The 72,089-nt window shown below is 41.0% G+C and overlaps 1 protein-coding gene across 1 annotated transcript; it reads right to left on the reverse strand.

Moving 5' to 3' along the window:
• Positions 1-37,939: 37,939 nt before the first annotated feature.
• Positions 37,940-56,722, reverse strand: LOC136856768 (uncharacterized). The gene is made up of 4 exons (XM_068230564.1): positions 56,580-56,722; positions 47,641-47,724; positions 42,355-42,573; positions 37,940-38,132 (listed from the first exon to the last, which is right to left on the reverse strand). Exons 1-4 carry the CDS (start codon positions 56,720-56,722, stop codon positions 37,940-37,942), a joined length of 639 nt encoding a protein of 212 aa, XP_068086665.1.
• Positions 56,723-72,089: the final 15,367 nt, after the last annotated feature.

The raw sequence follows: 72,089 nt of genomic DNA on the forward strand, positions 1-72,089 counted from the left end.
ATGGCTGAGGTGGGAATCGAACCCACCTCTACTCAGTTGACCTCCCGAGGCTGAGTGGACCCCGTTCCAGCCCTCGTACCACTTTTCAAATTTCGTGGCAGAGCCGGGAATCGAACCCGGGCCTCCGGGGGTGGCAGCTAATCATGCTAACCACTACACCACAGAGGCGGACGATATTTATGATACCTGTTTATTATAACTTCCGTAGAAGAATATCGGAGACTTCAGAAAGGTCTTCGTAAACGATGCCTAGGCGAATACGAAATGACATTAAAAAATGCATGACTCAAGAATGGTTGGAACCCTTCCTGCTTCAAGTAACCTATCGAGGTACGTCTTCCATACGCAATTCCGCGCAGCTATTTGCAACGTACAAGCGCCATCCTTGTAACTCTGTATTCACGAGGAGAGCGGAAGTTCCCGCTTCGACAAGTTACTGATGAGTTACAGCCTTATGGTCCCGTTTTATGCCTTTTTTGATCGCTCTAACGGTAGTAATTACATGGCGTAAGCTATCACATCTGCCGTACAGCATTTGCGTGCCACAGATTATAAACTACAGTGCAAAACACGTTTCTATCAATTTCGATGTGATGAGACTGTACAAAATGGTGGTGCATTGACATGTCTGTAATTGGTCTTACCCTATCACGTTTTCTATGATACCACGACCGCCCTTTCTATCAAAAGAAAATGGCCTCTTGGACCAATCAGGTGCGCAATTCTCTACCGACAGCTATAGGCGTGTTTATGGTTTGTACAGTATAGTAACATTTCGTAAAAATTAGTAGAGTATTGGACACCGTCTACATAAAATGGTACAGTGTTTTTGAGATGGACCTCACTTACTGCCTCTTATACCATTTTTCCATTGTGCGGAGAAGTCTCCATCGGGTTAACTGCACATAACAGTGCTGTAAGGTGTTGCGCAAGATGGGACTAAGAGGCATTTACGTCCTAGCTGGTTGCATATATTCGGGAAAAATAGGGGCAGCTGTACCACCCGGTATATCATCAGATAATATATTACATTCCGGTGGTTCAATGTATATGGCTTCAGCATCAGTATCCTCTTCTTCAATAACATGTAGAACCTCCTCCAGCGTCAAACCACTCAAAATTAATTTCACGTATCATTGGATATATATATATAGAGAGACAGAGAGAGTTTTAAATATCTTGCACCTTCCTAGTTCTGATGGTGGCATTTGCACATAGCCACTGAGAAGTAAAGTGATGAATACTTTCATTTCTTCGGGGGTTACTTTAGGATCTTCTTCATATTTAAAGAGCGCATACTTGCTGGCTTCAGAGCACAAGAAATTCACAATTTCATCGTCAAAATTAAACTCAAAAATATTTCGGTCAGCATCATATTTCGAAAAGTGGAACATTTCGCACTAGGGAGGTGGATTGTTGTGAGAACAAGGTTATCCGCCATCCAGACAGCTGGTGGACGAGATGATTTCTCTCTTTTCGCGAGCTATTAATCATTATCGGACATGGATTCTCTACTGCTGTGCGGAATTTACTGGCTCAGCACTACTTCAGCTGGTGCTCGGAGTTCACCTCCCGTAAGGCTATTTTCCTCAGCCGGATCATCATCAGATAATACATTACATTCCGGTGGTTCAATGTATATGGCTTCAGCATCAGTATCCTCTTCTTCAATAACATGTAGAACCTCCTCCAGCGTCAAACCACTCAAAATTAATTTCACGTATCATTGGATGCGATCCATCGCGCTCTCCAGCTGTGTTATGACATGGATTTTTTGTAGTAAAGTCTACAATTATGCAATTTAATGACACATATAAATCATTATTTGCAACTACAGTATGAATGGTTTCTTTAGAATCGCCCTTAGAAGCATGGAGGAGAAAAGGAACCGAGAGGTACGGCAAGCGCCGTACGGTACCAACAGATTAATTAGTGTCATAACAGCTAACACAGAAATGCTGACCAATTGCTTGTTATTTCAAATCATGGACTGATATTTCAGGATAATAAACCACTTGATACAAAATTGTATTGTCAAAATTTATAAATAAAATAAAGCAACTTACCGTAGACGGGCAGTCATTTTTATTCCTCTCAACACGATCTCAAATTCCAAGCAGTTGTTGCCGCAAACAAACACTCAAAATAAAAATGTTGATTTCAGGCATTGTAGTGAGTATCACCTTGGCATAAGTTCGTCACAAGTAATGATCAGTATTAGAAAATCTGAAATAAGGCGCAATGGTACCATACGGTGCCGCACGGCACGGGTTTGTAGTACATGTGTAATATTGCTCCTTTGGTGAAAGTTTCAATAATGTTATTGGCTTTACGTCCAACTAACTACTTTTACGGGTTTTGGAGATGTCGAGGTGCCGGAATTTAGTCCCGCAGGAGTTCTTTAACGTGCCAGTAAATCTACCTACAAGAGGGCTGAATATTTGAGCACTTTCAAATGCCATCGGACTGAGACAGGATCGAACATGCCAAGGTGATGTCAGAAGGCCAGCGCCTCAACCGTCTAAGCCACTCAGCCTGTATATTATTATACAGTACTGCATCGAAATCTCAAACGTCTATTATTACCGCACTTAAGTTCGTAGACTGTCAACCTTCATCTCTCTGTCGAAATTCGCTTGGAGAGCATCAAAAACTTACCATTGTGTAGCCTTTTTTTTTTTTCAAGTTTTGGTTTATATATAACCCCTCCCCCCCCCCCCCAAGGCTATATCTCCCACAATCCCAGGTATTGTTTGCCCCCGTACTTTTAATTCCCAGTCACCGCTACTGTCTAAGACAGAACACACCATTGCTGATAAATATGAAATTTCACAATAACTAAACTGGCATTAGAGAATAGAACTGCACAATATTAGCCACTGATTAACTTACAAAAAAAAATAAACTAACAACGAAAATAATATTCAGGAAACAGACACATAAATAATTACATAAACCAGCAACAACTAACACAGTACAACTCCGAATAATTTCACAAAAGCGACTGATAGCAAGCCAACCCACGCGTGGCCACGTGGCGATAGCTTCCTTAAACGTGGCATCTCTTTTATCGTTACCATAGCAACAGAATATTTTCGAGCAGCGTTAGTCAACTTTTTTCCCACCGGTGGTGCTCAACGTCAGACTTCAACTCTCGTGGGCTCAACTATACAATATTATCAGACCTGAATGCACATATTGATACATTGGGCCACGTGTAGCCGGCGTGTGGTATCATGTTTGCATTCAGTTTGGTTTATGCCATGCACATGTGTGGTTGATTGAGGTTATCTTGCTACTGGAATTCGCTATTTAATTATCAACCGAATATTTTTATGCATTAAATATTGTTCCAGTGTCCTTTTATTGATTTTTTAATTGGTTATCTAGTTATTTTGAATGTGTTAGTGATGTTTTTCGTACTTAGAGGTTTTTTTCAGTAAGTGGTGTGAGAGTGACAAAATTACAGATTTTACCTCGTTCATCTGTTAAATGCAGAAGAAATGCGTTAAACCATTTACTGTAATAGTGAAGGAAGGTTACGTGTTGTTTGTGAATGTAGATGATGAGACATTTACGAATGTTCCATCCGTTTCAGTGAGTTTTAAGTTTTCACGTTCATTTGCAGTTCAAGTATTTCACAAAAATGTTTGTCTGCCTAGAGAGCATTTTAGGTTTATATTGGAATCTGATGGTTGTGATGACCTGAAATGAGACAGATGGACGAAGTTTGACACTTTGGTAAGTCATTTCACAAGTTATTCTAATGATAATATTAGTCTCACTGATAAACTTTCTGTTTTGCTGAACCTTTTGAAAAAATGCACTTGAGTTAGACTGTGAGTTTAATGCAGAGAGAACAACTCAAATAAAATTTGTCCTGGAACTGTTAGAGCTCTATATGACTAATCAAACAAGATACTCTCCAGAACTATTGATATGGGCTGCGACATTCTCCAATTATACCAAACGTTGATAAGACACTTGCTGTTTTAAGTGAAGTGGTCAATGTTGATGTCGACACAAAGTCAGCCTGTAAATTTACAACTACTGAGGCCAAATTTTCACACATTAAAATGTTTTTTCATTCAGAGATGAGATTGTTACTAAAATGGCTCCAAATGTATCTAGGAAGGCACTGTATCCAACACCAATAGAGAGAGAATGTATCATTAGCAGTAAAAATATTTCATCCTAAGAATGTTGCTGGTTTGAAATTGCTTAACAGTCAAGGTGTGGATGTTTCTGATGACATAATCCACTTTCTAAAATTAATTCAAAAGTGGTGGTCAGTCTGTAATGTACAGCATCCCAAAAATGAAGATGCTAGACCTGATGATATGAAACTTTCATTCTTTACGTGTTTAAAACATACATAGGCATGTGGCACATGTCACAAATAGAAGGAAGGTTGACAAGCGAAATATACACTGCTTTCACACACCCACTTACCATAGTGGTAAAACAGTATAAATATATTTTCATTAAGTACCATTGGTCTTACGTGCTTACTGCAAAATTGTAGACCGATAGTTTAGAGGGAAGATTTGATGACTACAGGAGATGAGTAGTTGCACTTATGTTGTTTCTGAGGAACAAATTCTTGAGTCTGAAATAAAGATCAAAATGTTAGATGTGTTGAAGACGAGGTCTACGAAACTTGGTGAATTATCTTTGAAATACTTTGCCCATAACGTCTACAACAATAGCCGTAATGGAATTATTGATAATTTAGATGCGTTAGTGTCTGCATTAGAAGAAGTAGTTCACATCATATTTTCTCCTGAAACATTGCAGATTTTGGTCTCCATTGCCAGCTACACGAGTTTGCAAGTAATTCAAATAAGATGTAAAAGTTTGATGTCTGCAGGCTGAAAATTTATTGCTTGTTGATAGTGATAGGGAAATGATAATGTATTTTAATCTAGTGAACAGAGGTGGTTTGAAGTGTCCATCATTGACAGTCATGTCCTTGTGTTGTAATGTGTTCAGAAATTTTCATGTGTTAATTAGTAACAGTTACGAACCAGAATTTCTTAAGTTACAGAATCAAATAGAGGCACTGGTAGTGTTAGTATTTCAGTTAATTGAAAATAGTGTATGTAACTTTTATGTTGAATGACAGTGTGCTGTGAAGTTTTAAACAATGATTAAAAAGTGCATTAAAGTGGTAGCAAATGTTTTTATCAATAATTATAGTAAAGCTTTTCAGAAAGAAGTGTCTCAAAAGAACTTGCAAAGAAACTTCAATCTAAAAACTTCAAAGGAAGCATCTGTGTTGCTGCAAATGAAGAACCAAGGTAAAAAGCAAAGGGACACAGTGTTGAAACTTAGGAGTAAATGAGCCTCTTGAAAAGGTTGCATGTTGTCAGTTTGGTTATATTTCTGTCCTAATATTGAGTAGTGTCATTGAAAATAATCTGATTTTCTTATAAATACACCTTGGATTGTAAATTTCAAGGCTGGTGAATGTGTATTTGTTGAGAATGTTATTTCAGTGCCCTGTGTAATTTTCGTTGTTCTTGTAATATGATGTGCAATTATGTGGTTTACCAACGAATGTTTGTTTAATTTTGTCATTTTCAAGTGTACTAGATGTAGGGTTAACATTAGTGAGACATGTGCGTATTTAAAGTAGCCTAGGCTGCTGAATTTCATGTTTACTTTGTACCGTATGCCATTTCAGTGCTATGGGTGTTTTTCTGGTCATGTTTTTTGTGTGCGTTGTTGTGTTTACCAACAAGTATTAATTATCTACATGTTTCATTGTTAAATGTACTGGTGTAGGGTGATGTAAGTTGGTCGAATACTTGTTTCGATTTTGGTAAATTATTTTAAACCGTTTCGTGTTTTCTGACTATGGAAATATGATTTATATTTCATGTACTAATTCTTCTTTACAAATATTATGAACGTTAGCGGCGTTAATTATATTATTAGGAATTAATGTCAAGCTGCGTCTCACAGCAGACGGTGGCCTAACGTTTCCGCCATGTTAGATTCTGCATTAAGGTCTGATAGTTTGTAGTTGCTCTTGGATGGTCAGGCAATGATACTTAGCAACCGTGCAGGCTATGTCTTTATGGCATGTTGCCATTTGAAATTAGCAGCCTTTGATGGATGGCCATGACCGGGAGACGTATTTATATCACTTGATTTTCGCAAAGGGAAAAGTGCTTTTTTTCTTTCTGTTCTTGTTTCATATAAAAGTTTATGCATTTCTGCAAGTACGCACAACATTTTAAGGAAAAATTCAACGTAGATTCACATATATACGTGTAGGTGACAGATTGCACCATTGAAAATGAGCGTGACAATGGATACCTGTGACACAAAATGCCGTGTTTTCTGACAAGGCACATGTCAAATCGGCAGGGAAGACGACTTAGATTGGAAAAACATGCTATTATAAATATTCAAAACGAGAGCTTAACCTATGCCAATCGGGGCTTCTACGTTAAAATGCGAGTGAAAATGTGAGTTACAACGTTACAACTTTTTTTGTTTTTCAGAAGTAACTTTTCTCATACAATAGACATGATATCCTTAAAAACTAATTGCCTGATTTAAATGAAACGTTGCGTAATTGTTTATAATATGACCTACAACGATGGAATTGAGGTAAAATTTAGACTTTTGAAAAATTATATTTGATACCACATTCATACTTTAAGTAGTAAAATAACTAACGATGGTAGAAGTAAGGCCGGCATAAAGTAGCACAAGCAAGGAGGGTCTTTCTTAACAAAATAAATTTCCTCACTATCAACATTGATATAAGGATTAGAAAAATGTTTTTGAAGACTTTCGTCTGGAGCATAGCATTGTATGGGAGTGGAACATGGACGATAACTAGCTCAGAAGGAAAGAGAATTGAAGCTTTTGAAATGTGGTGTTACAGAAGAATGCTAAAGATGAGATGGGTGGATCAAATAACGAATGAAGTGATAATGAATCGAATTGGTGAGAGTAGAACGATTTGGCGAAATTTAACGAGAAGAAGATACCCAGGTCGTATTCACCCAGTCGGCCTTTGCCTTTTTTATTCAATGCAGCACTGACCCTGTTCTTTGACATCAAGAAATCACGCTTCTTGCACGTTCCTTGGAAGAAAAGAATCCATTTTATACGTAGGGTAGAATCAACTCAAAGCAGTTCCCAATTTCATATATTCAGGAGTGACTTTCCAGAGTCAAGGTAACAATTTGAGCTTACACCTAACTAGTAGAGTGAGCGCCGCTATGAAAGCTATGAATTACAAACTATCCATCGCAACGCAGTGGCGTTTCCTGTGCCAGACGTTCAGGCGTAGTTATAGTTGAAATTAATGGATTAAATATTAGCCCACACATTTCGACCCCTTCACCCCATTTCTTTAACTAGAATATTCATATCACGAAATGAATGCATGTAACAGAAAAGCATGGAGAAAAAAAGAAAGTGAAAGAAGGTGAAATACATGCTTTGGTAATTTCAGTTACATCACCACTGTACAATTTTATATACTGTAATATTATAATATAGCAAATAGAAGTACACAAAATTAACAAACCAACGTCGGCAGCCCCAAAAATGACTGGGCATGATCAGCTACTGTATGACACTTGGTTTTACTTCACTTTAATGAAGGGATGAAAAACTAGTGTTCAATAATTGATTTTCTCTGCTTTCACTACCCATATTAAAACTGCGTAAGCAATAACACACTCTCGAGGAACACGAATAAACATCAAGCGTTGGAAACGGAACAACATTTAGCAAGCATGAGGCAAGTGTACTGGAGCGTATGCGCGCAGGCGCGATTCCAAGGAGTGAAGCTGCCAAGTTGTTGGTTCCAAACGGTGCTGAGAGCAACTACGGTATATGGAGCGGAACAACGGACGATAACGAAAGAAAGAAGTGTCGCTATGCCCTCGAAAGAAGCGGATGGAACAATAATATTAGAGAAAGTTAAAGTAACGTGTCTGAAAAGAGCACTCCGTTTATCTAAATTCACACCATCTCATATCATAGATGAGTTAATCAGAGAGCTTTTTTCATTGAGGAGCTACGTCTACACTTATGAAAAGCCATGTCCCACCAACGATGATGCTCAATTGGAAAGCCAGCATTTCTAGCTATAGCCCGACAACGTAATTTCCATTACAGTACAGCTAGCACATCTATCTTATCCCACTCCTCCTGACAGACTTTTCAGAGCTCATTGATAGTGCGCGGACATATATTTCCTAAGGCCCCTTTATGAGTCCAAATGCACAGAAGTCCATGGATGACCCATCGGGTGACTTCACCGGAATGTCAGTAAACGGAATTGGACGGATTCCAGTTTCCATCTCCATTCACTCTAAGAACAGACGAGTAGAACGAGAGGTGTGGCTGGATTCTTTATCTTGATGTACCCATACTGCACCCATAAGCGAATGTGCGAAATTAATGCATAATTTAAATGTTCAATTTTTCGCATATGAGAATACAGCAGTAGGCTGGGAAAAGATTGCAGTCTAACAAAGCAACTGCTAGGCGCCGTTCAGACTGGAAAATAAATCCACAGAATACGTTTTAAGGCACGGACAGGATGTAGCCAGCCTGAGTGGTACGTCCAATTATGTTTTATGATACCGACAGGAAGTGAAAGCTTTCTATCCAGTTCCCACGTGAATTCGCACGACTGGAATGCACTTGACCCAGAAGAGTGAGTGAGACACGAATAATACCCATCATCCCTTAGCAGAAAATGGAAGAACCCAAACTACCAAGAGCGCGAACGTCTCAGCCAATCACAAAATTGCAAATTTTAATGGCTTGTCATAGCGGGAATCTACAGCTAGTATTTCGCGATTTGGGGACCGAAGTAGCTGTAAAATATTGTGTCCTGACTTCCAAGTAATATTTAAGGATTTATCAGTGCAAATGTGTGGTTAATCAGTGGCTAAATAAGAAATTTTCAACTTTACATGGGAGAGTGGAATCGCCTAGGAAGCGAACCGTCATGGCGGGAAGACGCCATGCTCTGACAGAAAATAGAGCCAGTGACGCGCGACGTCGTAGAAATTAACCTGTGATCGTTTCTCATAACGCAATGTAACACATAAGTTGGACCAAAATGAGGAAGATTTTGAACACATTTTCTAAAACTCTAACCTACGGACACATGATAAATCGGTCCCAAGTGCAGAATTATTACGCCACATCCCTTCCACAGGACTATTTTCGAAGTGGGGGGAGGACTGTTAACAAAAGCAAAGACACCAGGGTGGTGAACCTCAGTCTCAACCGCAGTCTCAACCGCAGTCTTGTAGAAGATCAGTAGTCTCGTGGTAAACTTCAATCTCGTCGGAATTCTCAGTCTTGTGAAAATTCGCAGTCTTGTAAGAATCTTCAGTGTCTTATACAGTAGTTGAAATCCGAGTGAGTAATGTATTTATTTGTGAGAGCAATATCTTAGCAGAAATGAACACTTTGACAAACTTTTATTCAACTTTAAATTATGCGGATATAATCAGGCAATTAAATTGACAAATGACAATGGTAGTTTTATTCTCAACACTTGCCATGAATGAACGTAAGGTGCTAGGACCGAGGTGAACATTGAATCTCGTCGTAATACGTAGCTGCATTCACATTTTCCCTATTTCACGTGTAGCTCGTATATTACGTGGAAAAGTCATACGTTGGAGAACGATTATTATAAAATTCTCCACATCATTGGGAACATTACACGTAATTTTTCCACACTCTCATAGAACTTTTATTGCTAGCGAGATATTTGGGAGCAGAATTAGTCCAGCCAGTTACAGGGAGAAAAACTTTGTTTTTATAATTGGAATACTGCCGCAGTTAGACCTTGAGTCCAGTGTCATGGTCAGAGAAGGTGAATAACCAATAATCCTTTACACAAACAATCTGAGAGGGGTGAGAGGGGCAACAGCAGGCAGGTAGCGGAGTACAAACTTTCGACTTCACGTCAGGTGTTCAGTGCAGTGTCATTGAATATTCTTCGCAGGAGTGTTAAAATGCGAGTGTTAATATAAATATGGACGTGTGCAACAATATTGTGAAAATGCATCAAGTTTGCGTGTGTGACCTCTTGGATAACATCAGCCTGAAGATGAGATACTAATTCAACATGACGGGGTTCGGAGGATGATCTGACCTGCCTCCAGCACAAATAAGGTAAATGAACAAAATGTAATCTGTAAACAAGTAAGACTATGACCAGTCGATGATCAAAAATGTAGTTTGGAGGATTGTAATAATAATAATAAAAATAACAATAATAATTATTATAGATAAGTGTTAGGGTGTGTTATTGCGCAGTTTTCTTTTAATGTAAGGGACATGTGAGAATCCTATTTTACTAAGAAATTTACATACGGTGTAGTGCAGATTTTTTAGAGTGATGATAATAATAAGAGTTGTGGTAATGAGCGGTATTTTTGTTGACATTTTGATTTTGTGGATGCTGCCATGTTAGTTTAAATGTTTATTTTGCTATTAGCGCATTAGGTTTATTATTTCATGTTCTGTAATCATTATTCAGATGACCGTTTCCGGTAGCTCTCATAATTTGTATTTCGCGACGATGGTTGATACGCGAAGATTTAATTTCTATATGTAACGTGGTTACATAGTTCGATAGCCGTGTTTTTGAGTGGCAATCTCGTTATTTCAGTTATGTAATTAGTGATAGGAAGCCATTGATAAGTTAGCTCTGATATTTCATAATGTGTGAAACGGTGGATGATCAAAGTAACGAGCAAAGTAATAGTACTATCCCTGATGTTCTGTGATGAGAGATGGAAAATGTGATATTTGGACCATGTCAGTAATTAATAGTGTCGTATAAATGGATGTGTGAACGACACAGTTATTCGCCCGCCGGATACGAGCGAGGCCGTATTATGAGTTACTACGTCGAGAATATTGATGAATAAATAGAATTGAGATATGAATTATTTAACCGAGTGTGTTAAATATATGACGACATGTGTTATGATTGTAGGCGGAAAGCCTGTACGGCTTCAAATAGTTTCCAGGGAAAATAAATGCTCAGAAAATATGCAATCGAGAGCCCGAGATAAGTTGTGAACAGAGCGACTGATCAATGCGTGTTTCGATAGTCAAGTCTAATCATTGATGACATGTAATGCGAATAATTATTGTCCGTAAAGATTGAATAAGGTCATGTCCAGACATTTTAGTCTGAGGTTAGAAGATTGCCAACAAATTCACATAATTTTGCTACTTGGATCAGGTAACATTTTATGCTTCTTCATTGCGCACATTTATTTTTTTTAAATTTTATTTGGCAGCGATTTTTGGGATCTAGATTTTTATTATGACATCACTTCTTTGTATATATTTTGTCACCGTATTATTTTAAATCTGATACGTGAATTGTGTTTAATTTAATGTCTGTAAATAGAATAGAATAGGCGTAGTCAGATTATTTTAATTTCAGTATTTCTTAGGAGCAGTGTTTCTCCATTGACATGTTCATTTATGTAAATAAGATTTCATGTGTTAGGGTAAGAGATCATCGATTAGTTCATAGTCAAAAATATAGTAGTGAGATGCTCATATAAAAGACAGTCAGTAATCACCAAGTCTTAAAAATCCACTACATTTCAGTTAGGCAAATGAAGCGATCTTTAATAAGTAGTTGTATCATAAGTGCCGTAAATGAATGACATAAATTAGATGGGATCTGCCTCCATCTAGAGTTGGTACCACACAAATATGCGTACACAATGAAAATGCGGATAGCGGCAAACTAGGTAAAATTAATGATGTAAAGGGATCGCTTTCATTTCAGATGTAAACCTGAGGCACTTGGCCTAATTAATTTGAGTAATTTTAAGAGTCCAGGCTATTACAGCAAATAAACAAGGTTTAACAAATTAAATGAGTGGTGGTAGCACTCAGATGTTCAGTTCAGTGAAAATTTCCATGTTTTCAGCCACAAGCAGTTTAAACATGTGGCAAAGATTATATAACAGAAAAGTACAATGTTCATGGTTGTTTTCCTTTCTTTCTTTTCATCATTATTACACATGATCAGTGTATTTTGTTATTATTTTAGAGTGGGGTGCTTCCCAAATGAATTTAAACATGAGTTAAATATTTGACAGACACCTTAACGTCAATATCAATTGGATGGATAAATAAATCAATTAATTAATTACTGAATTTATTGTGAGATGACATTTTAAGGTATTATAAATCATTCAATTAAATGAGACTATATTTCTGACCAGTGTTTAAATGTGGTCACGTCATCGTAATGAAGACAATGGTTCGATGTAATTCAGAACACTAAAATTTAATCGACATTCAGTCGAGATTTATTAAGGCAGATAATTAATTCATTGTAATGCAGATCTTTCAATTGTTTTAAATATTTCAAGTTTCATTTCACATTATCTCATTTTACACCAGTTTACTTTCATTTACATTTTGCAAATTTTGTTAAATGAACCGTTTTATTTATTTCAATGTTAATTCAGTCTTTGGGTACCGTTATTTGATAGTTTAGTTTACCCCATCTTTCATTTCCTCACCCCCCGATCGACGTGTGGCCCAGTAACCCGAGGGATCTACGGACGCCCCACGCCTGAGGAAGAAGAGTCTACATGAGGCGGTAGGTAATTTTTAAATGTCATTATTCTTCAGGAGCAGCCGGCGCACATATCAAGAAAGAAGACCACCGCATTTGGGTGCCTTTCAAAGGGCACAATACTAGACTTTTCGCCCTCTCATACTATGTTGCAAATGTGTGTTAAAACGTCTTGCAAATAGTATGTAAAGTTTACCTTCACATTATTAGTGACACGGAGAATGATTAACCTGCCACTGTAGCAGTAACCAGTAAATGACCATGACACCATGATGAAAAAAATGTCTCTAGGGCGGAATAAATGGAGCGGGGTTTGTTACAGTCACTACGGTACATATATGCTTCGTCTAATGTTACTAATTTTTTCCATCTGTTCCCTGCCAGATACCTCTCATACAGCTTTCTTGCGTTAGTGCAACGTTCCGAAATGTGACGAGGCGCTTATGCCACTTTTCTAATTGCAGGTCTTTGTTGATTACAGTGTTAACTGTTGAATCAGACATCCCCAATTTAGGTGGGATAGTCCTTTGGGGGGCAGGCTTACCACCTGTGACAACAGCCTTTCCTTTCCACACCAATTCTGGTGTACGGCTGATGGCTGGTCGTGGATTGTAATGCTTTTCCCATCTGGAATTCAGCCCAGTCACCCTTTGCATTTTTTATTCAATACAGCACTGATCCTGTTCTTTGACATCAAGAAATCACGATTCATGCACGTTTCTTGGATTGCAGAATAGCTATATTTAGCATCGGAAAGGACTGTTTTGCATCCCTCCCAGTAAGGGTCAATCCTCTCCGGCATCGTTGAAGCTTATGTCACGAAATTCTACACACACGTTCTCAGTACTGACGTGAATCACAACTCCCCGTTTCGACATGCTGAAGTTGATAACAGCACCGCCAGCGGCCTTCAAACTCGTCACCAGAGATCCCGAACGACCTTCTGTATATGGGACGAGTTTTATGTTCTGTGGTATAAAGCAATATCCTGAGCCGGGCCCAGGCTGTGTGTGCAGAAGATGTACTGAACCGTGTTAGAGACAGGCCTACCACTCCCTGACATGCAAAATGCGAACTGAATCCCTGAAGACATTTAGTACAAAAGATTGATTTATACTTATTTTTAAACAATGTGCGTAATTATACACTGACTGACAAAAATATTGAAGCACCCAGAAGGGAGGAGGAAACGAAAAGAAACTTCACGTATTGAGAGAGTATGTGATGTTGTTTCAGTGATAACAAAATCGAGTAAAATTTAAAAACATCAACCTATCATTACTGATCTGCATTTAGGACAGTCGGCCAGGAGGCAGATACCCAATCCGTTGTTTTCCAAGACTTTTCTGAAATGATTTCAAAGAAAATGGAAATGTATTGAACATCCCCCGTCGTAAGTTATTCCTCTCCCTGACTCCCCTTCCTATAAACGAATATTTGCCCCAGTTTATCCTCTCGAATTCCAACTGTATTGTGATATTTCCTACTTTTAAAGACACCACTCAAACTTATTCGTCTACTAATGCCATTCTACGTCATCTATCCAATGACATCCTGGAACATACCGCTTAGTCGAGTAGCTCGTCTCCTTCCCCCCCCCCCCCCAAGATTTCCAAGCCCAAACTTTGCAACATTTTTGTGACACTGACACTACTCTTTTGTCGGAAATCGCCCAGAACAAATCGAGCTGCTTCCCGTTGGATTTTTTCTCAGACCTTGAATCAAGTAATTCTGGTGAGGGTCCCATCACTGGAACCATACTCTATTTGGGGTCTTCTCAGAGACTTATATGCCCTCTCCTTAACATCATTGCTACAACCCTTAAAACCGGGCGAGTTGGCCGTGCGCGTAGAGGCGCGCGGCTGTGAGCTTGCATCCGGGAGATAGTAGGTTCGAGTCCCACTATCGGCAGCCCTGAAAATGGTTTTCCGTGTTTTCCCATTTTCACACCAGGCAAATGCTGGGGCTGTACCTTAATTACGGCCGCTTCCTTCCAACTCCTAGGCCTTTCCTATCCCATCGTCGCCATAAGACCTATCTGTGTCGGTGCGGCGTAAAGCCCCTAGCAAAGAAAACAACCCTTAAGTATCCTCATAACCATGTACAGGGATATGTACCCTTTATTTACAATCCCATTTATGTTATTACCCCAATGAAGATATTTGCTTATATTAACACCTAGGTGCTTGCAATGATCCCCAAAAGGAATTTTCAACCTATCAACGCAGTAATTAAACTGAGAGGACTTTTCTTATTTGTGGAACTCAAAATCTGACTTTTAACCCTGTTTATCATCATACAATTGCCTACTGTCCATCTCACAACATTAAGAAAACATAAAGGTCCAATAATATTGCCTTGAGGAATTCTCCTCTTCATTAATATAGGGCCAGATAAAGCTTTGCCTACTATTCTTCTCAGAGTTCTACATTCTAGGATTATAGCCACCCATTCATTCATTCTTTTATCTAGTCCAATTGCACTCATTTCTGCCGGTAGTCTCCCATGATCTACCCTATCAAATGCCTTAGATAGGTGAATCGCTATACAGCCCATTTGACTTCTTGAATCCAAGATATCTGCCATATCTTTTTGGAATCCTAGAAGTTGACCTTCAGCGAAATAACCTTTCCTACATCCGAACTGCCTTCTATTGAACGAGTTACTAATTTCGCAAATATGCCTCTTATAATCAGAAAGAACGTTTTCCCAAAGCTTACATGCAATGTATGTCAAACTGACAGGCCTGTAATTTTCAGATTTATGTCTATCACCCTTTCCTTTATACACAGTGGCTACTATAGCAACTCTCCATTCATTTGGTATAGCTCCTTCATGCAAACAATAATCAAATGCGTACTTCAAATATGGTACTATATCCCAACACATTGTCTTTAGTATATCCCTTGAAATTTTATCAATTCCAACTGCTTTTCTAGTTTTCAACTTTTGTATCTTATTGTAAATGTAATTATTATTATCATAGGTAAGTTTAATACTTCCTTAGTATTAGTCACCTCCTCTATCTTGTAACCAACAATCTTTACATACTGCTAACTGAATACTTCTGCTTTTTGTACATCCTCACATACACACTCCCCTTGTTCGTTAATGATTGGAAGTACGAACCCACTTATCGGTAAGACGTTCCACCCCTCTGGCCTGGATGTACAGTACACACTGTTTCGTTTGGGAAGTGTTGTATCATCTCCTGAGGTAAGCTGGCGTATAAATGTTGTAACTGGTCCTTGATATCCTGGATACTGACACTGGGACGGAATTGACGTCCGAGCTGATCCCATACATGTCCTATCGGGGACAGATCTGGGAATCTTGCTGGCCACGGGAGTACTTCAACATCACGCACACAGGTCGTAGAGACACGTGCCCTGTGTGGACGAGCATTGTCGTGTTGAACAATGACACCACGACACTGTCGCATGAGAGGTAACACATGAGGTCACAGGATATCCGTGACGTACAGTTGTGCCGTCAGAGTTCCCTCAATCACTACCAGTCATACCCGATGACACCCCTCACCATGACGCCTGAAGTAATTCCTCTGTGCCTCTCCAAAACATTGAAAGAATGAGAGCTTTCCCCAGGTCGCCGCCATACTCGCAGACGATGATCGACCGGGGTGGTGGGGAACTGCGATTTATCGCTGAACACAATGCGAGGCCATTCGTCAGCAGTCTATGCTTCCCTGTTACGGCGCCAATCCAAACGTAGCCGTGTGTTTGTTGTATTAACGGCAGCTTACGCACGGGATGGTAATCCCCTAATCCGGCTGCTGCTAAACTCCGACCATTAGTGCGGGATGACACAGGATGTTGCAGGGAGTCCATTACTTGTTCTCGGATGGCAGGCGCAGATGTGAAGGGGTTACTATGTGCTTGGTTTACAATACGGCGATCCTCTCTTGTGGTGGTCAGACGTGGTCGATCGGAACCTTGACGAGGAGCATGATTGACCTCACGTTCCCATGCAGTACAACATCGGGCCACTGTTACATTTAATGCCCCACAAATCTGGATATTGCACGATTCGACCAGCCGGCCAAATGGAGACACACAATGAGGTCACTTTCAAACTTTGTCAGGTGCTGATAAGGCTGTCTCACACGAGTACGCGGCATCTCAGTGCCCTTCTCAGTTATCACTCAACATCTGACTTTTTGGGAGGGTGCGAAGAGCGTACCCCCCGCGTGGTGAGCATCACAAAGCTACATCGCCTCCGACATGAGTACAGTAGCTCTCGGGAGTCTGGATCAAAGCTGTCTCCAAGCACGCGCTGAGGACAGGTGCTGGGCGCGCGGGACGCGGGGCAAAGCTATTGCCCTGAAGGCCATACGTCTGCGGAATGTTAACCACAGTCTTTATATAAGAACCAACTTGTCTTGAAGTTTATTGTGGGCGAGGTGCAGTCTGGGTGACAATGGGACTGGAATTGCTTTAAAATTCACTCGCGGGGAAACGTGAACAGGGTGTTAGTTTATGCAAGAGCCAACTTGTTCTTTACTGAAGGCCATTGTGGGTGAGAAAAAAGGAGAAGTGCAGTGTACCTTTGTATAGGGTAGATCTGCTTCATAGCTTGCTGAAGGTTATCTACCTGCAAAACGTGAACAGGATGTTCGTGGTGACTTGTAATTTTGAGCGAAGGTTAACAAGCGACGACTCCCCCGACTGGTGAGGAGTCAAGGTAGGAAAGGGAGTATTTAAGGACCAGAGCACGTCTTACAAGCCATCATCTAGTTAAAAGAAAATTTCTGTACTACTTTTCTTTCTTCTGCAGTAAGTGAGTTGATGTTTATTTTGTTTGTTTTCTTTTTTCTGAAAAGGAAATAATATCCTAAAATAATGGATATGCTACTGAAATTGAATAAGATAGCAAAGGCACCTCAGTTTCATAACAGAAAATTGAGTTGTAAATTAACCATCCTTTTAAGGTGAAAGAACTGTGAGCAGTGGAAACACGTTTCGGATGAGAATAATAACTGACATTGAGGGTAAAGGTAATAAAACAGTGAGTGTTTTCCAACCAGCTCAATTTTCAAAACTCTCCACGGATGATTTAGAAGAAATAAACCCACTTAAAAATAAACTCAGGATAATTTACAAAGTCATGGAAAAGGGACATCACCATGTGTGCTTCCTACAGTAGAATGCTAATGTTTTCTTCATTTATTTTGACTAAGTAAGTATGCAGAATTTTCTGTTCTTTCTCAGATACAACTTATTTCTTATTTGTATAATTGTTTTGTTATTTTAAAATAGTATGTGATGCTTCTTTTCAGGTTTGTGTTGCTTTGATGGATTGGAAGAAAGTGCAGATTAAGGCAGGATCAGAAAACCAAGCATATCCTTTTCTAGAGAGTCATCGGTTACAGATACATCGATAGGAGAAAGTCGACGCAAGTGGACAGGACGAACAACGTGAACCGGGACGCTGAGCGCAGAGCAACATCAATAACTGAATGGCGGTTGTATAGCATTATGGAGCAGAGCGTGTGCTCTTTTTAGTTTCACAGTGTATGTGACTAACCTTAGTAGAGCTTACGAAAGTCAGCAGGAGGTAATAGCAGCTGTAGTGAGATTCCTCTTGATAGAATTATCAATCAATGAACATTTTTTACTGTTTGTTGGCTACAATACATTTGACGAACTGTACAAAATTGAAGACAAGACTCGACTAAAATTTTTTATTACCCGAATGCATTGCTAGGTAAACTTCAGGACGAGTTTCCAAGCGTAGCTGTTCACCAGATGTAGTTGGGAGTGAGCTAGCTCGATGGTTATACTGTGCGATGACTGATTGTACATTCTTGATAAGTCGTTGCTACAGTGATGTATTCACAATGACGAACACAAAATGCTTTCTACTTGTGTACACGGATTTATTTACAATTATTCACAAATTAAACACACAGAACCTTAATCACTGTATCACAAACAAAACTCTTCACTCCGAGAACATTAACAAGCCGCCATTTTAACAATTGCCTATCACCGCACATAGAGATAACAATCTTCAAACACAGTTGAAACAGATGACTACCGACTACCTACATCGGCATGTTAGCCTAACAACAACACGCGTTCACCAGGGAAACTCCTACTAAACAATAACACGTCTCTACTATCAAGACCACCTCTTTATATACGTACCTGGCCAAGCTTCTAGAAAGATACATTACAAAAATACCTTCTCGTAAATTCTCGAGAGCCTAATACATAGATAGAGTGTAAAGAATATTCTCCATCGTTCTCTTCTACCCAGTACCATTCTGGATGTTTTGTGTGTTTCACAATTCTGTAGCGGATTGCACATCATATACAGATAATAATAAATTATATAATATTAATTTACATGTATTTACATTAACTGAACTCATATAAATATTTATGTACAGCACGTGTTTCATGACATAACCTCACAAACACTGCGATCATTCAAATACGTAAATAATAATAACAATAAAACCAACACTAATTGATGTAAACACTTCATAGCCATACATTAAAAGTAATAATAATAATCATAATCGTATAATAATAATTCCAGCTCGATACCTGCATTATTTACCAATGGGTGAGAGAATATTGTTTTCAAGTTATATCAGTCTATCACACTTGCGTCAACAGCAACTGTTGGAGTTGCCTTGAGAACGCAGAAAAATTTAGCACCAGATCGTAATTTGTGACTACATTTTAGTCATGGAGTTTCCTTCGAGCAAACTTAGTACAGACGGATGAAGATGAGGGAAGGATGCAAACTCATTTTGATAGAGAGTTTGAGCCCATGCGTGAGTTTATGGGAGAGGTAAATGGATCTCTATTAATTTCGTAGAAGTTTGAACCTAGTGAGGTGCGAGAAAAAGCTACTCAGCTAGAGCTTATGGAAAATCTAAATGAGTTAGAAAAATAGCGTAATCGGATTTTAGAAATGCCTTTACACGCTCGCAGTGTTAACAGGCTAACTCTTCAGATAGCAGATCTGTCTGCTTTAGAATGTAAGCAAATTGAGGAAGCCTTTAGTCGTAGAGTGTACACATTGGCGGTAGTAAATCTTAAATCTTACGTGTGGTTTAACAAATATGCGAGGAAAGATTGAATACACAGGCATTAAAAGCAAAAACTGTTTTGTGCACACAACATGTTCTTCGCGATGAAATCGCAAACATTTATTTTCATACTAGGAACGCAGAAATTGATGAGTGTACGAATATAAGAGAATGCTACAATGAGCACGTGACTAAACCAATTCTGAAAAAATGGCAGACTTCGAAGCTCGTGATTCTGCTTCGAATTTGTGAAATGAGAATAAACATTAATAAATATGTTGGTTTTCACGTGGGAAAGTCGCAGAACAACCTAACATTACCTTCAACAATTAGGAAAAAGGCAGTTATTAATTTGCAGAACGCACACGATGCTTGCTTTGCATGGAGTGTGGTTGCTGGCTTAGTTGCAGCTAAACAAAATGTGAGTCACGTTTCTTCTTATTCACATTAAAATTTCATTTTAAATTTAATAGATATACCAATCCCGATGGAAACAGCATATAGTTTTTAAAAAATTGAATATAAAAACGAGATCTCTGTAACTGTATTTGGTGCTCAGTACGATTAAAACAACTGGGTTTGCATAGTAAAGAAAGAAAACAATAAACAGTTTACGCTTGTTCCTTTGTACGTTTCAAACTGTAACGGTTCAAATCCCGTTACAAGATGATATCTGTACTTTTATTATTGTATGATTTTATCTGTATTTTATTATTATTATTATTATTATTATTATTATTATTATTATTATTATTATTATTATGTCAGTATTATTATTATGTTATCTGTGATGTTGTACTATTATTGTAATTATCCGTTTTATTTAATTTTGCAATTGCCTGTTGCTTGCAAGATTGCACTTAGATGTATACATATATACGTATGTGTAGTATAACACTCAATACCTGTACAGTGAGAATTGTTGTATATATCAGAGATCGGATGTGACGTTGGTGCATTGTGCAATATTGTTGGCGATTCTGCCAAGTCATCGCCACTCCATGGCTATGTCATCGTATGTATTTAGATATGCGCGCACGAGTCGATCGCCGCGGGGCTATTTCACCACTGGATGTAATATCTGTCGCGTAGGTGGGAGTATGTCATTGTTATTTCTGGAGATTACGTAGCTGTGTCAACCAACGTCTATAAAAGGTGGATGCACATTGTAGCGTCAGTCATTACTTATACGGATGCAGTACAGTGAAGTAGTCTACTAGATCAAGAGGCCTTAGATGGCCAGTCAACCAGTGTGAACGAGAGATGGAGAAGACTCAGTGAGCCATTATTGGTCATTGAGAGAGTGAGACCAAATGGTTGGTCCGTCACTAGTGGAAGACGCGGACGCAAGGCTTACCAAGGAGTCAGAGAGGGCAACCCTGGACCTACCAAGAGGTCATACCATATTGACTTACAAAGAAGTCAGATGATATGGAGAAGAAGCAGTCTCAAGGATGTATCACCACGTTAGGCGTGACACATCTACAGTAAACACCAGAGCAATGGATTACGTCGTAATTACACTCAAAGTGTTAAAGGTACAGTCAAGTGAATCAGTGAGGGAAATATGTCGTATAAATTGTTAAATGTCCGGTCAAGTAGAATTCAAATTCATGCCTAGTTTCTTTCTGTTGCAATGTCATAATTTCATATTCTCATCTGTTTTATCGCAACAAGACTCACTATTTTTTGATATATTATTTAAAGAATATATATTGTTCTATCAAACGAATTCATAGTTTTATTTCATTTACAATAAAATATCTTAACCTCAAAATTAATGGGGAAACCGAACGCCAATCTCCTTTTCCCAGAACTTATATGGTATGTTGTCAAAAGTAAGCTTATTACCCCACACCCTAGAGATGGTCAAGAGTCTCATTCTATTATTGCTGTACGGAGTGACAGCTGGCGCCCTTCAAATAACGTATGTGTAAGCAAGCAGGTAACAAGTAAGTGTGAGTACAAGGTTCAACAAGTGTGTATTTTATTTAATGAATGTTAATTTTCATAATTTCCATTTTAAATGCAGATATTCAGATTTATCAAGTTAAATTCCAGATTTATATGTTTGTAAATTCAGTCAGACAGTTAGGAAGTTCTCAAAACAAAACTTATGAAAAGAATATGGATCTACTAATGCTTCAGACAGATGCCAGTGAGAAGAATTACATCTGTTTAATTAAGAATCTCGCAGGTCTTATGTGCTCATCTCCTATGAAGTCTAGGATGAAAATTGATATATGCAGGCGATGTTTGACTTACTTCTATAACGAGGAAAAATAAGATTCACAAAGTATTGATTGTAAACAAGTTCCGGTGGCAAGAAGTATAATGCCTTCGGATAACGAAAAACTAGTTTATTTGACAGAGTATAAATTTAAAGAGACGGTGCCTTTTATTGCGTATGCTGACATAGAATGCTTACTGAAACCTGTATCTACTTGTTTTCAAAATGATAATACTCCGCATTCAACTCAATACACGAATATGTGCCGTACCGTATGGCTTATTATTTACATTGTAGTCTGATAGAGATGTGTGCTCTTTCAAACTCTATCGAGATAAAGGTTGTATAAAATGATTCGGAGATGACATGCATAACTTAGTAGACACTCTTACTCTATGTTATTTTGAAACCAAACCGATGTTACATCTATCCGTTGAGCAAGAAGATTCTTTCCTCTCGTCTACATTATGTCAAACATGTGAGAAAGAAATCGCAGATAATGACATTAAAGTTCGCGATCATTGTCATTTAACTGGTGTTTGCAGGGAATCTGCACATCAATCCCGTAAATTACAATATCGTAAAATATCAACATTGCATTACATAATCTAACAGCCTATGACGGTCATTTTATAATTAAAGAACTGCGTAGTAAGATAGGAGATGGTGCAGCGAATCTTGGATGAAACATTAAGTTAAATTATTGGCGGTGAACATGGAGCGATATAATGGTTTTTCAAAATTCATACATTACAACTGAAGACAAGATGTTGAACTAAGATTTATAGACACAACTTTATTCCTTTTTTCACTAGACAAAATGTCATCCTCACTTAGTGAGGATTCAAATCTTGTAACGAGACGGCATTTTAATGATGATTTAAACTTCAAACTTGATTCTCGGAAAGGAATATTTCCATATGAATATATCACTAGTATGGAAGTGTTAGATGATACAGTTTAACGTCAAGGAGTTCATTCTCTAGCTCTTTGAATGAAGCAACTGCATCGGAAGAAAAATATGCGTTTGCTCATCTTATATGGAATAAGTTTCATTGTAAACCATTGGGTGAATATTCCGGTCTTTACTTGAAAATCGACACTTTATTCTTGGCTGATGTGTTCAAAAATGTTTGATTGAGTGGAAAAGAGACATGTGGTATCGATGCCGCCCATTTCTATACTGCACCTTCTATGGCCTGGAGTGCTATGAAAAAAATAATACATGTTCAGTTAGAATGACTTCAAGATATTGACATTTTGCAGTTTTTCGAACGCTCTATACGTGATGGTAATGTACAATGCGTCACTCGGCATGCAGTAGCAAATAACAAGTACATGCCACATATGACGACTCAAAACCTTAATCGTACATCGAACGCTCTATACGCGGTGGTAATGTGCAATACGTCACTTGGCATGCAGTAGAAAATAACAAGTAGGGCCTACATGCCAACATATGAGACTCAAAACCTCAATCATACATCATACATTTTGACGTTAAAATGTATATGGTTTCGCTATGCAAGAGTTTCTTCCAACAGGCGGGTTTCAATGGGTGGAGAACGCTGAGAATGTAGATATTTTAATCGAGGAAATGAAACAAATGTAGGGTATATGCTAGAGGTAGATTAATCTACCCTCAGGAACATCATGAAACATTCCGATTACCCCTTGTGTCCTGAAAAATCAATGAAACTAATGTGCACCCTTTACAATAAGGAACGGTATGTTATTCATTAGGCTATAGACTATTAAACAGTGTGTAGAATTAGGTATGAAAGTAGCTCGTATTCACAGAGGAATCCAATTCAATCAGAGCGCATGATTAAAAAGCTACATTGATGTTAACACTGAGGGTCGAAAGCTAGTATAAAATGAGTTTGGAAAAGTCTCTATAAGTTGATGAATAATGCAATTTTCGGTCGTTCGTTAATGAATGTAATGAAGCTGCGCGACGTGAAATGGGTGACACAATGGAGGGGCCGTTATGGTGCTTGTTACTTAATCGCGAAAGCAAACTTCAAACGTCGTGTCATAGTAGACGATCAGAAATGAAGAAACTTCAAATTCTTCACAATCAACCAGTTTACCTTGGTGTGCTTGAATTTTAGATTTATTAAAAATGAAAGATTTTCACAACAACGTCATTTTGACAAATGCCGATTCAAATTCACAACGATTATACATTGACACCGACAGTTTAATATATATTTTTTTCTTTTAATATATACGAGTTTGTGAAGGAAAATCCAGTTTTTTGACACAGGAAAATTTTCGTCATCATTCTTTCTTGAATATGTTAATCACTGAACACACAATTCTCATGACACCATCTGATGATTTTAACTATAAACTGCTTGAACGTTGAACACAGCACAACTGCATAAATGTCTTGCAACATAAGGTAAATGACGGGGGGCAGTCAGCGGGGTAACGCTCGTTACGCATTGTCTTTAAATCGGTACACCGTCTATAGTGTTATATTCAATTAAGCATGAAAGAGGATACCGGTACTCTCGCAGTGCCATCAGACGTAATTCATTTACACAGTTGCACACAATTAGATATTGATATTGTTGATCACTGAGAAGATTGAAGAACGACGTATGCGTGAAATCGAAACTAGGTAAATTCATACCTAATAACGCTGTAGATAAAACATCAGTAAACGCATCTGTATTACAACAAGCTATCGCATAACCTCCAGTGGGAAATTTTTGAATGTCAACAATCACTCCTCTAGGTCTTTCACTCGTGCTGTTTCTGATATCGAAGAATTGAAGCAGAGAATCTTCTCTCTCGTTTATATATAGTTCGGAAAAGAAAAAGGAAGAAAAACGCATGAAAGATCATTGGAAGAAAAATACTTAAATAGTTAGAGGATTATAATATTTATTATGTGATCGTGAATATAATGATGCAATTCAGATTAGTGTTGGTTGGAATGAGATCCCTTGTTTCAATTTCAATTCGAATATCTACAGAAGGAGATTTTTATCGATTCTAGATGTTCCATGCAATTAATAACGACAAAAGGGCAATGCGATTGAAATTCATTTCGTTATATAAGCGGTTCAGTCTCATAATACACATTACGAAACTTGATGAACATATCAAACAATTCACTGCATTCGCCTGTACTGAATGATAACTCCACAATCGAAATGGCACAGGAATAGCAGGATTTTGTACCAATTTTCTGCATTTAACTTCTTCCTCATCGCAGAGTATTAGAGTTGGTAGTTTTATATACATTTTACGTACGTTAAGGTCTTCACCCGTAACCCTGGGCATGGGTTCCATGTTATACCCTGTGAGACTGGGTCCCTGCCTGAACTAAGCTCTCCGTCATACCGGCCTACTGATGTGGAGGACATCCACCACCACCACCCCCCCCCCCCCCCGCAACGTGGATGCACCGGACAAGAATTACTCAAGTGAAGGATAGGGGAGGTGACCCTATCTCCCTTGAGCCGGGTTAATGGTTTTGTATGATGCCACAACCAAGGGAAAACTGCCCAATTATCTGGTTCAAGGACAAATAACATCTAAGCATGTCCCAACACTGAGCTGCAAGAGCATTCTAAGAACCCACCTTTGGCAATAAAATAACAAGTTAACCAGCTTTTCCACATGTTTTTGAGCATAAACATATATGGGACTTAAAAAAGAATATTTTATCTCCTCAACTGGAAGCTGACATAGGCCCCTATGTTTCTATTAGTATTTTAGTTAAGAATAAGTTTTAATTATACTTTAATTACATCTGAAGTAATTAGTTGGTAAAAAGTTAGTGGTTTTTTTTTTCAAATACACTTCCGGCCAGAAGCTAAAAAAGAGACTTAAAATACAATTTTATTTTCTTAACTGGAAGAATATTTTAACAATATTTTAGTTAAGGACAAGTTAATCACCTTTTTAAGCATTCTTCCTCACCTCTCCAACCCCCCTCCTCACCCATCATCCTCCCCTAATAGAAAAAAATGAAGTTTCCCATGAGAAGATATCAAGGCTAATACGAGAACGTAATTATTTATCACTTAGACACTGTCTAAAACTGATGTTCAACCAGCCATGTACAAACACTGCTGAGAACACTGTTTAACCTCAAAGGTGAGGAGCGAATCACAATCAGAGGTTATGTACCACGAACCATGTAATTTGTATTATCATGCTGAGACGATTCCGGGAAGAAAGTTTAGTCTGAAAGGTTATCCTCTCTGTGGGTCGTCCGCTGCAAAATCGCAGCAATTAATTTGAAATGTACGGGGAGGTACAGCATAAAATAGATTTCGCTACCGGTATTCAAGAGACTCGTTTCTTGAGACTGACAAAGGGATAGCCCGGTAACTGTCAACTTGACTACAATTCTAGGCAACCAATATATTTTATTGTACATGGGATGATGGAATTATAGGTCACTTTGACTACATCCAAGTCAGAATTACTTGTCTCAATCATCAGAGGGCTGTCACATACATCAACTGGGAGGGATTCACTTATATTATATTTACTGCCAAATAAACACACATAATAGTGACAACTAAAAAGTAGGTTGCATGTGGGTTTTTCAATAATCGTTGTGCTAATTGAGATACATTTTCAGCAACTATGAGATAGGAAAAGGCAAGTGGTGGTGGTGGTGGTGATTATTGTTTAAAGTGGAGGACTGCAGAAGAAGAGCCGTGGCCATAATAACAGCTGTCATATTTGCCTGATGTAAAAATAGGTAAACTATGGAAAACAATCTTCAGGGCTGCCGATGATGCGTTTCGAACATATGAACTCTAGAATGCAAGCTACATCTATATGGTCCGTACAACACATTCGGTTACACTTTACTATTGTTTCATCTTCCCTTCGTCGAAGCTATTTCCGAGTAGATTACACTCACCATAACAACACTATAATCAAAACTAAACTTCCTTGTATGGTGGGATGTCATTTTAGTGTCAGTAATATTATGAGATTGTATTTCCACCGAAAGCAATATTTTATGTGGGCAAGTCATGTTCATGCTTAGCCATATTTGAGTAATGTGTATAATAGAAAGACAACAGCTGACTAGCGTTCGGTGTGCACACCAACGAATTTCACTGGTTGCGACAAGCAAAGAGTTGCATGAAAGATACATCTATCTCCATTTTCGAACCAATATTGAAACTTTAAACAATGTCTAGTTAAACGGCTGAACATTGTTTATGCAATGGAATACCATGCACAACTTAGACTTTGTTTAGGTAGACGTTGTCTAAGGCTTAAAACTAGTCATTGTTTTTGCAGTCGGCCCATATTGTGCATACTTTCACCTTATTTATACCCAAGCTTACGTGAATGTAGCTGATGATGACTGCAAAACAGTCGAAACATGTACTACTAATGAGTTTTTAAAATTGCCAAAGGCAAATAGCGGTATCAGTCAGGTGGCTAAATAATTCTTTGATTCTTAGCCATCTATCGGAGAAAGTATAGTTAAGTATGGTCTCTCATGCTTTCAACCTGATGTTCTGTCATTCACAAATCCTAACACGGTTGCCAGATCACCAGTATCTGAATGGGTATCGATCTTTGGCTTGATATCAACACTCAATATGCGGGAAGGGATTGCTAATTGCTGTATATTTTATCTTTCATTCTGGTTGTGGCAGCGCCAGCATGTATCACAGAACTTTTAATTGTACTTCTTGGATCTCTTTGGGAGGAGCGAGTGTTTTTTGTTTCTGTTTGTAACTCTTCTTTGTATCAAACCTGTATTTTAGAACATCTGTTCATATACTGTAGTATGGGACGGAATAATAAAATACAGATTACATAAAAAGGATAAAGGGGATATCCGATAACTGCTTAATCATAGGATATATGACACTGGTGGTTCTGCAGTTCTGCAGATTGTATTATGAGGCTGTGCCTGCTACATACCCTAGATTTATCTCTAGGAACAAACAGACAACCCTGTTTGTCTCCTCCATGAGAACTAGCAAAAAGGTGTGGATGGACAGGACGTACTGGAAGAGGCTTGTAAACACCTGCTCCCAGGTTGCTGGAGTGGAGAAATGATGATGATGATGATGATGATGATGATGCTCTCAGAGTAGAGCATTTGAGCAGCGAAGGTCAGGTGGAACAACATGGAAAAGGAATAATAACCAGTTTGTTGAAGTGGATCAAGTTGTGACAGTGTACAGTAATTCTCACTGAGTTATTATGCTCAGTGTCAACTTCCCTTGTATGACAGCTTTTCAGCGATGCTGGGCAGCATTATTCTGCTGCTGAAAATACAAGTCTGAGAGCAGAGTGGTAGGATAATATCTCACTTTATTTGAAACTGTTCATATAGCATTACAAAGGATGTCATGATATGAACATCTCTTCAAACCTGCACCTTCTTAAAGTCCAAATTCACAAACTCAGTGCAAAAATAACTACACACACAATGGATTAAACTGAGTGAGGTGTTGTCTTCTAATGTTCACTATTCTTCATTAACTCAATGGTAGTTTGTCGATTACATAATTCATAACAACACACCAGGAATCTTCATGATCCATATTGACAGTGCTGAATTGTACAAAGTATAAGCCTATTATTTTTTCCCCTATGTTTTTTTAGTAACTTGAGATGGACTTGTAACCCCTCAGGGAGGTTGAATAAGAGGAAAAAAATAAAAGACTAATACTTTGTACAATACACCATAGCATATCAAACTACACTCAATGATAAAAAAATAAATAAAAAATAAATTGTGTACCAAGAAGGAATTGCCAGTTTGCTGCAAAGCTCACCATACAGTTACAACTCAGGCAGATAGATAATTAGCGATTAGTTGATATGTCTTTCCACGAGAGCTCATGAACCTACTCTTACCTGTGACGTATAAAGGAGCGTGCACAAACTACTCAAACATAGTGGATTGTCATTCCCGGTTGGATAAACCTTGTTGGCCATTCAACATGCCTCTACGATACAATCAAAGAGAATTTACCCAGTTGGCAGGGTTTGAGAGGGGGCGCATTTATTGGAATACACAAAGCTGGATGATCGATCATACTGGAAAAACTGTGAGCCACCTATGCTGTTCTGACCAGACTGTTAGAGCATGCTGGAACCAGTGTATGTGTGAGGATAGGCGCACAAGGCAACTTCAGCCTCATGTGTTGCTACTCGTGAGAGGGCTTCAGGTGATCTATTCCAGCAGGATAATGCTCAGCCACACACAGCAAGGATGCCACAGGAATGTCTCTGCAATATTATCACACTGTCATGGCCTGCCCAATTCCCAGATTTGTCATCAATCAAAGATGCCAACTTAAACAGCCTAAAGAGTTTTACAAGTTCTAGAGAACCAGTTGCAGCAGATATGAACAGATATGCTGCAGGATACCATACAAAACCTGTATGCCACCATACCCACCATAACACAGCCTGTACCCAAGCTAGAGGTGGACGCAATAAAATTATTATTTTCCACTAATACTGTAATCAGTTATGTACATCAATGTTACTACCATCCATATAAGGTTTCATGATAGTCCTGATAGTCATGATAGTCACTTATTGGACATTATAAATTTTCCAGCTAATTTATTCCTGGTTGCCAGCGTTTTGCTCCCGTGTGCTAAGATGGTATTGAAATCATGTAACAATGCCCTTTTACCATGTAATCATGCTAATGTGTCGTGCCTGGTGACCGGTTGCAATGAAGAGGGGAATCAATGCATAAAACTAGGTAACAGTGCAGTAATTAATGTCTTAAACACCGAACCAGATGGCGTATGTACTCTGCTCTCGTCGTACTACCAGCATGTTTCCAGCAGTGTAGCGTAGCGGATATGGTTAAGTGTTCGCCTAGCAATCAACAGAAAGTGCCAGCGGCAGTTCGAATCCTGCATCGTTCAAATATTTTTCCATCAGTATGGTGTTTGAATAGGGGATGCCTGGCCGAGGCGGTAAAGGCGTGCTCAGTTCACCCGGAAGGATGTGGGTTCAAATCCCCGTCAGGAAGTCGTAAAATTTAAGAAACAAGATTTTCACTTCCGGAGGTGCATATGGCCCTGAGGTTCACTCAGCCTACACCAAAAATGAGTACCAGGTTAATTTCTGGGGGCAAAGGCGGCCGGGCATAAAGCTAACCACTCTACCCCATCACGTGCCGCGGTTAAAAATGGTGGAAGCCTTTACCTTTCACTTCTCCAAGGGCCTTCATGGCCTGTACGGAGGTGTCTTTGTCTTTGTCTTATGGTGTTTGAATACGTAACCACAGGCTCACTTTTGCCACATTTAAACACTAGAGTGACCCTGTTATTCATCTTGTGCCCTGCGCATACTCTGCTGGTTAGGGCCTGAATGTACTGTAATCTTAGCTGTCATTCGGCATGTTTTCCACAGAGGAATATATTTACATGCTCCCCATTTATGGGGAAGCAAGACAAAAACGTGTGCAAGGCACTACGCTGTACCAGGAACGGTATCCGACAGGCGACACCCGGCTTCTACGACATTCCACCATGTTGAAAGACGCCTAAGGACAACAGGCATGATTTCCAACCAGCCACCATACGACGATAGGCCTGTTACATCAGGTGAAACAGAAGAGGCCATTCTGGAGGCAGCTAATAATAATCTATACATCAATACAAGGGCAACTGTATGATAGGTGAACATCAGCCAGCCGTCCGTCTGGCGAATACTGCATGAACATAAATTTCACCCATACCATCTTGAGCTACACCAAGAGCTCCATGGGCGGGATTTCGAAACTCGAAAGGAGTTCTGTTGGTGGCTATTAGGCAGGCTAGACAATGATGCAGCATTCATATCGAATATCTTGTTCTCGGACAAATCATGCTTCCACAATAATGAGAACGTCAATCGGACAATCCTCACTGGGTACGACAGGCGGCCCATCAAGTACGATGGGGAGTGAATGTTTGGTGTGGAATCTTGGGGGATCGCCTGATTGGACCTTATTTCTTTGAGGGCCATTAGATGGGCCCATGCTACCTGCACTTTCTGAGTCAGGAACTCCCACTGCTGCTGGAGGATGTGCCCTTGCACGATCGTTTGATGATGTGGTTGCAACAGGATGGAATTCTGCCACATTCGACTTTTCCTGTTCGTAACCATCTGAACAAGGAACTGCCAGGCAAATGCATAGGATGAGGAGGCTCTGTTTCTTGGCTTGCCAAATCACCGGGTTTAACGCCTTAGACTTCTTGTGGGAATATTTGAAGAGCGCCATTTACATTCAAGTGGCAGAAAACCCCGACCAGCTCCAGCAACTGATCATGGATGCCTGCCGAGCAATTACACCTGGAATGCTTCAGCGTGCAAGATGATCTATTGGACACCAGGCCCGAATGTGCATGAACCAAAACGGTCATCACATTGAGCATTTGCTGCAATAAAACATTGTCAGGGCAGTTGTGGTCCTATTATTTTCGGTCTGTATGTATCTGGCCTGCTAACTAATCGGCCCTTCTTAGGGCCACAAACACATTCATTCACACACAATTTACATGAAAGCGGATACTGAACTTACACTGCGTGTGGTACGTATTAAACAAATATCTCAAAAATTTGTAATCTTCACCCCGGACTCAAACCTCTCACCTGACACGAGAGCCTTTACCAACTACACAACGGTTCTGTAAGGCACACTGGGCAGCTTATAGCAAGTATTAGGTTTATTGCGGTCACAATATCAATTTAGTGTTTAGCCGGCGTGTCAGGTTCATATGATCTAGAAGGCACACGCATATCTTCCAGTGTTTAATAGAAGTATAACATTAAGGCATCCTATCATGGTGAAGCAGTAAATACCAAGATATCCGGTTGTGTGGTCTGACCATACCGGCAGGGCAGATGTTTTCAGGATGGAATGAATATTGTGGGTTGCATAAAACTACATTGGAAGGGGCGGATGGATCACGGTGTATATTAGAAATTTCTCTTAAGTAACTTCATGAAGAATGCTCTGAATGCGGACCACATTCCACGTCTTTCCCCATAACAAACTGAACAGGACCTCTGGATGTGATGAGCCCATCGTTAGAGTCCAGGTGGATCAGAAGAAAGAACTAAGGAGTACACCACAAGTGATGTGCACCTCTTTTGTCTGCAGGGAGGTACAAGAAGTGAATGGAGGTCAATAATCCACAGCCCAGCCCAGGAACTCCCTGGATAAGGGCGACTGAAAAATAATAAGAAGAAGAAGAAGCCAAATAGGGGCGATGTGCCAGGGGTTTAACATGCCTGCAATTCATAAGAGTTTCTCAAAACAAACCATGGTGCCAAATTTAGAGTGACCCATGTACAAATACTGTGAAACCTCGTTAGTGCATTCCTCATTAACACATTTTTCCCCTTAGTATGTCATAAATTTGAAGTCCCGATTCTCATCATATTAAATCTATATAAAAGAACCTCACTTTTTGCATCACGAATTTTCGTTATAACCGCTTAGTACGATCACATTGTTCCTAGCCCTGATAATGTTATTTGTCTTCCCTTGAAAAAGCAATGTGATTTCCAACTCAGGTAAGAACCCTTGCCGCAGTTGCATGATAACGGGAGAAGGCCTTGCATTCTTGAACTTCACAGGATAAGTTGCACCTTCGGGGTGCTCAGTTTTGCTTGCCAGTTAGTAACGAGATTGCTGAATAGCAGAGTGAGCCTGTTTGTGCTTGTATTTCAAATTCCATTAAAAAATTAGAAATATATTTTGTGTTTAGTTGTACAGTGAAGGGTAGCAAATATTTGTCGCGTGATAGCCAGCCTACATCTGGAACATAATCGTGTGAAGTTGACCAGCGTGGTGCATATTTGTCTTGTGACAGCCTAATTATGGATATGGGAAAAAATGAGAAATTCCTTACTAATGAAGACAAAGTTAAAGTCTGTCAGGAAGTTGACTGGCATCCACACCTGTAAGTGCGCAGAGTTGGTGTGAATGTTGAAACTCACACCTTCCACTTGATCACTCGAGTCAGTATTGGTCGGTCAAAGTTTTGTTTGATTCAAAGTAGGGGCCAAAGTAATTCTGTTATAGTCGCACATGACCGTGTATAACCTCCAATTCATTGTCTAAATGTGTGACCAGAAAAATATAACCCACTAGTCCGAAATAAAAGGCTTCCACTAACATTTGTTTTAGAAAGAGTGTGATCTGCAGTAATAATTTGATATTTTTATGGGCCCCATTCAAATGTTTTCATATTTGTTTAACACTTTTCAGTGCACTATTGTTATGTTATACGCCCCACCGGAGTAAGTTCTGATATTTGTTCTCTAGTGATTTTCACGCCTTTTAATACTCTTTACTCATAGATTTTTCACTGTAACCGCAGATGTACAACGTAAAATCCTCTCATGATGGAAAAAATCGTATCTAGTGTTTCCATATCACTGTTGGATAGTTCTTATTCATGTATTCAGTAGTATGTTTTCTCGCTTAACACGTTCTTTTTCCTTGTCCTCTACAGAAACGTCTTAAGGAGGTTTTGCTGTACATATTGCATTACAATTGAAGACATGATGGATAAAAGTTTGACTTAGGTACTAAATGTCTAACAACAGTAAAACGTCATTAACACAAAATCACTTGGTTAACATGAACAAAGTTTTGGTCCTGGCAGGGAATGTATTATTTCTTATGGATGGTCTCCTCAATTAACACAAATTTTGGTTACCACAAACTATGAACATTTTTTAGCCTCCTGCATCATTATATCTCACTTAACATGAAGCACTGACTCTCTTTATTGAGTTTCTTAAGTTGTTTTTCTGCTAGTAATGCAAGAAATGTGCATAGTTTAAAATAAACAATTGTCAGACCATAGTATATTTAAGCTATGAGTAAGTGGTGGAATTAGATCGACAACCATGAACATTACCGAGTCAACAATCAGCTTGTATTCTTATCCTAAAACTAATTTCAATAAAGTGCGTATTAAATGTAAGGAAAGAACACTATTGAAGATCAACAGCTGTTACTGTTTGGGTTAGCGGTACACGTGACAAAAAGGACAGTGCAATTCCACCTAACCACTAGGAAATTTTAGAACATTTTGCTGCAGCATCCGAAGTCACTGCTGAGTTTACTGAAGTTATGAATATAGTTGTCCATGAGTCACAAGGCACTTTTGCTCCCATGAGTGACAGCAAAACATATTTTAATATTTTTTCCTGAAAATTCCTGGAGTACCTTAACAGTTATGTATGTAGTGTCATATTCTGTACAATGCATCAGTTCTCTATAAGACTTTACTGTAAAGTGATTGATATTCTAGCCATTATATTTGGCTATTTGTTTAGCACACCAAAATTTAACAGGAACTCTTGATCTTCCGGTCCCTTGGATTTCGTGTTAACGAGGTTTAACTGTACACAGAACAGCACATATATTCCTGTGTTAGCTTGGCAAAGTGGCAGAAAACAACAAGGAATTCTCTGTAATAAAAAGGTGCTACTCCTTCTGAAAGGTACAATATAAAAAACAATGGTTCATCCAGCAATGTTTATATAGCTCTGAATGTTGGGCACAAAGAAGGATGAACAGAAACTTACTGTCCTCCTGTGTGGGTGGAGGAGGTAGAATATATCCATGGTAATGATATCCTCTCAGAACTGTATCAAGAAGTAGAAACAAGAGTAAAGAATGAGCTTCAAGATGCAGACAGCACAGTTGTTACGATTTCCTCTAATACAGTCGAAACTGGTTAAGACGTCCCTCTCTAGCATGTTTCCCTGGTTATTACATCATTATTCCAAAGTCCCAGTCCATGTCCTATTAAATACATGTTAAAGAAAGCTGGATAGCACATTTACTTCACTCTTTAGTACGTTCGTAATATTCCCACCATAAGAAATTTAAGCATTCCTGGCCACGTTGCACAGTATGCACTAGCCATGCGTCTTGGTGGGTGTGCTAAGTACCAACTGATGAGCCCAACTTAGCACACAGGGGCGAAACGCTGGCAACCAGGAATGAGTTATCTGGAAAATTTATAATGTCCAGTAACAGGCCATTTATATTGGTATTATAAATTTACTCATTCGGGACAAATATTTCAGGTTCCCTATGGGAATCAACATCTATATCAATGTGCCAGCGGTGACTGGTCTGGGTGAGGATTTGGCAGAGAACTTAATTTCACAGCCCTAGCATGTTGGCCTTCAGCTGCAGGGAGCGTCAGTCTCAAGCCAGTCTTTGATGTGGGTGTGTTTGTTTGGATCGCACAACAGGAGCTTGTGTGACGTATTGGTGCTTAATTTTATGATCATAAGCACATTGCGTAACAACATACGTATATTTGGCCTACTGTAAGTACGTATACAGCTGACGTGTTGGTACTTAATTTACGTCCTATTAAATACACATGAAAGAACCCTGGATAGCACAATATTTTTAATCTTGAAAGAGTTTACTTAGCACATTTATGTCGCCCTTTAGCACGTTCGTAATATTCCCACCATAAGAAAATTTAAATTAGCATTCCTCGCCACGTTGCATGCATGATGCACCAGCGATGACTGGCCTGGGTGAGGATTTGGTAGAGAACTTTATTTCACAGAGCTAGCATGTCGGCCTTACAGCTGCAGCGAGTGTCAGTCACGAATGAAGATGTGTTTTATGACACCAATGAAAAGATGGCGGGATCACCTGATAGGCCATATACTTAGACATGATGGGTTATTGAAGAAAATAATAATACCGAGCTCTATAGCTGCAGTCGCTTAAGTGTGGCCAGTATCCAGTATTTGGGATATAGTGGGTTTGAATCCCACTGTCAGCAGCCCTGAAGATGGTTTTCCATGATTTCCCATTTTCATACCAGGCAAATTCTGGGGCTGTATCTTAATTAAGGCCATGGCCGCTCCCTTCCCACTCCTAGCCCTTTCCTGTCCCATCGTCACAATAAGACCTACCTGTGTTGGTGCGACGTAAAGCAACTTGTAAAAAAAAAATAATAATAATAATAAAAGACGGTTCCATAGAGGAAAAAAATTATAGACGATGATCAAGATTATAGTAATCACCATTTCCTCTCATCCAGCTCCTGCCGGATCGGGGTATTTATGGCACTTCTCCATTTTCCTCTTTCCTTCCACCTATCCTCCTCCATGATCTTGTCCCAGTCTAAGTTTTGTCTTCTTATGCTGCTCTTCACTGATTCAATCCACCTTGTTCTAGGTCTTCCACTGGCTCTCTTGCTCTCGCACTTTGCCTCCAGCATCTGTCTTGGAATTCTATTTTCCTCCATCCTCTTTACATGTCCAAACCACGTTAGTTTATTCTTTTCAACTCTCTCATTTAGCTTTCCTATCCCAACTTCCTTCCTAACATCATTTCTCGCTCTGTCTTTCCTTGTCTTTCCTATCATACTTCTTAGGAATTTCATCTCACTCTCTTGCCTGCTAGTCAAAGTCCAAGTCTGAGCTGCATAAGTCAGTATGGGTACATAATACATTTTGTACATTATCTCTTTACTTTTCCTAGGTACTTCTTTGCTCCAAAGAAGCTTTCTTACACTTTGGTACAATGCATTACCCTCCTGCTAATCTCTGTGCTCACCTTAGCATTTTGCATTAATTCACTTCCTATATTTGTAAAGCTGTCCACAATTTCCAGACTCTGACTTCCAATTTTCACAGTGCCCTCTCCTTGCCTTTCCCCTCTCGACATCACCATAATCTTGCTTTTCTCTATGCTGATTTTCATGCCATACTTCTCAATTTTTTCATTCAGTACATCTAGTTGTTGTTGCACTTCTTTACTGAATATGGCGCAAATATTAGATGACACAAGAAGTGACTCCTACTATGAACTGAAACGTGAAGAAAGGAGAGCTGTTGCCAAGCATCCTCACAGCTGATAACTAGGGAGAGGGAGAAAGAAAAAGAGAAGTTAATTGTGTAACAACATACATACACTTATGCATAGTGGTTTTCTGGACATTCAGTTATGGAGAAAAAGAAAGATAGACATTTTACAAATGATGAAAAATTAAAGTTTATTGAGAAAGTGGATGCTAATCTACACATGAAACGTGTGCAAATAGCCCAGATGTTGAACATTCCTATGATAACTTTAAACATAATTGTAAGCGACGTGTATAGTTCGCGTCTCTAAAAATGTTTTTCCTTGATGTTTTGCTATGTTGGTGTTCTTAAAATGTATTATTTCATTATTTATTATTATTATATATTTATTTGTTTTTATCATAATTATTTTAATGTTCAAACCTAACATTAAATTAAACAGCATAATTATTTTTTTTTTTATTTTTTAGCACGTTCCCTCTTTAGGACTTTTTTTTTTTTTGGTCCCCACAAAAATGTCCTAACCAGTTTTGACTGTAAATAATTTATGGTCAAGGAGTGTGACCAGGAAACAGTGTTTAATAACCCACTGAACAGAAATATAATTCTTCAACTAACATTTGCTGTACAAAGAGAGTGATCTGCAATAATAGGTTGATACTTTAACTCTGCAAATGTTTTCATATTTGTTGTCTGGTGCTTCACCACACCTTTCATATACACTTTATATTTTATAAGCCCTAGTGGAAAAGGTTTTCATATTTGTTCTCTTGGGTTTTTCACACCTTTCAATACTCTCTTGTCATCTTTAAAAAAGGTGCATATAGCTTTTGCTGTACTGTATCCTCACATACACAACACAAAATGCACTCATGTTAAAAAAAAAAAAAAGTGCTCCCATAACCCTGTTGGATAGTTTTATTCAATAGCACATTTTCTTGCTCAACATACTCTCTTTCTTTGTCCCCTGCAGAAATTTCTGTATGGTTTTATTTATTGTTTGTTTGGTTTCTACACTGAAAATTGTAACAAACAGTTAAATTTTAGCATAAGCCACCACTGATGCTCACAGCTGTAACAAGCAACACAATCTATCTGGGGGTGCAACACTCAGCAGAACAAACACAAGGCAGAGTACAGAGAAAACAAAACCTCACTTCATGTATAAAATTACAAATCTTATCTTAACACATAGTTAGAGTCCTTGTCATTGAGATGCTATGAGGTGTTTGACACGTGACTCCGTGTCCACGTAGCCTGGAGGGAGCACCAATTCCGTGTACTGGTTGGTCTGACGATATCCCTGAGGTGGCACCGTCCCCCGGACGATGGTAACGGGCTGAACGGGAGGATATGGGGCATCCAGAGGGCTGGCGTAGTCTTCCAGATACATCTCCGGACTATGGACAGTTAAAATAACAGCACATAAGGTGGGCACGGAACGATCCCCCATTTTGTTCTTGGATAAAACATCCATTACACAAAAACATTTAAGTATACATACAAGATCTACCAAATAAACTGTATACACCCTTTAACAGATGGTATCTGTGTACTGTTGTCAAAGCTGAATTGAAATATCATTACAATACATAAAAAGGAGTTTTCTACACTTATGTGACTACTCACATGACTGTGAGATCATGTGACATATGACACAGAAACAGGATAACCAGGGAATAGCTGACAATTGAGTATTCTAGATGAGAATCTGCAAGGACACTGGATAGGATGAAGATATAAGAATGTAAAGGAGAGGGCATATAAGTCTCTGGTAAGACCACAATTATGGAATGGATCCAGTTTATGGGACTTATACTTACTTGATATGAGAACTGAAAAAAATCTAAAGGAAAGAAGCACAATTTTTTTCTGGGGAATTTCCATCAAAAGATTAGTGTCAGAATGCAAACTCTGGGTTGGGAAAGCTTTGGAGAAAGGAGACAAGATGCTCGATTGACATTTGTAGATGAATAAAGTTCAGTGGTGTTTTAAAATGAAGGAAAGATTACAATATGAACACAACTTTGGAATTCAAGAGGACAAATTGGGGCAAATATTTGTTTATAGGAAGAGGAGTTAGGGATTTGATTAATTTACCAATGGAAATGTCTGATAAATTCCAATTTACTTTGAAATCAATTAAGAAAGGACTAGGTAAACTACTGATAGCCGGGCTGAGTGGCTCAGATGATTGAGGCGCTGGCTTTCTGACTACTACTTGGCAGGTTCGATCCTGGCTCAGACCGGTGGTATTTGAAGGTGCTCAAATACATCAACCTCTTGTCAGTAAATTTACTGGCACGTAAAAGAACTCCTGCAGGACAAAATTCCAGCATTTTGGCATCTCCATAAACCATAAAAGTAGTTAGTGGGACGTAAATCCAATAACGTTATTATTAAACAACTGATAGGGAATCTACCACCTGGACAACTACTCTAAATGCAGATGGATTGATTGATTGATTGATTGATTGATTGATTGATTGATTGATTGATTGATTGATTGATTGATTGATTGATTGATTGATTGATTGATTGATCGATCTATCGATCTATCTATCTATCTATCTATCTATCTATCTATCTATCTATCTATCTATCTGAGTTCCTCACATGTTCACCTATGGACATTTATCTTTGGGAAACCTTAAGGATGTTGTGTATGGCTTGCTATAGGGGACTAAGGTTGCTCAATCAACTGCTTCCCATTGTCGAGTTGTCTAACACCAAACATTTTGAGCACCTCCTTAAACTGTACAGGTACAGGAAACTTGTATTTAACTATAATGCACTATAATTACAATAGAATTTCAATCAATCAATCAATCAATCAATCAATCAATCAATCAATCAATCAATCAATCAATCAGTCAGTCAGTTAACACTGATCTGCATTTCGGGCAATCGTCCAGGTGGCAGATTTCACATCTGTTGTTTTCCTAGCCTTTTCTTAAATGATTGCATAGTAATTTCCTCAGCCAGGCTGAGTGACTCAGACGGTTGAGGCACTGGCCTTCTGATCCCAATTTGGCAAGTCTGATCCTGGATCAATCCGGTGGTATTTGAAGGTGCTCAAATACGTCAGCCTCATGCCGGTAGATTTACTGGCACGTAAAAGAACTCCTGTGGGACTAAATTTCGGCACCTCGGTGTCTCCAAAAACCGTTAAAGTAGTGAGTGGGACGTAAAACAAATAACATTATAAGTTATTCCAATCCCTCACTTCCGTTCACATAAATGAATATTTATCCCACTTTGTCCTCTTGAATTCCAATTTTATCTTCATATTGTGATCTTTCCTACTTTTAAAGACATCACTCAAACTTATTCATCTACTGATGTCATTCCACACCATCTCTCCACCAACAGTTCGGAACATACCACTTAATGATATAGATATTGATTCCCATAGGGAACCTGAAATATTTGTCCCGAATGAGTAAATTTATAATACCAACATAAATGGTCCATTATTGGACATTATAAATTTTCCAGCTAACTCATTCCTGGATGGCAGCGTTTCGCCCCCGTGTGCTAGGTTGGGCTCATCAGTTGGTACCATACTCTAGAAAATGAGAGATGACTGACAAAAATGAGGGGTAATGGACTAGACAAAAGAGTGACTTACCAGAGACTTGTATGCTCTCTCCTTTACATCCCTACTACAACCCCTAAATACCCTCATAACCATGTGCAGATATCTGTACCCTTTATTTACAATCCCAGTGAAGATCTTTAATTATATTACCACCTAGATACTTACAGTGATCTCCTGAAGGAACTTTCACCCCATCAATACAGTAATTAAAACTGAGAGGACTTTTCCTATTAGTGAATTCTCTTCTTAATTATTACAAGGTCTGCAGATATCTGTACCCTTTATTAACAATCCCAGTGAAGATCTTTCCTTATATTACCACCTAGATACTTACAGTGATCTATTCTAATTCTCTGAGATCTATTTTCTAGAAATATAGCCACCCATTCAGTCACTCTTGTGTCTAGTCCAACTGCACTTATTTTTGTCAGTAGTCTCCCATTGTCCACCCTATTAGATGCCTTAGTTAGGTCAATTGCGATACGGTCCGATCTGACCTCCTGAATCCATGATATTTGCTATATCTTTCCAGAATCCTACAAGTATGGGATAGAGCGAGACCAATGCTACAATGACAGCAAATGCATGCACCATCAAATTGATAATGTTAATTATATGGTTAAAACGAGTAATGTACCTGGAACTTTCATCTTCCAACTTTCGTGATTCCTTCTGGCACTGCATTAAATATCTTCTTTATCACTCTGTCATTAGCACGCAGCACATGTCCTCCCCACTCCAACCTTCTGATCTTTATGCAATTAACAAGGTTTGGTTCATTATATAAATTACACATTCATGATTATATCTTCTCCTCCAGACACCGTTTTCTTCCACTGGCCCAAAAATTTGCCTCAAAATCCTTCTTTCAAATATACCAAGCTGCCTTTCATCAGATTTTGAGAGTGTCCAGGTCTCAGCACCATATCTTAATACAGGCTTTACTAAAACTTTATATAAACTTAGTCATATAAAAAAAAATGGTTCATGTTTCCACCTTATTAGGTCATCTTCAGCCAATTACAAAACACTGAAATGACATATTAAAAGCTACAATTGAAATAGTGAAATGATCAACAACATGTGAACATGGAAAGTTTTAAAAAAACCACATTATGCAGTGCCTATCATAGAGTAAGTTTCTTGCTTCAAGTTTGGTTATACTGCAATTAACAATGTCATTATTAGAAACAGAACTCATCTTATGTTGATTTAAAATTTTACCATATTACTTTAGGGAAACTTCTCTTGTTCGTTATAGTGGATAGACTTCAAAAGTATACAGAATGCTTCTAACAATAAATATACATGTGGATTGTGGGATGTGTTTGTCTTTCGAAAGTAGAGTTGTGGTTCATTCTACGTTGAATAGAGAAGTCTAGAAAAAGAAGAATTCAAATCAGTAGAGAAAAGGGTAAAGGTATTAAAGGGTTCTTACCCAATTTGCTTTTTTCCATCTTTTTCCAAAGCTAGATTGAAGAGTAGTGGGAATCTTCATTGTTATTGTTGTTGCTGTTGTTGTTATTATTATTATTATTATTATTATTATTATTATTATTATTATTATTATTATTATTATTATTATTATCGTCTTGCATTAGGGCCTACTAAGCCTACTAGGAGAAGGAGGAGGAGTAGTAGTCCTGTGTTTTACTTACAAACATATATTTTTTTCTTTTTCGTTTTTAGAATCTGCTTTACATCACACCGACACAGATAGGTCTTACAGTGACGATGGGGTAGGAGTGGGAAGGAAGCATCCATGGTCTTAATTAAGGTACAGCCCCAGCATTTGCCTGGTGTAAAAATGGGAAGCCATGGAAAACCAACTCCCGAATGCAAGCTCACAGCTGTGCTCCACTAACCACACGCCATTTCACTCGGGAAGATGTATTTTCATATCCGGCTATCTGGTTCAGTAAACTGGAACTACGGCTGAGATGTACAATGTACCTTAGAGTGTTTGGAACAGGACCTTTCGACTACCACAGTACACATCCACCTTTCACAAGTCTACTTGCCTGCCGATGAAGGCGGTGGCCTGCATTCCGAGCTGACCCTTGTAATTCACCTGTGGCTGGATGATACCTCCGGGGCCACTGATAGTCGTGATGGACGGAGCGCCCGGCGTGGTGATGTTTCTTATCCGTATGAGGTTCTGTTGCTTGCGCTTGCACGATGTTACCATGTAGGAGAAGGCAGAGGTCAGCACAAAGAGAAAGATGAGCACCACTCCAAACCTGGAGAGAAAGAACATTATCACAAGCAGACACTGCACAACTCGGTGATATTTAGCGTATGGCTTTTAGTGTTCAGTTCACCTGGTGCAGGTGAAATGTAGTGCCAGCACATAGCCTACTCCTCTTGAAAGACAACAAGGGATCTGCACAAAGCTTCATATCCCCTCACTCGATATAAACAATGAAGAGAGGTTTGCAGCTGAACCCAGGCTTTTAGCACCCAATCTAGTGATAATAAATTTTATATCCCACCTTCCACCCTGCTGGCCAACATTGTGATAGTGAAAATGATTTCCATCAGCAGGACTCTCACCAGGATGTCAGACAATATAGACTTGATACTTTAACAACATTGGCGGCGGGTTTCTTCCTAAAGGACATTATGTGAGAAAATATTAACATTCTTGTGATTCCAATGTTCCTAGTCTTAAGAACTTGCAGAATACATTCAAACAAACGTAAGATTTTACATGTCTTGTAGCATCCAAGTGCCTTCCATTGCTTACAGATATGAACACCAGCATTGAAACTGATCCCAAAAACACTATACTGTACACCTGACCAAGTCCAATACCAAAATCAAATGAAAGGTATGACTTTCCTTCTTAATAAACTCCCACATGCATTAGAATTTCAAGAAGCCATTAGAAATGATACAGGCATCAACCCGCCGTTGCACTTAATCCCGGATTCACTGATGTACCCCAGCAGAATAGCTTAAGAACTAGTTTTTTGTACAGATTTATGCGCAAGGGTTAAAGTGGTTAATGATGCAAAATCAAATGTGCATTATAAACTTACTAAATATAAACCCCATGCAGTTAGGGGTGCGCACCTGTGAGCTTGCATCTGAGAGATAGTGGGTTCGAACCCCACTGTCGGGAGCCCTGAAAATGGTTTTCCGTGGTTTCCCATTTTCACACCAGGCAAATGCTTGGCTTAATTAAGACCACGGCCGCTTCCTTCTCACTCCCAGGCCTTTCCTATCCCATCATTGCCATAAGAGCTATCTGTGTCAGTGCAACATAAAATAAATTGTTAAATATATAATTACATATCATCATCATCATCATCATCATCATCATTTCCCTTTATCCAGCTGTAGCCGGGTAGGGGCAAATATGGTTCCTCTCCACTTTCTTCGGTCTTTCCACCACTCCTCCTACAACACTGTGTCCCAGTCCAGGTTTCTTTATCTAATACTGCGTTGGATGGTATCCTTCCATCTCAATCGTGGTCGTCCATGGCCTCCCCTTCCTTGGATTTGCATTTCCATCACCTTTTTTGGCATTCTTTCGTCGCTCATTCACTTTATGTGCCCAAACCATCTTAGTCGGCTCTTCTCTATTCTATCATTCATTTTTTCCACTCCAATTTCTTCCCGGATTTTCTCATTCCTTATTTTGTCTCTTCTACTCTTCTGTATCATACTCCTCAAGAACTTCATTTTGGCTGCCTGTATTCGACTCTCATCCTTCTTTGTCATTGTCCAAGTTTCTGCTCCGTAAGTTGTTATGGGTACGTAATACATCTTGTACATAATATCCTTTGCTTCCGTTGGCACATCTTTGTCCCATAACATGTTTCTTACACTATGATAGAAACAACTTCCAGCTTGAATCCTTTTACTAATCTCAGCATCCAGTCGAGCATTCTCCATTAATTCACTCCCCAGGTATTTAAACGTTTCCACTATTTCCAGGGGCTTGTCTGCAAGTCTAATCTGACCTTTCCCTTCTTTCTCCCCTCTAGTCATAACAAGAGTTTTACTCTTTTCTACACTTATTTTCAATCCACATTCTTCGATCTTCCCATTCACCACATTCAACTGTTCTTGAACCTTCCTGTCGTCTTCTCTCCAAATCACAATATCATCTGCAAATAACAACATGTTCATTTCTCTTCCTCCATATGCTGCTTTTGCTGTTCTCATGATGTCATCCATTACTATTGTAAACAGGATTGGTGATAGAACACTTCCCTGTCTCAGCCCACTAGTTATTTTGAACCAACTTGTCCTGCCAACTTGTGTTTGCACGCAACTACAACATTCCTTGTACATTGCCATGATCATTTTTATTAATCCCTGTCCAATTCCTTTTTGCACCAGACTGTCCCAAATTTCCGTCCTGGGGACACTGTCATATGCCTTTTCAATATCAATGAATGTCATCACCATATCATTCCCATACTCCCAATGCTTTTCCATTAGTTGTCTCATAATGAAAATGGGCTCTATTGTTGACCTTCCACTTCTGAAACCAAACTGATTTTCCTGTATCTGATTCTCAACCCTCAACCTTATTCTACTTTCCAGTATCCTTTCCATTATCTTAGCAACATGGGATATTAGAGGAATTCCCCTGTAGTTCTTCAAAACTTTCTTATCACCTTTCTTGAAAATTGGGATGATTATTCCTTTTTGCCAATCCTCAGAGACCTCCTTATTCTCCCAGACATTCCTGAGAACCCAATATGTCCACTGCAGGCCTACAGCTCCAGCTGCCTTCATCATCTCCACTGAAATTTCATCTATTCCAGCAGTTTTTCCATTCTTCATCTTTCTTACTGCCATTTCAATTTCATTCATTGTAATTTCTTTATCCATTTCTTCATCAACTAATTGCCTTTCCTGGTCATCCATTGAATGACTGTCATCCGTTCTTATGTTCAGCAGCTTCTGAAAATACTCTCTCCATCTATTTCTTATTTCTTCTGGCTTTGTTAAAATTATGCCACCTTCATTCTTCACAAATCTGGTGTTTACTTGATCTCTCTTTTTGTTTCTTAAGATACCATACAGTAATTTCTTGCTGGCCTGCGTATCATCTCTCAATTTCTGTGTGAATAAGGCCCAGCTTTTCCTCTTTTCTTCCTCCACTACTTTCTTGGCCAAATTCTTTGCCTCCACATATTTTCTACTTTCTTCAGTCTTAGATGTTTTCCATGCTTTCCATGCCATTTTCTTTTCCTTCACTTTGATCTTTACCCTATCATTCCACCAGTGTGTTTCTTTGTCTTTCACCTTTCCTGATGTTCTACCACACACCTTTTCTGCACATCCAACCAGTGCTTCCTTAAATCTTTTCCATTCCTCTTCAACATTCCCCACCTCTGTCCTGGGTACCAAGGGTATTATTTCCCTTCGAAATTCTTCTTGTATGCTTTTCTCCTTCAACTTCCATACTTTAATTCTTTTCTCTCTTCTTAATTGGGGTTCATATAATTATATATATACGAGTCCTAAACCTACATGGTATCAAAAAGATAGAAACACAGAATATACATATAATACGATGATGATGATGATGATGATGATGATGATAATGAAAAGGGCTGTATAAATAAACTACAGCCCACAGCAATTCTTAATATCGATAAGTACACTTAAGATTCTAAGACATACAGCAGTAGACTCTGCTTTCTGCAGACTAGCGCACTCATTCGTCAGTGCACCTGTTAACAAACGAACAACAAATTTACACAAATGATGATGAACATGGCTTCACATGATGCCTACTTAGGCGTGTAATCAGTAAAGGCAGCCACAGCCAAAATCACAAGAAAGCTTGATTTTCTCAAAAACTGTTAACAGTTATGAAGAAACTGCATATGACGTTTCTTGCAGAAAATTTAATTTCACTCTATTTTAGTTGATGTAGGACAAAAACTGCAAATTTGGGACTACCCCTGTAAAATCCCCCACTAGGTCGAAACGGTTAAATATATCAAAATCAAAAGTATCACTTCCATAACTCAGGATATCAAGGTATATTCTTACCAAATATCAGGTCAATCAGTCCAATAGTTTTCAAGCCTATCCGGAACAAACAGACAAGCAGACAGACTCCATCTCATATATGCAAATGATTATATTTGTAAGTTCCCTTCAGAGTGTTAGGGTTGTATGTAACAAAGATCATTTTGCCTGTGTTTGTCTATTTGCTACTTATTAAAAAAACACAGTATTAATTGAAAATAAAAGGAGCTTTTCAAGTTTCAAAATCCCATGACACACACACTCCCTGCAATGAATGGCACTGCCCTGTTCCTGAAGGTCAGGCTGCAGTGTCACCATGATGGTAGTCCCAAAAATAAGGTCTCCTAATTTTTTGAAATATAAAGAATAAAGAGGAAGCTTCTGTGGCTCAAGTGGCAGCGCATCAGCCTCTAACCTCTGGGTTCCATAGTTCAAATCCCGGTCACTCCATGTGAGATTTGTGCTGGACAAAGCACAGATGAGACAGGTTTTCCTCCAGATACTCCGGTTTTCTCTGTCATCTTCCATTCCAGCAACACTCTCCAATATCATTTCATTTGTCAGTCATTAATCATTGCCCCAGAGGAGTGCAACAGGCTTCGGCAGCCGATACAATTCCTATCCTCGCCACTAGATGGGGGCTTCATTAATTCCATCCCTGACCCGGTCAATGACTGGAAACAGGCTGTGGATTTGAATAAAGAATAAATACACAGCATTTACAAAACTTAATCGATTGAAATGGGAATTATGTAGAGAAACAGAAAGTAGAAGACCTTATTTTTGGGATTACCCTCGTATTTAACAGGACGGTCAGGTGTTGTTGACCTGTAATTCTTCCTAAAGAAAAAAGCACTCAGCATATGTCTCTTTCTCTAGTTATTGTTAGAAAGAATGAAAATAGTTTTAAATAATCTGTATTCTTATGAACTTTTGGCATATAGAGGTAAAAGTATGTTTTCTCACACCCTCTAATCAAGGGCAAGTAAAATGCCAACCTTTTCTCTGAGTGCTTCCAGTTCACTTTCTTCATCCCTTGAATTTTTGCAAGTAGTCTGATAGTGTTCAGCTGTTTTTTCTTGATATTTCTTTATACTTAATCATCCCAAAGAACTGGCAACATTGAAAACCAAAGTAAATAAATTAGTTTAAAATGTTTGTGGTTACATGTTTTCAGTCCTGTTCAGTAAAGTGTGTAAAAACTATTTTTAAAGGCAAGTTAAAAGAAGTTTAGTTCCCTTTTGTCTGCTTGTTTTACCTTTTTTTTTTTTTTTTTTTTTTGCTTAATGCCTAGTCTATCTACTCACCAGAAGTACCAGGTCTCCCAGAGCTCTCGTTGGTGTCTGTTGATGAAGCAGCAGATCCCAGTGCAGCAGATGGTAGCATTACATCTGCACAGAAAGAAGTAGTACACTTTCCTTGTAAGAAATTTACCAACTATAGGTTAACCTTTTCACTCTGATGAAGCGAAGCGAGAGTGGATGCAAGGCCCTCAAAATGTGGAAGGATCATCTCTCAAACTAAATGGGACAAAGGAAAAATATATATATATATATATATAAAAAATAAGAGTTTTGTCTGTACATTTCTCAGAATTTAAAAAGAATGGTATTTCTGTACCGGTTGTGTTCACAGTAACAAGGAAACGCACTTTTTAATTTTCTGTAATTTTTGTCTGTCTGTATGTATGTATGTACGTATGATATAGATGTTGATTCCCATAGGGAACTTTAAATATTTGTCCTGAATGAGTAAATTTATAATACCAATATAATGGTCCGTTATTGGACATTATAAATTTTCCAGCTAACTCATTCTTGGTTGCCTGCGTTTCGCCCTCGTGTGCTAAGTTAGGCTCGTCAGTTGGGACTTAGCACACCACCCAAGACGCAAGGCTAGTGCATACCGTGGTGGCTGCTGCTGCTGCAGAGCTTTCATTCCCCGCCCGAAGGACGGGGCGGGCCCCCTAGATCGTGTCGCGATCTCTCGGGCCGGGAGATGTGGAGAGAACAGTGAGAGGTGTCAAATGAAGAAGAGGGAAAAACGGTGTGAAAATTTGGAGATTTATACAAGAGTGTCGAGAGGGAAGTTTCGTGGGAGTGTAAGGTGGTGAAGTGTTGAAGCGATGTGATAGAGGACAGTTGTGAGGTGTCGGAGATGTTCAAGGGTCGGTGGTGGTGGGAGGGAGATATTAGCAGAAGAAGGAGTGGGACGGACATAGATAGAGCGTTGGAAGGGAGGATGATCAGGCCGGGTATGGCGACGAGAGGTGGAGTGGTGATATCTAGGGCGGGGAGGTGAGCGAGAGGGTTCGACGGGATGACGACGGCCGTAGAGAAGTGCTCCGCTGGAGATCAGGTGGGCGACGGCTGCTGCGCTGGAAAGCTGAAGTCGGATTAAATACGTCGGACCGGTGGAGTTGTAGATACGGAATGCCCTCTTGACGGGTATGGCTTGAAGGCGAAGTTGTTCTTGAATGTCGGTTGCCGGGATGAGTGGGCTTACGCCGCGGACGACGCAACTGAAGACTTCGTTTGTGGCTGATGTGTCTGACGGTGTTGGAAGTTGATGAGCGGCTGCTGCTGTTACGACGGACAGTGGTGGCGGTGATGTCGTGGTCGGCAAGGCAGATGTAGACAGCGTAGAAGGGCGAGTGAAGTAGCGGGGAGGAATACGTAATAGTCGAGGTGGATCAACAGGAGGTAGCGCGGGGAGAGAGGTGGATAGAAGCGGCGATGAATGGGACGACGTAACAGTTGTGATGGAAAGCGGGGAAAAGGTGTGAGCAGCGGTCGCAAAGGTAGTGGTGATGGTCGTGGTGGTGGTCGTCATGGTGGTTGGTGGTAGGGAGGCTGACATCCAACGAGGAGTCGGCCTATATGCTTTGTTGGCTCGGCGCGAGTGGAAAGTAAAGATGTGTAGCCACCCGGCCGATCAAAAATAACAGGAGTGTCTTCTGCGACGAGTTGTGGAGTTCACTTGAGGTTTACCCAGATTTGAGATCCTGGAGAGAAGATCCGTGGTGGCCACTGCATAGGCTACTTGAAGCCACCAGCAGTGCCAATGCACTATGAGAGCTATGTCTATTTCCAAAAATTGATGCCTGCCTGGCCATCAGATGATATAGATGTTGATTCCCATAGGGAACTTTAAATATTTGTCCTGAATGAGTAAATTTATAATACCAATATAATGGTCCGTTATTGGACATTATAAATTTTCCAGCTAACTCATTCTTGGTTGCCTGCGTTTCGCCCTCGTGTGCTAAGTTAGGCTCGTCAGTTGGGACTTAGCACACCACCCAAGACGCAAGGCTAGTGCATACCGTGGTGGCTGCTCTGCTGCTCGCAAGTTTTCATTCCCCACCCTGATGGGGTGGGGCGGGCCACCTAGAGGGTGTCGCCCTCTCTCTGGCCAGGAGAGATGACGGGGTTGGGAAGGAGTGAAAAATAGAGGGAGGTAGGGTAAAGGTGGTTTGAATGAGTAAAGGAGACGGGATAAAGGAAGTGTAGGTTCTCTTGCGCTTTATTGACAGATTTACATTGTCTGTGTGTATTGACAAAGTTGCATACATATATACAGAGCTTTATGGATGTTTATGAGAGTTACATGAGCGATTTTACACCCAGGTTGCGGATGGTGATGTGATGAAGTGACGGGTTTCGTGAGGAGGAGGGAGTATGTGGAGTGCTAGGATGTGATACAGGGATGAGAAGTTTACCAGGGAGGTGAGTAGGAGACTTAGGAGGTTGGATGGAGGAGGGGGTAGTGGAAAGATTGCAGGTGGGAGTGGTGGATAGTTGCTGGGTGAAAATGGTGGAAAACGGAAGTGTGGACTGGGAGGTTGCTGAGGGGGTGCAGGCCGGGGGCGTGTGCGGTGGCGGGGTGATTTATGTTGGTTAGGAGTTAGGGGCGGAGAGCGGGACGGTTCTATCCGGAGATGTCGACCGTTGAGGTATATCCCTTGGGTGATGAGGCGCTGGACGTCTTCGGGCGTTGGTAGTTGCAGGCGTACTAAATATGTAGGGCCATCATCGTTGTGGATCCTAATGGCTTTCTTCACCGGGATTCCTGCTTTTTGGAGTTCTTGGAGGATAGCTTTTGGTGGTAGGTTAGGTTCCACGCCACAGGCAACACAGCTGTATAGGTTGTTCTGGCTGGGCGGTGAAGTTAGCGGTCGTACAGTATCTGGTGTTGGTGGTTGTGTATTGTCTGCTTGAAGTGCTATTGCTTCATTTGGCGGCGTTGTTACTTCTTCCTGCGGGCCCTGAGCGTGGGAGGGTGGGGGGTGGTATGCCATTATGGGAGAGGGGTGGGTAGTAGTTGTGGTGGTGGTGGTAGGGGCGTTGGAGGTAAAATGAGAGGAGGTGGAAGTAGTGGTGGTGACGGTGGTGGTCCGGGAGGTGTAAGGAGAGAGCAACTGCTGTGGGTGTGATGTGCCAGTAGGGGCGGTGGCTGTGGCGTGCTTCTTCATTAGCCGGTCGAGTAATTTCCCTGGGGTATCTTGCACTCGATGCAGTTGTCCTTGGATATATACCCCATTGTCTAGAGCGTTGGAGACGTCCTCGAGCACTGGATAATATAATTGTACTTCTCTTGTTGGTTTGTCGAGATGATAAAGTCGAGTGGCTGCGTAGACGCCTGTGGGGCGAAGTTCCGTAAGGATGTCATCTGTTGGAATTGCTGGGTCAATATCGTGGGCAATGCAAGTATAGTACATTATGGGAGGGGGGCCGACTTCCTCTTGGTGTCTGGCCAATTTTGCTTTTTTGGGTCGGCTGGGCGCGTAATTGGAGATGTGGCGCCACCCGGCCGAAGAAAAATGTTTGGGGGGTGTTTTTAGGGCTATTCAGTCCACTTTCAGAGTTTGGAGATGTGATCCGATCTCCCTCCACTTGTAGAGGATCCTGCCGTGGTGGCCACTGCATAGGCTACTTGAAGCCACCAGCAGTGCCAATGCACTATGAGAGCACCGAGAGATCGCGACACGATCTAGGGGGCCCGCCCCGTCCTTCGGGCGGGGAATGAAAGCTCTGCAGCAGCAGCAGCCACCACGCTCTCCATCTTTAACTCAGCTCCCCGCCGGACTCTCAAGCATATAGGCCTGACACCGAGTTGGAAGTCGGCCGTTCCCACACCATGCGCACCTGTGTCATCCCCGATGTTAATCCTACCATATCCGAAGAAGAGATTTGCTACGCCCTCCGCACCGCTGGCTACCCAGTCCACGATGCCCACCGGATGTTGGATGCCTCAACTTCATCACCATCATCGCAGGTTCTTCTTTATCTACCTACGTTGGACGACTGGAAGCGCCTCCTTGACACGGGAGTGTCTATTCACGACCGATACTACCTAGTGGAGCCTACCAGCCAGCCTATATTAGCCCAGCTTACAGCAGATCCCACCACATTGCCTGTCGTCAACGCGCCTCACCCCAAGCCTCTGCTACAACAAACATCGCCCTCCTTTCCCCCTCATCACACACCACCACCTACTACTACCACCGCGACCACTACGATGTCAGCCACTATTTGCCACCATATTCCTGTTACTACCGTTACGTCATGCCATCCTTCCCCTGTAATGATATCCTCCCCCTCTTCTACCCTGACTTCTGTACAACCTCGTCCCCAGCAAATTCCCGACAACATCCTAGACTCCCCTGCCGTGTCACCACCAGACGACACCGCAACAGCCGCCGCAACATCGTCGCAACGGTCGCAACCACCACCTCTGGACACTATGTCAAGCTGTGTCATCCGCGGCGTAGAACCTACCATCTCAGAACGGGAAATTCTCCAAGAACTCCAGGCAGCAGACATCCCCGCTCGTCGTGCGTTCAGGATTTACAACGCCTCCGGCCCTACTTTTATGGTCCGAATTCACCTTCCCACCGCCAATGATGTGGAACAACTTATCAACACTGGTGCCTACATCTTTCAACGTCGCTTCAAAGTGGAGCCCTCACGTTCCCCACCCCAACCTTTTCGCAACACTTCTAACACTCCCTTTCGTCGCCCCCGGCCAGCCAGTCCTTCATTTCAACCTAGTCAACCCGTCCGTCCACCCCTACCTCCACCTAACTTCTTCTATCAACCTCCTCTGCAACTTGAACTCCTCAGACTCCTCACCACCTCCTTATGCAATATAACCGCAACGTTACACCTTCTAACTCTTCAATTCCATCCTAGCCCTCTCATCTAAAACTTGTCCATCATTGCACTCCCCTCTAAATATTTAATCCTTACACCCATCTCCGATCATTAAATACTATCTGCGCACACCTCCTAATTCCACACATCAAATTACCCACCTCCCTCTTTTCTCACATCCTTTCAACCCCGTCATCTCTCCTGGCCAGAGAGAGGGCGACACCCTCTAGGTGGCCCGCCCCACCCCTTCAGGGTGGGGAATGAAAACTTGGAAGCAGCAGCAGCAGGCCACCACGGTATGCACTAGCCTTGCGTCTTGGGTGGTGTGCTAAGTCCCAACTGACGAGCCTAACTTAGCACACGAGGGCGAAACGCAGGCAACCAAGAATGAGTTAGCTGGAAAATTTATAATGTCCAATAACGGACCATTATATTGGTATTATAAATTTACTCATTCAGGACAAATATTTAAAGTTCCCTATGGGAATCAACATCTATATCATCTGATGGCCAGGCAGGCATCAATTTTTGGAAATGAGACATAGCTCTCATAGTGCATTGGCACTGCTGGTGGCTTGAAGTAGCCTATGCAGTGGCCACCACGGGGGACGACATCTCCAAGAGGCTTTTAACATTCAAGAGCTCTGGTTGGGGACACGACGACTGCTCTCCTCTGCTTCAACGCAACGCATATTTTTTCTTCGGCCGGGTGACTGCTCAACTTTACTTATCACCCTGCCGAGACAACAAAGCATATAGGCTGGCACCACGTAGGAGGTCGGCCTTCCCACAATGCTCTACACCTGCCTTGCCCGCAACGTTCCTCTCGTCTTCTCAGACCAAGATGTCCTCGCTGCTCTTCGTCCGGCGGGTGCCTATGGTGCCTGCCGGCTAGTCGACGACGAAGCTCAACCACTATCCGATGTACTTCTCTATTTATCCACTCCAGCCGACGTCTCTACCATCATCAAGAATGGCGCACGCATCCACAACCATCTCTATGCAGTTGAACCTACTCCAGAGGATCTTTTGGCTGAGCTACCAGACACCGACGACCCTCCGCCTGGAACCATCGATCCGCCCGCTACGACCACACCACCTCCCTACTGCTCACCCCCGCCCCCTTTGTCCTTCCCTCCTGTTACCTCTGCCACTACTCTAACCACTGCTACCTCCACCATTACTACCTCAGTTCACACCTCCTCTTCCCTTCCTATCACTACTACTGTTACCACTCATCCTTCCCCTCTCATGACATTTCCTTTCCCCTTACCTCCCTCCACTGACCCCACACACCCCCAGCGCTCATCACTTCCGTCATCTGAAGAGGGATATTCCCATCAAGATACTCCTGGCAACTTGGTACAGCCACCATTGGTCCCACCGCCTTCCACCGGCACTACCACCTTTAGCTGTGTCGTCTGCGGTGTGGAGCCCAGTCTTCCATCAGCATCTATCATCCAAACACTCCGCCAGACAGGGATACCAGTGCGCCGAGCCTTTCGGATCTATAACTCCGCTGGACCCACCTATCTCGTCCGCCTTCATCTGCCGACTGCTGAAGACGTTGAACGCCTCATCGCCACCGGGATCCACCTCAACGGCCGTCGTCATCGCATAGAACCATCTCGCTCACCTCCACAACCTTCATCTCATCCCTCCACACCTCGAAGTAGTCCCCGGCCGGCCCCACCTCCCCAACCACCTCCTCCATCATTTCATCCTTATCTCTTCCCGCCCCCACCTCCTTACTTTCCCCCACCTCCCTCTTTTGATATCCTTCGCCTTCTTCTAACTTCGCTTGTTAGCTTCTCCTCCTTTTATAACACCCTTGCCCTTCATTTATTTTCCTCTCACCTTGTATAACCCCTCTCCTCTTTGTTCACAGCTCATTTTGACATAATCACAACTGTATTCTCACTTCAATAAAGAATAAATACTTAGGAATAGACGCAATTCCACTCCCATCTCCTAACTCTCCACATCCTTTACCCACCTCCTTCTTCCATCACATCTCCCCAACCCGCCCGCATCTCTTGGCCAGAGAGAGGGCGACACCCTCTAGGTGGCCCGCCCCACCCCTTCAGGGTGGGGAATGAAAGCAAAATGAAAGAAAGAAAGCCACCACGGGAGGTCCACAAGGAGAGACCGGGATCTCCAAGAGGCTTTTAACATTCAAGAGCTCTGGTTGGGGACACGACGACTGCTCTCCTCTGCTTCAACGCAACGCATATTTTTTCTTCGGCCGGGTGACTGCTCAACTTTACTTATCACCCTGCCGAGACAACAAAGCATATAGGCTGGCACCACGTAGGAGGTCGGCCTTCCCACAATGCTCTACACCTGCCTTGCCCGCAACGTTCCTCTCGTCTTCTCAGACCAAGATGTCCTCGCTGCTCTTCGTCCGGCGGGTGCCTATGGTGCCTGCCGGCTAGTCGACGACGAAGCTCAACCACTATCCGATGTACTTCTCTATTTATCCACTCCAGCCGACGTCTCTACCATCATCAAGAATGGCGCACGCATCCACAACCATCTCTATACAGTTGAACCTACTCCAGAGGATCTTTTGGCTGAGCTACCGGACACCGACGACCCTCCGCCTGGAACCATCGATCCGCCCGCTACGACCACACCACCTCCCTACTGCTCACCCCCGCCCCCTTTGTCCTTCCCTCCTGTTACCTCTGCCACTACTCTAACCACTGCTACCTCCACCATTACCACCTCAGTTCACACCTCCTCTTCCCTTCCTATCACTACTACTGTTACCACTCATCCTTCCCCTCTCATGACATTTCCTTTCCCCTTACCTCCCTCCACTGACCCCACACACCCCCAGCGCTCATCACTTCCGTCATCTGAAGAGGGATATTCCCATCAAGATACTCCTGGCAACTTGGTACAGCCACCATTGGTCCCACCGCCTTCCACCAGCACTACCACCTTTAGCTGTGTCGTCTGCGGTGTGGAGCCCAGTCTTCCATCAGCATCTATCATCCAAACACTCCGCCAGACAGGGATACCAGTGCGCCGAGCCTTTCGGATCTATAACTCCGCTGGACCCACCTATCTCGTCCGCCTTCATCTGCCGACTGCTGAAGACGTTGAACGCCTCATCGCCACCGGGATCCACCTCAACGGCCGTCATCATCGCATAGAACCATCTCGCTCACCTCCACCACCTTCATCTCATCCCTCCACACCTCGAAGTAGTCCCCGGCCGGCCCCACCTCCCCAACCACCTCCTCCATCATTTCATCCTTATCTCTTCCCGCCCCCACCTCCTTACTTTCCCCCACCTCCCTCTTTTGATATCCTTCGCCTTCTTCTAACTTCGCTTGTTAGCTTCTCCTCCTTTTATAACACCCTTGCCCTTCATTTATTTTCCTCTCACCTTGTATAACCCATCTCCTCTTTGTTCACAGCTCATTTTGACATAATCACAACTGTATTCTCACTTCAATAAAGAATAAATACTTAGGAATAGACGCAATTCCCCTCCCATCTCCTAACTCTCCACATCCTTTACCCACCTCCTTCTTCCATCACATCTCCCCAACCCGCCCGCATCTCTTGGCCAGAGAGAGGGCGACACCCTCTAGGTGGCCCGCCCCACCCCTTCAGGGTGGGGAATGAAAGCATTTAAGCAAGCAGCAAGCAGCCACCACGGTATGCACTAGCCTTGTGTCTTGGGTGGTGTGCTAAGTCCCAACTGACGAGCCTAACTTAGCACACGAGGGCGAAACGCAGGCAACCAAGAATGAGTTAGCTGGAAAATTTATAATGTCCAATAACGGACCATTATATTGGTATTATAAATTTACTCATTCAGGACAAATATTTAAAGTTCCCTATGGGAATCAACATCTATATCATCTGATGGCCAGGCAGGCATCAATTTTTGGAAATGAGACATAGCTCTCATAGTGCATTGGCACTGCTGGTGGCTTCAAGTAGCCTATGCAGTGGCCACCACGGTATGCACTAGCCTTGCGTCTTGGGTGGTGTGCTAAGGACAAGATCCATCGCTTCTCCACGCAAGGTCTCTTTTTGTTCAGCCGGGTGTTTCCACACCTCTACTATTTCACCCCGCCGATCCCAAACACGCATAACGGCCTGACACCTCGTTGGAAGTCGGCCTCCCACCATGTTTACCTGTATCATCGAAGAAGTGAGCTTTGCTCTCTCCAACGACGACATAAAGACCGTCCTCCGCGGGACCGGCGTCCATAGCGCCTCACGGCTCTATAATGGCCCCGACCCATCTCCCGATGTACTTCTGTATTTCGCCTTCGAGGACGACCGCAATCGCCTTCAAGCAACCGGAGCGCTCATCCATGGCTGCCGACACCGAGCGACCTCTACTCCATCATATATATTAGCCCAGCTGCCAGAAGATGAACCTGCTACGCCTGTTACAACTGCTTCGCCCGTCGTCAACTCACCCCCTCCTCCATCGCCACCGTTGTTTCCTAGTCATACCAACCCTGTTACCACCACAACTACTACCACCACCGTCACCACCACCTCTGCATCCACCTCCCCAACCCACCCTACCACCACTACAACTCTATCCCATCCTTTACCCCTTATGATGTCTACACTCCCTAACCCTCCCACCACTGACCAACCAAGACCTCTGTGTATAACCTCCCAGCCATCTGCCGAGCGAACAAACACCGGGACTTCAACAAACATGGCCAATTCACCATCACCACCACCGTCGCCCAACCGTACTCATAACTACAGCTGTGTTGGTTGCGGGGTGGACCCAAGCATTCCTACTGACGACATCGCTACTCACCTCCGTCAGCAAGGACTGCCCGTACAACGAGCGCTTCGGATACACAACGCTGATGGTCCAACGTTTTTAGTTCGCCTCCACCTGCCGACGCCCGAAGACGTGAACCAACTCATCACTCATGGGATCAAGCTATATGGCCGTCACCATCGTGTGGAACCCTCCCGTTCGCCTCCCCAACCTTCGACCCGATTTACCTTTCCTCGTCGCCGACCCCGGCCGGACCCTCCTCCTGTTTACCCATCTCCACCAGTTTGTCCTCCCCTTCCTCCGACTGGTTTTATCCCTCCAACCATTCCAACGTTTGAACTCCTTCGCCTTCTCCTCACTTCACTTAATCACATGACAGCCAGCCTTCATCTCCTTACCTTGCACCTTTACCCCGGCACTTCCTTCTACGCTTCATCTCTCCCCCTTGCACACCCCCTTATCCCTCACACCCTTTCGTAAATCCTATATGTTTTATGTATCATGTACTTATGACTTAAATAAAGCAATTGTGTAATACCCAGGCATAGGCACAATTCCTCTCCCATCTCCTAACTCTCCACATCCTTTACCCACCTCCTTCTTCCATCACATCACCTAACCCGCCCGCATCTCTTGGCCAGAGAGAGGGCGACACCCTCTAGGTGGCCCGCCCCACCCCTTCAGGGTGGGGAATGAAAGCATTGAAGCAGCAGCAGTGTGCTAAGTCCCAACTGACGAGCCTAACTTAGCACACGAGGGCGAAACGCAGGCAACCAAGAATGAGTTAGCTGGAAAATTTATAATGTCCAATAACGGACCATTATATTGGTATTGTATGTACGTACGCGCATCACAAGAAAACGGCTGAAGAGAATTTAATAAAAATCAGTATGTAAAGTCAGAAGATAAGTCACTACAATCTAGGCCGTAAATAATTTTATTCACGCTCATCAAATGGTAGTTCAGGGGAAGGCCTAAAATTTAATTCTTAAATATTTATCTTATTAGTGGTCCTATCAATAAATACTACATAACTAAAGTTATATAGTATTAAATTTCTGATCATTTATGTCTCATACATTTTAATAATAATAATAATAATAATAATAATAATAATAATAATGTTATTTGCTTTACGTCCCACTAACTACTTTTACGGTCTTCGGAGATGCCGAGGTGCCGGAATTTAGTCCCGCGGGAGTTCCTTTATGTGCCAGTAAATCTACCAACACGAGGCTGTCGTATTTGAGCACCTTCAAATACCACCAGACTGAGCCAGGATCAAACCTGCCAAGTTGGGGTTAGAAGGCCAGCGCCTTAACCGTCTGAGCCACTCAGCCCGGCTTATACATTTTTACTGTACCAGCTATGATAACAGAGAGATTCATGAATTTGGATTTTTCTTGCTAAGTCCATATCGGAGCCAAGTCACAAGAAAATGAGTAAACAGAATTTAATGAAATTCGGAATACAAAGTCTATGCTATAAATAATTTTATAAGATGCCCTAATATCACAGAGTCGAAAACTAAATGTGAAGGCCTACAATATAGAAAGCTCATAAAATTGATCAACAATAACATTTACACTGACCATTGTTTGTTGTGGAGTGCTTTGTATCTTCTGTTACCACTCATCTCCAATAGATGGGATTACTGCTGCGTACCGAGTATAACAGCCTTCCTGAATATTGGCGGGAAGTAGATGGGGAGTTAGATAACTATATTCTTTAGCATGCCATTTCTCTGGTTCATAAATTTTCTGATTCTACTGGTACATAACACACTTGTTCATCATAGCATTGCAGCTATTCAATCAATACTCTGAGGTACTGATTGGAATGAGCAGTGTGTACATTTAATGGAATAATGGCAGAGGTGTGTTCACGGCTGTCTGCGCCTGGTCATTCCAGCATTGGAACTTCGGACTGTTAGATCGGCACTGCAGTACTGTCCATTAAAAGTGAAAAAATGTTTAGTTTTCCGTTGATCAAGTATTTTATATGATAATATTGCTTTTAATCGCTACATTCCTGCTGACGTCATTGTAATGACGTATGTTGACTTCAGTTGGGAAAAAGACAGTCTGAGAATTCTGTAGCGAAGCACGGCTACATCACCTAGTGTATAATATGGAAGGCACTCAGTGAACTTCAAAGAGAAATTGACAAAATCAAGCAGAATCCACAAAATTGGGGTTTTTCTTCCGATGCATTGCTGTGTGACTAGAGGAAGGAACAAACAATTCAACTCCTTTGTGAGTGTATCTTGAAACTGTCAACATACACTCAGACACCCCTAAAGCTATTGTTGGGAAAGGAACATACACGAATACCCATCGTGACCCATATTGGCTCATAGCTGTACATAAATATATGCTCACATCCCATTTTGTATTATTTTAATTATATTTGTCTGTACTTATTCACGAGTTGTTTATTATTATCTTATGTTTATAATTATGTTAGCCACTCTATGGTTCTTACATGAGTGGACCATGGCAGAAATGAAGATGTTGGAAGGCGATTGGGAGTGGCACCTATTCCAGAGAAAAAAGGCAAGAAGCATGACTTAGATGGTATAGTCATGTGTTCCAAAGTCCTGCAGACTCAATGATACATATAGCCCTCCAATTTGATCCTGACAGTTCTCGATCCCTAGGTTGTCCCAAGAAGTGGTGGTTCGACTGCATCAAGGTCTTTCATTTTCATGATCTTTCATGATCTGCTCAGCCATGGATTAGTGTTTAGTTCAGTTTATGGAGTAGGCTCTAGGGCTGGTCCTTGTTGCACAGTGACGTTCATCACACAATATTTCCAATAACCCTGGATCTGCTTCAATATCCACTAGCAGGAACAGTATCGCGTGAGTTATTTTAAAATCTGTGAACATTTAACATGTAATGAATTACGTATTATATTTAATTGTCCGCCTCCGTAGTGTAACGGTTAGTGTTATTAGCTGCCGTCCTCGGGGGCCTGGGTTCGATTCCCGGTACTGCCAGAAATTTAAGAATGGCAGGAGGGCTGGTATGTGGTTGAAACGGCACATGCAGCTCACCTCCAATGGGGGTGTGCCTGAAAAGAGCTGCACCACCTCGGGATGAGGACACGAGTTTGTCCGACTCGTTGGCTGAATGGTCAGCATACTGACCTTCGGTTCAGAGGGTCCCAGGTTCGATTCCCGGCCGGGTCAGGGATTTTAACCTTCATTGGTTAATTCCAATGGCCCGGGGGCTGGGTGTTTGTGCTGTCCCCAACATCCCTGCAACTCACACACCACACATAACACTATCCTCCACCACAATAACACGCAGTTACCTACACATGGCAGATGCCGCCCACCCTCACCGGAGGGTCTGCCTTACAAGGGCTGCACTCGGCTAGAAATAGCGACACGAAATTATTATATTTAATTTATTATGACTTTTACAGCCTGGTTCAGTCCTTAAGGCACACCCCCTGACAAGCATGGGTAGTGTCTGCCACGGTAATTTTTTAAAATTGGCTTTATGTCGCACCGGCACAGATAGGCCTTATGGTGATGATGGGATAGGAAAGTGCTAGGAGTGGGAAGGAAGTAGCCATGGCTTTAATTAAGGTATATCCCCAGCATTTGCCTATGCTGAGACCAATCTGGAAATCAAGTGAACTTAACGCCCTATACCAAACTACGCATCTTCAATACCAATATCAAGTCAGTACTGCTCTATGGGTGTGAAACTTGGAAGACTAACAAACAACTGATTAGCAGACTCCAAACATTTGTGAACAGAAGTTTTAGGAATATCCTGCGGATATGGTGGCTACAAGTAATCTCCAATGAAGAGCTTCGACATTGAGATGTGTCATAAGAAATGGAAGTAGATAGGACATACATTACAGCGAGCTAAAGGCAACATAGCAAGACAAGTCCTGGAATGGAACACACAAGGTAGCAGGAGAAGAGGCACACGAAGGAACATATGGAGGAGGAGTGTAATAGCGGAAGGGGTGGAGAAAGGAGGAAAGACCTGGATCGAGATTAGGACGATGGCGCAGAACAGAGTCTGGTGGCGGAAGTTCATTGATGCCCTATACAGGAAATAAGTCAAGTCCAGCATTTGCCTGGTGTAAAAATGGGAAACCACGGAAAAACCTATTCAGATTGCTAACAGTGGGGTTCGAACTCACTATCTCTCCTGAATGCAAGCTCACAGCTGCGTGCCCCTAACAGCACAGCCAAATCGCTCAGTACTCACTTAGTATTTAAAATGTTGTCCCTTTATTCTTATAATTCCCTTCCCTTTCTTCTCTAGTGAACTCCATTGTCTTACTGTTTTCCACGCTGATTTTCATTCCATAATTTTCACTCAACATCGTGAGTTGTCCTTGTACTTCCTCTCTGTTTCCTCCCCAAACCACAACATCATCTGCAAGCAACATTACCATACCAGCGTACTGACCTTCGGTTCAGAGGGTCCCGGGTTTGATTCCCGGCCGGGTCAGGGATTTTAACCTTCATTGGTTAATTCCAATGGCCCGGGGGCTGGGTGTTTGTGCTGTCCCCAACATCCCTGCAACTCACACACCACACATAACACTATCCTCCAATACAATAACACGCAGTTACCTACACATGGCAGATGCCACCCACCCTCACCGGAGGGTCTGCCTTAGCTTCCTGTTCCTACATTTTACCTTTGTCTTCTACACAGTCTCGTCCATAACCATTATGAATAACAGTGGTGACAGTACCCCTCTTTGTTGTAGTCCAGTTTCATTCCAAAACTGTTCTGTCCTCGTCACATGTGTCTGGACAGAACAAAAACTGATTCTCTGAGGCACAGGAATCAACCATGCACAGTTGAACTCCCATGACTCGGCTGGTAATCAAACCTGTAACAGCACAGTCTAACAATTGGCACACTGACTTCTCAGCCATAGAGTTACTCATGGGATGTTCAAATAAATTGTACAGTAGCCTTTCCTTCTGATTAAAGAGTTTGTCTCATACAAGCTTGTTCTGATCAGCTTTTGACCTGCTACAGTATCATGTGGATATACTGCACAACTTCCTGGAATCTCTCTCCAAGCTTTGTTAATTTTCCTACTACTGTTAACACATTCAGTGCAGATCATGCGCCTAGCGTGTCATAGGACAAGTGCTAGAAAATGTGAATCACAGGTTTCTCGCATGGTAAGAAAGACTCTCTTTGTCATCCAGTACATCGTGTAAGTCCAATATATGAGGGGGAATCAAATATAAACGGGATTTTCTTTTTTATTTAAATTAATTTATTGAAAAACACAAGGGAATTAAATTTTTCTTTTCCACAGAGTTTCCTGCTTTATGCATTTGTTCCAGCGTATGGGCAGCTGTTTGATGCCCTCATCGTAAAAAGAACAGGGTCATGTCACCAGCCAGTTGCACACAAAGTCTTCCACACTCTCGTCATCTTCAAATCGTTGCCCTCCTAGAGATTCTTTAAGCAGTCCAAACAAATGGAAATCTCAGGGCGATAAGTCCGGGCTGTAAGGAGGATGATCAAGTGTAGTCCAGTGCATTTCCTGTAGCTTGGAGACAGTTAGAGCTGTAGTATGGTGCCGCGCATTGTCGTGGAAGAGGATGACCTGTCGAATCGATTGGTCTTGTCTTTTGCGGCAATATGCAACCTTCACCTTGTTCAACAGCTCGCAGTAGTAAGCAGCATTGATTGCGCGTTGCTCATGCAAAAATCAATCAACAAAATGCCTTGCCATTCAAAAAAATGGTTGCAAGAACCTTGCCAGTTGACAGTCGAGTCTTGGCTTTCACTGGTGCTGCCTCCCCTTTCCTCCGTCACTCCTTACTGCCTTATTTGGATTCGGGAGTGTAGTGGTGGATCCATATTTCGTCGCAGGTGACAATCCGACTCAAAAATGCATCACGTTCTTCCACAAACCTTGCTGTAAGCCTCTGACAGACCTCTAAACGTCTCAACTTCAGATTTTTGTTCAAAAGGCGAGGGACCCATCTGGAACACACTTTACGGAACTGTAGGTCATTTGTGATGTTTGCTTGACAGCTCTCATAACTGATTGCAACTTATTCTGCAATTTCTGATTCCTCGCCCATCGATCATCATCAATAATGTCTTTAACCACACGAATGTTTTCATCTGTAATGCTGGTCCGAAGATGGCGATCGTGTTGCTGATTTTCCACATGTTCTCGTCTCCTTCCTTGAATTTTTTATGCCAGACAAACACACGCGTCCTTGACAATGTTTGATTTCTGAACTGCGCAGTCAATCTCTGGCAAATTTCCACTTCTGTAACTCCTTCACGAGCAAGAAATTTTATAATTATGCATTGCACAGTGAAAGGGTGCACCTGTCACTCCGACATAGTGAGTGTTAATAATGAAACAATGGGAAATGTATCTAACAGCAGGCTCTCCCCACTCTTAATGGTTCCGCCTAAGCATAGCAGAAGTGTGGGATCAGTCCTACCAACTGTTGATGTTCAGGAACAAAAATCCTGTTTATATTTGTTCAACCTTCGTGCTATCAGGTTCATCAGTAGCCAGATTTGAACATGCATATTCCATTTCCCGCATATATCCTCTCCACAGTTTTCGTCATACATCATACTTTTTTTATCTTTGAGCAGCAAGACAACTTGAATGCAAGGTAAGACACTGAATTTTCTGTTTATTATTACTTCAAAAGAATTACGAATTATTTTGTTTTGAAATAAATTCCATTACTGCAATAAGTTCAGTGAAAGGACTGGACTCGTGATTGCCATTTGTTTTTGCATCATATTTATGAGTAACATGAAGCCTGTGTTATAATTTCATTTCTATTTTGTTCAGATGGCTGACAATGCAGTTCCATCAACATCACAAGGCCCACCCAATAAAAGGCATGCTTCGTCAGAAGAAATACCGCCTCAGCAGTTTTGCAATGATAAAAGTGTAAATATGAATACATTTATGTTTGTAATCATATTTCATTCATTTGTTTATTACATACATAATCCCACGTTGTTCCATCTTAAGCGATGGGTCGGCGAACAAGGCTTCTCCACCAGTTGCGGTCTCTGAACTTCTCTCCTTCTTCGATGCTTTCCAAAGTATGTCCTCTCTGTTGAATGTCAATCTTCACCATGTCCTTGTACCTGAGGCTTGGTCTCCCTCTTGGTCTTTTGTCTTCAAGTTTTAGATCGTACAATTTTTTTTTTTTTTTTTTTTTTTTTGGTAATCTGTTATCATCCATGCGTCGCATATGTCCATACCATCTCAGTCGCTGCACTGTTATTTTGTCCTGCTGTCTTACAACTTGAGCCTGCTTGCAGATTTCCTCATTACGGACTCTGTCCCTCCGTGTTTTACTGATCATGCTACAGACAAATTTCATTTCTGCTGCCTAGATTCTGCTAACATCTTTATTTCTCATGGTCCATGTGTCGCAACCATAGGTCAGGAATGGTACGTAATAGGTTTCATATATGACCCTCTTACATTTTGTTGGTGTTTTCTTGTTTCATATTATGCCTTTAACTATTTTGTAAAAGTTGCTACCTGCCTGAATTCTGTGGGAAATTTCCTTGTCTATTGAACCAGTATCAGAGATAACACTTCCAAAATATTTGAATTGATGGTTCATCTGTAGCTGTTTCCCCTCCATTTCAATGTGTCCCATTGGTTGTCCGTATCTCTTCATGACCATAACCTCACTTTTCTCTTGGCTGAAGATGAGTCCATATTCTTTAGCAGCTTCTGTCCAGGAGTTTCTTTGTCCTTGAAGATCTTCTTTAGAGTCTCCCCACAAGCATATATCATCCACAAACAAGATAACTTTCATTTTCTTACCTCCAATGGTTTGGTGAACTTTTCTCTGAATCTCGTTCATCACAGTGATGAAAAGAAGAGGAGACAGAACAGGAACAGAACACAGAGATTTTATATGAAAGGTTCAGTCATTCCTACAGGTGTTTTGACTTTACTTCGGGTATCTTCATACAAATTCTTGATCCTGTGTATCATGTCATCCTGTATTCCAATTTTCTTCAGTGTTTCCCACACCTTCTCTCTGTTCACTGCATCAAATGCTTTCTTGATATCTAGAAGGGCTTGGTTGTGTTCGTAGTATTTTTCCATTAACTGAGGGACTGTAAAGATTAAATCAGTTGTTGATCTCCCCTTCCTGAATCCATACTGTTCTTTGAAGATGTTCTCTTCAATAAGGGGTCTGATTTTACGCTCTATAATTCTTTCATAAAGCCTCTATAGTTGGAACATTTCTTTCTATCTCCTTTCTTGAAGATTGGAATTATGATGCCTGTTTTCCAATCGACTGATATGTCCCCTTCTTTCCAGATCTTACGAAAGAGTCTGCAGATCCAATGTTTTCCAGAAATGCCCATAGCCTTGATCATTTCTCCATTAATTTCATCAGCACCAGCTGATTTTCCAGTTTTGATGTATTTCCAGGTATATTCTACATCACTTCTAAGTCTAACCTGTTGTCAGAGGCAAACTTGCAGGAGGTAGTACCGGTACTGTCTTTTTGTGTAGGCTGCATGCAATTCACATTTAGCAATTCATCCAAGTAAGTCCTCCAAGTCTCTTTGATCTTCTCATCTTCAGTGATCATATTTTCATTATCATCTCTTAGGTATTTGGAGTGTTCTTTATCTCTTTTTCTACTTTTCATCATCCCATATAACATTTTCTTATTACCATTAACATCAACTTTCAATTCATCACTCCACTTGTTCAACCACTTCTCTCATTCTTCTGTAACAACTTTGTTTGCTTGTTTTTTAGCAACCCTGTATAGCCTTATTATAATCAGTCCGGTCCTTGAAATATTTTCTGAACATGTTGTTCCTGTTCTGTCATTCCACCATGGAGTTTCCTTCCATCTTCTTGTGCCACTGGTTCGTCCGCAAACCTTCTCAGTTATCATTACTGGATTTTCTTTCAGATCCTTCCATTCCTCCTCAACTGTTCTTTCATCTGTCTTTGGCATCACTGTTTTGATGTTTTCTTGAAACTCTATTATTCTATCGTTGTCCTTCAGCTTCCAAGTCTTGAGTTTCTTTACCTGTGTGGTTCTTACTTCTTTTAACTTGTTAAACTTGAAGTATCCAATGAGGAGTCTATGATCACTTTCCAGGGAGACACTAGGAATCACTTTTATGTCTAACAGTCTATTTTGTAGTTGTTTCTTGATCAAAAAGTAATCTATAAGAGATTCACTTTTTTCATCCCATCCATATCTTGTGACCTTATGGCTTTTTTGTTTTTGATACCATGAGTTCCCTATTATAAGGTTGTTCCTCAGGCAGAGGTCAAGTAGTCTAGTTCCTTCTGGGTTTCGTGGACCCCATCTATGTGCTCCTAGAATATTTTGATATCCATCTCTCACAGTTCCTACTTGAGCATTCATATCCCCTATGATAATCGTTCCATCTCCTCTTATTCTTTCCTCTATGTCTTCTTCAAAATGTTCTTTTTCATCTTCACAACCAGTCTGTGGTGCATAGCACTGAATGATGTTGATGTTCTGGGAAGAATCCAATTTCAGCATTATGTGAAGAATCCGATCAGAAACATATTTTACTTCTACTACATGATCTTTCATTTGATGATTCATAACAACACCAACTCCATTTTTTTTGCTTGATCTCCACCTGACCAAAATAGATGATACCCTCTCTGAGTTCCTTTGATCCTTTTCCATTCCACTTGGTTTCACTGAGACCCAGTATATTTATGTTCCTTGTTTTCATTAAGTCTACACATTCCTCTATTTTGCCAGTTAGTGTCAGAATGTTTAGCATGACAATTTTGATTACAGTCTCATATCGAGTTTTGTGTGTTCTCCTCTTTTGTTGTGATGGAGCATCAGGTATTGAATCGTCATTAATATCATTACCAATGAAGGAACTAGAGTCATTATTCAGGTGATTACAATATTTCCATCTGAGGCCTCGTTTAGTTTTGAATGCAATTCCAAATTATTCAGAAGCTGACTTGCTGGGCCTATCACTTCCGAAGATTTTTCTGTCAGGGCCCTTAGCCTTTAATAGTCCCTTATCAACCTGCAAGGCAGCAGGCCCTGAGTCAGATCTCAGGAATCAGATATTACCTCTTCCGCCAGATCCGCCGTACCAGTAATTTTCACTTCCGCCTTCACTGTCGTTGAGGTCTTCACCCGTATCCCTGGGCATGGGTTCTGTGTTACACCCCACAGGACTGGGTCCCCGACTGAACTCAGCCGTCCTATCACTCTGGCCTACTGAAGTGTAGGGTGCCCACCCCTGCGACGTGGACATGCCAGACAGGAATTACTCAAGTGGAGGAATAGGGAAGGTGACCCTATCTCCCTTGAGCCGAATTAATGGTTGTGTATGGGATAAATAATGCACAGTAATTTACTCACATGCCTGGCATGTGATCCACCTGATGATCAGTATTGCCTCACGATTTCAACCACCACGCAGGTCACGCCAGGTGTGTGAGTGGGATAAATCTGTTAAAGAAACTATTTAAAATAGTTTATGTTGGGTCCACTTTGTCAATACACTTTTAATTCCTTGATTTGATTTCACTGATGATGGGAATGCATACTGTTCCCGAAACATGTATGATAGAATAAATAGTTTTCAATCATTAAAAGTGTATTGACAAGATGGACCCAACATAAACTAGTTTAAATAGTTTCTTTAATAGATTTAGACAAGTCAAATACAGGATCAAATAAAATACCTATTATGGTTAAGTTTATCAAAGTGAGTGAGATAAGTCAACATACCAAAGTTCAAAACTCCAATTATTACAACTTTTAAAGATTTCCATGCAAATATTTTGCTCAGGTTGGTGGGTATGTCATGCTCTACTAATACGCAGTGAACATGTTAAAGCAGGTATTCTCAAAAGAACTCCAAGGTTTGAATACTTACGGTTTAGCTAAGTTCAGATCACGTATGTTTTCTGATGTACATTCAGGATAAATTCGTGCCATTAACAGAAGGCCCTGCGAAAAGAAATGATGTACACATTAGACATTCTAATAACAGGAACATACATGACTGAAATAAAGCATTAACAAACAACAAACACAATGGTAGGTTATTATCACACTCAGGCTCAAAAAATTTTCTTACACGGCGTCACTATGATATTGCCATTGCTATTAGTTCTTTCAAGGTTTTAGGTATCTTGAATACTGAATTTTAAGGTGAAACCAACACCTTTAATGAATAGCGATGATAATGATGCTTGTTGTTAAAGGGGCCTAACATCTAGGTCATCGGCCCCTAATGGAACGAAATGAGACAAAATGTAATGACAATTCAAAAGTTCAAAATCATCCACTGACCAGAATAAAAAACACAATGATGAAGAATGAATGGATGGAAATGAATTTAAAACAATCAGTGGATCAGACCTAGAAACTATCATAAACAATAGCATTCCTGACCAAGGGACTGCTTCTAAAGCACAATTCTGAATCGAGAATGCTTCTTGTCTAAAGGGGTCCAAAATCCAGGTCAGCGGCCCGTCATAATGGTACTTATCGCCAGTAAAGTAGAACCATGATATTTGTCATGTTGCGGTACTAATCAAAAGTAGCATAGACTCATGGTATTCCACACATTATGGTACTACTCACAAGTATTGTACTTCGCACAGGTGATGCAGTCCTATGGTGTTTCTCACATTGTGGCGCCATTTACAGGCAACGCAAACCTATGGTGTTCCTCTATACATAGGTGTACTAATCACAGCAACTCGTACTATCCCGTGGTGTTCCGCACATAGTGGGTACTAATCCATAGGCAAGGCAGACCCATGGTGTCGCTCATATTGTGGTACTAATGACAGGTACTGTAAAACCCATCCTGATTCACACACTGTTGCTACTAATCACAAACTGATTGTGTACCTAACATAGTTGTACTACGCACAAGTAAAGGTGACCCATAGTGTTCCACGCATGGTGATACTAATTACAAGTAGTGTTATGGTTCTAATTCGATCATCCCTTGGTCGTCTCCTGCGACAGGCAGGGGATACCATGGGTGTATTTTTCGCCTGTGTCCCCACCCACAGGGGGAAGTGTGTTTGGTCCATGAGAGCTATTTTATTTTGCTCAAGTCCGCTGGCAAGCCGGTAAGAAGCCCCCTATCTGCCATCTGGGACGCACTACGTAGGAGTATGAGAGCTATTTTATTTCGCTCAAGTCCGCTGGCAAGCCGGTAAGAAGCCCCCTATCTGCCATCTGGGACACACTACGTAGGAGTACCAGCGTAGTAGGTTTGTGGAAAACTTTAAAAAACAGAGCTTCAGTTCTACTAAAGGTTGTTCTTCTCCACACACAGCAGACCTTAACTATGTCGAATGATGATCTTGTGATATTAAATTCGTGAGACTCGCCATTACCTACGACGATCACATCATATGAAATAATATTTTTCTAAAATAAGCTTAGAAGAACAAAACAAGGTCATCAACCTCCAAAATAAAAAATAATGCACTAAAATATAAGGTAATTTACTTAATCGCACACGGAGGAAACATCCAGGCAATGTCACTCGTCTAAAGAATGATCCCACACTCGCACACAGGATGCACGAACGCGCCAAAATGCTGACAGGACGAGTCCAAATGAACAAGGAGAAAGGTATAGGGATGGGGAGACCCTCAGTTCAACTGGGAAGTTCATTACCGTGCAAAAAGTAATCGGCCCGGAGGAAATCTCCGTGAGCAACTAATTAAGGGTTAAAATAAAATATATCATAAACATCATAAAAGAACACTAAAACTACACTATTCTATTTACAATCTTCTTAAAATGTCATCCTTGTCTCTTACCTAAGAATATAATCAATTTATTAAAATTACACTTTATTTTATTAAAATCTTCCAATTCAGAGATCACATCAGTTAAATGTTGCTGATATTTCCATCTGTCCTCAAAAATCCCAGAAAATTTTAAGAGTTAACTCTAATATTCTATTAGGGAAGGATTTTTAGACAGGCTTTTCTTTCTTATAGTTTAGGCTGGAGTGAAGAGCCAAGTAAAGAGGTCCAAGAGATACTTGTTGGTGTGAAAAAAAAAAAACGCTGAGGAAGAGGACAGTAAGGTCCTTGAAACATGTACGGTTTATGAGGTGGTAACAAATAATTGATTAAATAACTCTAAGTATTGACAAGGCTGATTTTAAATATCAAAGGTGTATTTATTGGAGTAGAGAAGAAAGGGGTAGCTAAAGCAATCTTTAGCAACTTATCTACCCTTGGAATCAATTAACATTGATAAAGAAAGAATCCACCACCTTTCCAACTGGATAGAGCCAAAGGAAAGTCTTCCATGTGGACACCAGGAGAAGTGGACAATATGGAAAGCCCTTAACAGACTCCGTACAGAAGTCGGCAGAACCAAAGTAAACTTGCGGAAGTGGGGCTTCTCAAGTGATTCATCACTTTGTGATTGCGGAGAGCAGCAGACGATCCAACATCTATGTCAGTGTGTTTTATGTCCTTCAATGTGCACTATGAAAGACTTGATTGCAGCCTCCCCCAACGCTATTGACGTCGCCCAATACTGGGCAAGCATAATCTAGCTCTTGAATATTGTTGCTCTATCTGTGATTGTATAATAGACTTGTATATTTGTATAGTAGAAATGTAGATGTTGCTTTTTGTTAAATATCTATAAGTTGATACTTCTGACACGAATAAAGAAGAAAGAATTAACATTGATGAAATTTTGGATGAATCAGATCTAATTAATAAAATAAAATATCCATATAATTCACTTGTGACTGAAAATAAAAAAATAAAAAACATTTCTTGGTGTGCTCCTCAGTCCCCTGTTGGTAATGCACTGGACAAAAATACCTTGGTATTGCTAGTGTTAAGAACAATGACAAAAAATTAAGATTCCTCCTTTTTTCTCTTTCTTTCTTTCTTTACTTTCTGTTGTAATCTCTTTTTTTTTAAATATTTTTCTTCCTGTTTGTGGAGGATGCTAAATACCCCCACAAAAGTGTCGGGGGATGCTCGAGCACCATAACTCCTCCAGAGTCGGGACCCCTGGATGAAAGGGACATTTTCAATTCTATTATTTTTTGCTGGTATGCTAACCACATTTTTATTTCTGCCGGTACACCCCAACTACAGCACTGATAAAAAGAAAAAGACCAGGGGAGTAGGGCCCCCATGTGAAACATCCTAACCTGTACAGAAATCTTACTCTACCTGAAAGGCTCCTCTTACACCAGCCCATGATGAGAAAGAGAAAACAAACATTATGGAGCTGAGTTAGCACCCTTTAGCCTTTACACCACCTCCCCAGTCCCATAAGAGTAATGCATAGTCATAATATTGTTCAAAAGTAGTAGCTCAGCTCTGAGACCTTGGGTCACCCTACAGAGTTAGGCTCATAAAAAGAGTGTATAGCTGTCACCTTGCCTAATAGCCCTTGAGTCAGTTCCCAAAAGTTAGGTTGATAATCCCAACTAACAAGCTGTGAGCCCCTGAGGTAGCTCTCTCGACTTAGGTCCATAAAAACAGTGTTTAGCAGCCATCTTGCCTAATAGCCCTTGCATCAGTTCATAAAAGCTAAGTCAATAAAACTGATAAGTCTTAAGTTACAAGTTGTGAACCCTTAAGGTAGCTCTCTAAAGTTGGGCCATAGCAATAGTGTATAACAGCCATCTTGCCTAAACAACAACATTTAAATAAATCCATTTTTTATTTTTGTTTCTCTCCAATGTACATGTTCATTTTCAATTCTTGTTCTCTAATCATTTTCATTTCTTAATGTCTTAACATCAAATAAGCAAACAGA

This window comes from Anabrus simplex, chromosome 1 (genome assembly GCF_040414725.1).
Source record: "Anabrus simplex isolate iqAnaSimp1 chromosome 1, ASM4041472v1, whole genome shotgun sequence".
NCBI classification, from domain to species: Eukaryota; Metazoa; Arthropoda; class Insecta; order Orthoptera; family Tettigoniidae; genus Anabrus; species Anabrus simplex.

Bases quoted from the DNA above. Each gene is read 5' to 3' on its own strand.
- LOC136856768 (XM_068230564.1), bottom strand. From the start codon at position 56,722: ATGGACGCCGGTCCCGCGGAGGACGGTCTTTATGTCGTCGTTGGAGAG. The intron at 42,574-47,640 runs GTGAGTAGATAG...CTTTCTCTCCAG, and splicing joins TGGGAGACCTGGTACTTCTG to GTTTGGAGTGGTGCTCATCT. The intron at 38,133-42,354 runs GCAAGTAGACTT...AACTGTCCATAG, and splicing joins GCCACCGCCTTCATCGGCAG to TCCGGAGATGTATCTGGAAG.